Source organism: Ziziphus jujuba, chromosome 6 (genome assembly GCF_031755915.1).
Source record: "Ziziphus jujuba cultivar Dongzao chromosome 6, ASM3175591v1".
NCBI classification, from domain to species: domain Eukaryota; kingdom Viridiplantae; phylum Streptophyta; class Magnoliopsida; order Rosales; family Rhamnaceae; genus Ziziphus; species Ziziphus jujuba.
Genome location: NC_083384.1, coordinates 18504510 through 18576598, shown reverse-complemented (window position 1 = coordinate 18576598; position 72089 = coordinate 18504510). Strand labels below are relative to the sequence as shown.

The following is a 72089-nucleotide window of genomic DNA, read 5'->3' as shown; positions in this document are numbered from 1 at the left end:
ATTAAAATAATTTTCTTTATAAATCATGACCAGAAAAGGTTTCTTACACTCGATAACCTTATTAATATCCCCTAAACTCAAATAAAAATTGCTACTTAACCTTTCTTTTCTTTCTTTTTCTTTTTCCCCCTTGGATTGGCGCAAACCATCGGATTTCTCTTCCATCCCCAAGCTCTTGGGTTTGCCACGTTCTTTCCCCTCTATTTCAATTTTTCCTTGTTCTTTCCACTCAATATGAGTCTTAGAAACCTTACCTTGGTCAGCAACCTCATTCTTACCTTCTTGAAAGGATGGTGAAGCCATTGGTGCCATACTTGCTTTTTCCTTAAGCTTTTTGGCTTCTCTCCTTTGTTGTATTTGTAATTGGTCTTTGTAAACCTCTTTAGGAGATAATGGTTCCAGCTTGACCTTCTTCCTTTGAACCTGAAAACAATACTATTTTCTCGACCAAAATGAGTAGCATCTTTATCAAATTGCCATGGCCTACCTAATAGTATATGTCCAGCAATCATGGGTACAATATCACATAAAACTACATCCTCATATCTACCTATACTAAATTTTACTTTGGCTTGTTTGTTTACTTTCATCTCACAACTATCATTAAGGCATTGTAATCTATAAGGTTCTGGATGTTTAATAGTTGTTAAGCCTAATTTATCAACTACAATGTTACTAATTACATTTGTACAACTTCCACTGTCAATAATCATACTACAAATCTTACCTTGAATTTCGCATCGGGTGTGGAAGATGTTCTCTCTTTGAATTTCATTCTCATCTTTGTATGCAGCAAGTAATCTCCTAGAAAGCAAGTTTAATTTAGCATTGGATGCTTGCAAGGTTTCGGGTTCATCCTCCAAGTCCTCCTCCTCTTGCTTGGCTTCATCCTCACTTTCTTCACTTTCCGATTCTAGCTCGTCATTGCCCTTTAACACCATGATTCTTCTATTCGGGCATTGGCTAGCAATATGTCCTCTTCCCTGGCACTTAAAACACACAACATCATGAGTTCTAGAAGGGTTAGGATCTAATTTTACCTCATTCTTTGGTGCTTGGACAGATTCGGTTCTAGTCTCCTTCCTTGGCCAATTTGAACTTTCTTCTTTGACTTTCAGCTTTGGCTTGCTTTCATAGATGGGATTGTTCCTCCAGCCACTTGAATTGGACCTTCCACTGTTGGAAACACCTCCAAACCATGATCTTACACCCCTCCTCTTGAATTGATGCTCTAATTTAATAGCCACATGCAACATCTCCTCCAATTCCACATGTTGTTGCAATTCTAGTTGATTGGCTATTTCACAATTCAATCCACCAAGAAATCTTGCCATGGTTGCTTCCCTATCTTCATTCAAGTTCAATCTCATCATAAGCATCTCCATCTCCTTGTAATAATCCTCCACGGATCCATGTCCTTGAGATAAAGATTGAAGTCTTTGATGCAGCAACCTATGATAGTGTGATGGTACGAATCGCTTCCGCATGGCTCCTTTCATTTGTCGCCATGTAGTAATCAAGTCATCACCAACTCTCTTTTGGATGCTTTGCTCATTGGTCCACCATTGGAGTGCATAATGGCCAAACTCCATTGCTGCCAATTTCACCTTCTTAGCCTCCGAATAATTATGGCGGTCAAATATCATCTCCATCTTTTCTTCCCACTCCAAATATGCCTCGGGATCACTTTTTCCCATGAATGGTGGGATGTTGATCTTGATATTGCTAAGATTGTCATCTGTTCCTTCCCTCCTATACCTTCCATGGCCAGCTCTCTCTTGGACAGCAAAGGTTTCATCCATGCCTTCCCCAAAGTCTCCACCGAAATTCTCCTCCTCAAATTCCTCTCTCGATCTCTCACGAACTCCTCGTCCTCGACCTCGTCCTCCATGGAATTCTTGCCTATTTTTTGTGTTCGGCATTTCTTGTGAGGCTTCTAGCCTTCCCATTCTTTGATTCACATGCTCAACTTGAGCACTAACCCGCTGTATTGACTCCAAAACAGCTCTCATGTCCGCTTGGTCTCCACTCCTGGTAGCTCGGGCATCGCCATGGAATGCTACGGACTCCTCCTCTTTGATCCTCAAAGGTGGATCTCCTCTCCTCATTCTTGATTCTGTCATGTTAGTATAATAATGCAATAAAAATAAAATAGGACCTTACTAATTTCACTCCCTTACGTGTTTCACTCAAATAAGGACTCGACACTCGTGTTTGCACACTTGTTTCAGCTTTTACCCTCTTTTAAGCTCGCACTCTCTTGCCTTTTTCCACTCCAAGAATTATCTCAAAATTCTAGTTAAACACACTTAAATACAGCAATTAGATCACAAGTATGTTTTAATTAAACCTATCAACAAAACAGTAGCAAAAAGTAGGCAATACCGAAAGAATCCAACAAATCCTAATCTTTCGGCTTTCTAGACAAGAAAACACAAAATAATGGGAAAACGTTGGAATTTTTGAAAACTGCACCAGATGGTAATAGATTATGAGTTCAAGAATAAAATTCTAGAAAAAGAAATTCAAATATGAACAAGAATCAAAGAGAACAAAAATATAGAAAAGTTGTTGGTTGTTGTTCTTTGTAGTTCAAGTTTTGTATCAATTCCTTTAACTAATTTTAATCCAAATAATTTAAGCACCCAAAATCCAAATATCCAGCAGCAAAAATAATTCTCCAGCAACTCAAATATTGAGTAAATAATCACAAACCAGCAGCTCCAACAAATTTCCAGCAAACAACTCAAACTCCAACAAACCGAATTTTTTTTTTTTTTTTTTTTTTTTTCGGCTTGTTCTTCTTCTTCTTCTTCTGTTTTTTTTTTTTTTCACTCACAGAACATAAACAACTGCAGTAGCAAGAATAATTACCAAAATTGCAATTCCAACTCCAAAACAAACACCAAACCAGTGACCTCCAAATAAACAAAATGTGCAGTTTTTTTTTTTTTTTAAATGTTGCCGCAAACTTCTTTTTTTTTTTTTGAATATATGAATGCAAATATTTAAGACTAAAACAGCAAAGGAAAATCAACAAAAACCAAAATTATCAAGAACAATGATAAAAGACAACCAACAATTAGGAAACAAAAATACAATAAAACTAGGAAACATAATTCAACTAGGAATGAATTTTTTTTTTTTTTTTTTAAAGATGCAGAACGTGTATAGGATGGATGCAACCTTAACCTAATGCTAAAATTGAAGAATAACACAAAAACAAATAAAGCAAATAAAGATAGATCAAACCTGAACAAAACTTAGCTCTGATACCAAATGATACGAACCTAGGACGACCTGCTCCTAAACCCGTATTATATTAGCCCGGATCTTTAATTAAGTTCAAGTTCTAATGGAATGGACCTCAACCCCTAACCAACCTGTGGTTAGAAACCTTGGTATAATGACGATGCCACAATAGGGGATGGAAAACCTATTGATAAGTCAAGCTAAAACAACCAATTCTCTAATGGTGTTTTAGGTGTTCTCAAAGAACAAAGAGATAATTAATCTCACAAGTATCTTCTTAATCAAATCAAAGTTGTATTATTATTGAAAAATAAGCCTTTAAATAGGCTTGAAAGAAACAAAACAAACCCTAAAAAAAATTAATTCAAAATCGGACTCCTATAGGAATTAGAAAACTTGACCGAATTCTAATATGTCCTAAACTAAGTTTCCTAAACTAAAATTGATTAATTAATTCCTTTATTTTGAATTAGGAATTAATTAATTTACAATGAAAATAATAAAATAATAACTTTCCTAAACTTATTTGTCTAGAAGATAAAAAAATAAAAACTAAAAAGTAATAGTAGTTTCCTAAAACAAAAAGTAGAATAAAATTAGGAAACTATAATACTAGCTTTTTGACTAATTTGACTTTGACCAATCTTTGACCTCTTTGAGCTTCAAATAAGCTTCTAGATGCTTTCTAGGATGCCAAATAAGCTGAATATGAAGTCCCACACGTTGCCCATGCTTGGAAAAATAAGAAAAGGCTAATACAGTAAAATACAGTAAAGCCAGCAAGCAATACAGCAAATTCGGCCAAATTGTTGATGCTGTCCGTACAAGCCCTTTTTGATTGCATTTGAGGCTGCTTTAACTTGATTCCATGACCTCTTAGGCATATGTATTGAACCCATAAATCATTGGAACCATTTCATGCTTCTTGGACTCCAAAAATGTACCAAAACCGTCACCTGGGTCTGTATCGGCTTCCACCACTTGGATGCTTGGAATAGGCTTTGTATCTTCAAGTATGGACAAGCTCTGTTGAGATTGATTACCCCCTGTATAAATACTCCCAGGTTGTCCTTAAATCTCTTAATTTGAGCTCTTGTGATTGGCCTAGTCTTCATCCGTGTCGAGTCAGCACCCCAACGGGTTATCGGTTGAGCGGGTTCGGGCGGAATCACATCAGGTGCTAGCAGGTAAGGTGCTGAAGTATGATAGGTTTATGCTACTTCTATTTATAGTAAAGCATTAGCAACATTTAGAGGTTTAAGTAGTGGTCAATGGGGATGACCATCGGCCAGAAGCAGAGTCTTTTCGATGATGAAGTAAGAAGTTCTAGCCATACATCATGTGGTTACAGGCAGTGATGAAAATGTCGATGTCGATAGAAATATCGAGGGTATAAATTTAAGGAAATATCGATGGAAATGTTGATATCAATGGAAATATCGATAAAGTTACGAAAACTATAAATTTTTAATTTAGAATACAAATTTCGATACATGAGATAATTAATATAGTAAAAGAATATCAAAATACAATAATAATAAAATAGTCCATAAATATTACAAATTATTATAAATTATTTTATCTTTTCAGTTTACTGTTAACATGTGAATCTTCATATCTGAAAAATTTCTAAAAAGATTCCCTATAATTAAATTTATTTTTGAATAAATAAAATTTATTATTATTATTTTTTTCCTTTCCGATATCCTACTCAATGTAAATCTTTACTTTGCAATATTATTGAAAAGTATAATAAACAATCTAGTTATTAAATAAAACAAATTAACCTATTTTTTAAAATAATTAAAAAATCAATTAAATTTTTTTTTTCTTCCAGATCCTTCCGCTCCTCTCTGTCCCGTCCCCTTTCCTTCCTCTTCTGGTCTTCCCCCTTCCTCTTCTCTTCTCTCTGGTGATACGAGTGGTTCTGTTCGTGCTTTTGTATTTTCATCTGGGCTTTCCATGTCCACATCTTCACCGATTGATCTCCATCACCTTTATTTATCATCTTTTTCATCTGGGAAATTTATCTTTTTTTTTTTTTTAATCTAAACTGTGTCATTCTGTATATTTTTTTTCTTTCCTTTTGTTTTCGTTGATACTCCAGCTCTTTCCCTTTCGATCACAACCAGACCGTGCACCAGAGAAGCAAACACACATTCAGTTAGTGAAGCAAACACACAAACACACATCCTGAAAACGCCAATTTCCATCCCAGAAATGCCAATCTCTTGGGCATCTTCAAACTTTGTTCTTCAATCAAATTGATATGAAAAGATTTTTAGTTCAATCAGTTCAAATAAATATTCAATCAGTTCAAATAAATACCAATGTGGAAGAAACATTAGACTATTGGAGAAAACCTTGGCTAAACAAAAATAACATAAAAGACTACTAAAGAAAACGTGAAGAAAGACCAATCTGAGAAATTTTTTTATTCTTTAGTGTTTATTTAAAAATATATATATATATATATATATACCAGATCTCACCATTAAGGGGAAAAAAAAAGCTTCGATGGAGGAAGGATTCATCCAAAATCTGAGAGCCAGATTTGAGAGCCGGCTGATATTTCCATCCAAAATCTCCATCGACAACCCGTTTTTCCTCTATGTTTCCATCGTTTTCCACCACAACTCTGAAACTCCCTCAGATTTTTGGCGATTTTGGTGATATTTGTCGACTTCGGTGATATGTCTTCGGCATCGATGACAGAAACTTCCTCCCCTATTGGTGTCGGCAGTGATCGACATGCGATATTATTTTTTATATATCCCCTCAATCATCGATTTTTGCTTCACTGGTTATAGGTATGATATCAATTTTTATGGTTGATTCTTATATTCTTATTGATCTTAGAGATACATATTCTTTTATATTACATAACCTAGTAGCACGGTTGGGTAGAGAACGTATACCTTTTATATTTGATCAAAGAGGTCTCCACAATTATAGGAGTCCTTATGGCTGACTTAGGTATGGAAGAGTTGTGTGATTACAAATGGTGATTAGGAAATTGAGGCAGATTTCTTAAAGCTTTAAGGAATATTATATTGTGGATCGATTGGCTTGTAGCCAATCATGTTTTTGTAGATTGTTTTAGTAAGGAAGTGACATTTAGATGACCAGGGTTATCTGATATTATATTTCATGGGGAGCACAGGATTCCTCCTTCAAGCTTGATTTTTGTTATTACTACCTGCTGTTTGCCTTGAAAAGGGTGTAAGGGTTTTTAACACACAACATTCATACATGAGCTAGTTAGTTGAGGCTTGAGGATACTCATGTAGTGCAAGACTTTTCAAATGTGGTTTCTTAAAGATCTCCCTAAGTTTGGTTCTTGATGCTGGTCCTATCTCATTACCACCATACAGGATAGCCTTAGCTAAGTGGAAAGAGTTGAAAACTCAATTGCAAGAGTTAATGGATATGGAATTTATGAGACTGAATATTTTTTCTTGAGGCACACAAGTTTTGTTTATGAATAAGAAGGATGACACCATGTGGTTGTGTATTGACTATAGGTAGTTAAATAAGATTACTGTGTAAAATCGGTATCCTTAACCATGTATTGATGATTTTTTTGATCAACTACAGGTGCCAAGGTGTTTTTCCAAAATAGACTTGAAGTTACATTATCACCAATTAAGGGTGGAGGAATCTGATGTTCTTAAGATTGTTTTTAGGACCCAATGTGAACATTATGGGTTCTTAGTAATGTCTTTTGGTTTGGCTAATACTCCTGCAATGTTCATGGATCTGATCAACAGGGTTTTTTTGGCCTATTCTTGGATATCTTGGTGTAATATTGGACTGATGAAGAGCATGAAGAGTATCTGAGGTTGGTATTGTAGACCTTGAGGGAGAATCATTATATGCTAAGTTTAGTACATTCGAGTTTTGCTAGATAGAATGGGTTTCTTTGGTCATTTAGTATCTACGTATGGAATTTATATGGATCTTCAAAAGGTTGAAGCAATGTTGAATTAGGAGCAGCTTATTACAGTGACTGAAGTGTAAAGTTTCCTTGATTTAGTGGGGAAATACTAAAAGTTCATTGCAGAGTTCTTTTAGATAACAGGACCATTTCATTATCTGACTAAAAAAGAAGTTAAGTTTGCATAGATTGAGAGGTATGAGAAGAGTTTCCAAGAGTTGAAGAAATAGTTAATTTCGATGCTTAATTAGACTTTACTAAAAGGCAACGATGGGCTTGAGGTTTATAATAACACTTCTCATTAGGCCTTAGGATGTGTATTTATGTAGAATAAAATATATTACTATGCTTCTAACTAGTTGAAGAAGTACGAGTTGAACTATCCTACTCATGACTTGGAGTTTGTAGTAGTATCTTTGCCTTAAAGATGTAAAGACATAACTTGTATGGAGCTAAATTTACATTAACATAAATATCTGTTTACATAGAAAAAGTTGAACTTAAAGCAAAAAAATGAATGGAGCTGCTTAAGGATTATGATTACACTATTGACTACCATCTTGGTAGAGTAAATATAGTAGTCGATACTTTAAGTAGAAAGTCTATAAGTTCTTTGGCATACATGCAAACGGTATAGCTTTTTTTTATGGTTGAGTTATGGAAGTTGGGAGTTTTGTTGAGGATGAACCTATAAGGGGCTTTTTGGCTTGTTTTCAAGTTCAACCCAACCCCGTTGATCGTGTTCATGGTGCTTAACTTCATGATTCATTTTTTATAAAGTTGAGAGGCAAGATTGGAGATGGTTTAACTATAACTTTCATAGTTAGAGATGATGGAGCTTTGGTTATATGTACGAGACTTTGTGTTCTGACTAATGAATGACTCAAGAGGGAGATTCTTGATGAGGCTCACAACTTATCTTATGCCATCATCCAGGCGGCACCAAGATGTATTGCACCCAACGAGAGTATTTTTGGTGGCTAAGGATGAAGGAGGAAGTTGTAGACTATGTATTCACTTGTTTCGTATGCCAGTAAGCGAAGGCAGAGAGGCAAAATCCTTCAAAACTTTTGCAATTTTTACCTATTCCAATGTGGAAATGGAAGCACATTACTATGGACTTTTTGTACAAGTTTCCTCATAGGTAGCTAGGTCAAGATGGCTTTTGGGTAATTGTTGATTGGCTCATGAAATCCATGCACTTTTTGTCGATTTGTGAGACTTACACTTTGTAAGAATTGACCAAGCTCTATGTGAGGAAGATCATGAGCTTGTATGGATTTTCCTTTCTCTATTATTTAATATAGGGACACGCGATTCATATCTAGGTTTTAGGAGAGTTTACTGATAGCTTTAGGTACCAAACTACACTTTAGTAATGCTTTGCACCCAGAGACAGATGAATAGTCAAAGAGGACCATAAATACTTTGGAGGATATGTTGAGGTATTATATACTATAGTTCAAAGGGAATTGGGAGTCTTACTTACCTTTGGCGAAGTTCACTTAAACCAATATCTATCATTTGAGTATTAGTATAGCACTTTATAAGGCTTTCTATGGAAGGCAATATAGGACCTCTATATATTGGGATGAGGTTGGTAATTGGCAGCCCATAGATCTTGACTATATGTAATGGGCACTTGATAAGGTCAGGATCATTCATGAAAGGTTGAAGGTGACTTAGGATAGATAAAAGAGCTATACAGACATTAGAAGAAAGGACCTTGAGTTCGGTGTTAGAGATAGAGTATTATTGAAACTGTCACCTTGAAAAGACGTGATGCATTTTGGAACTGTGGGAAATTGAGTCCAAGGTATTATTGGGCTATATAAGATCATTGAGAGAGTTCGGCAAATTGTTTATAGACTTGCTTTATCGGTAGAGCTTTCTAGAATTCATGATGCTTTTCATGTTTCTATACTTCTCAAGTATAGAGCGGATCTATCACATGTATTGGAAACTCAACAGATTCAATTGAAATAGTACTTATCTTAATAGGACTTGCCGATAGAAATCTTTGATCGTAGAAATTAAAAGCTTCGTATTAAGACCATACCTTTTATAAAAATCTTATGAAGGAACCATGCAATTAAGGAGGCTAAATGGAAGCTTGAGGATCAGATGTAGAGTTAGCATCCCCACCTTTTCTCCAATTAAGGTACAAATTTCGTGATGAAATTCTTTTAAGGGGGTAGGTTATGACGATCCATCCCGATAAATAAATTAGAATTCAAGATTTTAAAAGGTTTGACTGAGTTTAACCAAGTTGATTGTGAGTAAGTCCTAGAATTGACTTTCTTTGGAAAAGAATTTTGGTTTGATCAATACATTATAGTATAGAGCTCATCGATATAAATTCATAGATTAGAGGTACACATAATTCTTAGTTCCAGTTAACTAATTATGGCTCTGAAAAGTTTTGGGCTTAAGTATTTTATCTGTATCTAAATCAGTCTTAGATTTTTATTTTTAAGACCCACATATATATATGGGGAAGCATGTCCATCATTAAAAAAATTGAAAAATATAAAAAAAGTCCCAAAACCCTAATGGACCCTGCAGACCAAAATTGGACCCCTCAACCTACTTGGACATTGAACCAGGCCAATATCATTTAATAATTCTCTAGCCATCTCAGACCTATACATGCCAAACAGGGTGCTTCCCCACCCATATCTTGGTTAACATTCTAAATCCCATAACTACCTGCCATTGAAGGTGTTGACATCGGCTATTTGAAGCTGACAATGGTGGCACATGAGTTTCGACGCAGATTGGTCATTTTCCAACCATTTCAAGCCGACTCATAGCCTTTACCTCTTAATTTGGACACCTTGAATTCATTTATGGCCTCTCATTACCAAGATTCTGCACTGTTTGAAAGATCTATCAACATCAAGTTAGGCCAAAATTTTGAGGAGTTTTTCCAGCCACAGGTGATATTTTTGGATCAAGATAAGTACATGACTGCATTACCCATCTTATGACCTTTCTATTGATATATAACTTGCAAAGAGTGGATTCTAGACTATATCAGTTAGGTAGGCTGGACTACGGTTCTTGGAAAATCTTTTTTTAGATGTTATTTGATGATTTTTCATTTTTGAACCAATTACTTAAATACTAGGTAAAAGTGGACTATGTTTGGACAATTTTGGACAAAAATTGAAGTTAGATTTGTGTAATTAGATGTCAATGCAGCCCAATAGAATGTCTAGTTTTCATAAAATTGTCTTCAAGTTAAAAATCTCATTTTTTTTGGGATATCGGATATTAAAGGTACATAGTATAATTGAATTTTTTGGTATCTAATTTTAGTCATTTTAGAGTTCCAAAAATTATTTTGGGACATTAGTATGCGCCAATGTATTTGGTTTAAATTTTAGAGTTAGATAAATATTTAATTATAATTTTAAGCATCAAGACTAATATTGGAGGCATTGCAGCAAGGGATCTTACTTGAACTATGATTTGTGAGTGAATTTTTATTTTCCAAAATGGTTTTGGGAATTGTCTGCTTTATTATATATTACATTATTATTATTATTTCTTGAATTGTTTACATCATATATTTCATAATATATTATGAAAGAATTATTTTTTCGGCATATTAAGATGAATGGTTTTGTAGAAATATATTTTCGATATATGACTATATAAAAATATATGCTAGTGCTTGTAATAATATTTTTCTATGATTAATCTGCATAATATTGATAAATTATATATATTGGATTATGATTCGAATACTAGTTTATGGATTATTATATACTATATTGTACCATGATTACAAATTTGATAAATTTTGGCTACGTGCATTTTATTGACCATCCTTCACATGATCAGTATCATTCTTAAAGTTGGATGCGAGGTTCCAATTTGTGATAATTCTAGGATGCCAAGGGTCGTATTAACAATTTGTCCCTCCCACAGTACTCAATGACACACTAAGATGCTAGGTGTGGTTGTGCAACAGGTTATGATAACGATTATGGTACATAGGTATATTATATGGTACATTAGGGATACAAAATATATAAATACGGTTATTGATATTATATGAATTATGATTCATAAAATTTTTATTTTACTTAAGAAGTTATGGATATTTTCTTATGTTGATTACCTTATCTTATGAATTATGAAAACAATTAATGTTTTAGAGATGATTATGGGTTTTGCAAAATTGTTTATCAAAACAAGTGAACTTCAAATAGTGAAAGTGAGGTCTTGAGAGAAATGATATTTTTAAAATAATATTTATTTTCATAATATTTTACTTATTTACTCACTGAGCTCATCCCATAGTTTTATATTTTAATATTGTTCTCTATGTCTTAATTGACAATTGGTGCATACTATGTCTGGGCACTTTTCGCCATTATCTTTGTATATTTTATTGTTCTCGCATCTTCATCTTCATTGTATTTCTACTACTGACGTGCATTCCCTTTTCTATACTTTAATGGGATTTATTGTTTATATTGCTTTAGCTTTAGACTAATATACTTCCTTTAGTATGCTATGATGTATTAATCTAATAATATGCTTTATTTTTATTCTTCTTCTTTTTGGGTCTTGAGTTGGAACCCCCGATGATTATGATGGTAATTTATGAAAATTTCAATAAAAGTGTTTGTGCTATTCTTTTTATACTATTAAGTTATATTCAATTTATGGGGACGTCCCTCTGAACTTTTGGTGCCGTTTTAATGGGATTTCCTTAGGCAGGATTACTTCGAGTGTCCAGAAAGGGGCCCAAGTACATTTAACTAATAATTAAAAAAAATATTCATTATATAATTCTTAATTCTTGTTCTAGTTAGAGATATTAAGCTTCAATTTTAATTTTTTTATTTTTGCATATACTTTTGTTTGTTAATTTTTTTTCCTGGTTTTCAATTGTTTTAGTTAAATATGAAGAAAACCAAAATTTTATTTTTTTTTAATTTCCTCAAGAAGTATGCCTATTTTGCTTATTATTTTTTCATTTAATTTTCATATCATAGAAGCATTGAAAATCATATTTTTCTCCAAAATATTTTAAAAAATAAGATCGAGTTATATTTTAATTTAGTAAATACCCTAATCATTTTTTGCTAAGTATTGCAAATACTTTAGTAGTTTGACCATACACAATAAATAAATAAAAAATCAAATGTTAGCATAATGCATAATGTCTAGTAAACAATTTATGAAATCTATATATCTATTGGTGCCCCCAGGGAAAATTTCTTGGGTCTGTCACTGCGCTCCTTTGAATTTCGTTCCAAAATTACATATTTCATCTTATCTCTAAGAACCAAATACATGCATATAGCAAAGCCAAACACTCAACTTTGGGTCTTGAATCATAGGGAACTACCTTATGCATACATTGAGTCAGAAAGCTCTTTAAATTTCTAGGAATAATACCCAAACTTGCTTCCTGCAATAAAGAACAAAAAGAACCATTAGAATTAATTTTTATTTTTCCATCTAATGGCTACTCCTTTGAGTTAATTCTCAAAATCAAATCATGTAAAGCTCTTCCATTATGAATTTTGCTACTATGTCCTTTGTTTGATGAGAATACTCAAAAAACAAGTATGCGAAAATTGGATAACAAACATAAAATCAAGTTGTATTTCATCATGCAAAAACTTATTTCTTTGTTTCCAAATAGGCAAACAAATATAAGCAACCAAAGTGAACAAACCCCCATATGAAGAAACTCCATTAAGATGGTCTTTGATCTCCTTCAGCCCATTTGTATTACATGACTAGATTTGATGGGATGGAACTATTTTAAATTCAAATAGTCTAGTCCCCCAATCCAAACAAGTACCATAAGTCTATTCATAGGAGACAAAGAAACCTAAGAATTCAATCTCCAGCTAAATTGACTGTAATACTACACATTTTAACCTCTTCTCATTGCCCTAATATATGATCAATATTTTTTTATGTAACGCCACATATTTGACACACTTTGTCTATTCAAATTCTTCGAAATTGAAGATTTTTTTAAAATTGGAAGAAGTCACATGCCAATCTCCACATAAAGCTTCTCAACTTCTGATGGTCCTTTAAATTCCATAAAGTTTTCCACATAAAACAATTTTCAATTAGAGATAGATGACCATTCAAACTATCTAACTTGGTGATATTCATAAGCTTATGATAACAATATTGGACAGTAAAAAGACACCATTGTTGAACACCACAAACACTAATTGGAACATAAAAAAAAACTTTGATACTCTATATTCATTGGAAACAATTCTTCTACAATCAATTTGTGAATCATACTCCATCTTCCAGCTCCCAAATTCATAAGATTACATTCACCTTGAATCCAATTATCATCCCAAATTGATTGCCATGTATATGATATATATAATAGGATTGAAAATTTTATCTCTAAGCTCGTATTTCTAATTAGAATGAATAGGGTACATGAAAGGAACTTTAATTTTTAAAAACACTGTAAAAGGTTATTAAAACAAATCTTTTAATATTTGGAAAAAAAACTTAAAAATTCTTTTTAGTGACTTCATCATAATATGTATTTTCAATAATTGTTAGGGTGTGAAACCTGGAAAGAAGACTTGAAGGAAAAGAAGTACAACTTGCAGATGGCAACATGAGTATTGCGCATAAGTTAGGAAGAGCTACAACGCTGCAACATCAAAATTTGTCCATTTGATAGAGGCAAAAGAGCCATGACATTGTCTAAGGAGCATCATAACATTGTAGCAAGGGAAAGCCGGTGTTGTAGCACTATCCAAGAGGCACTGGGGCACAGGCACCTCTGCAATGTGCGATTTTGACTAAAAGAGTGTTGTAACGTCCATTGCATAGGCCGCAATGCTACAGCAATGTTTAGATAGGTTTCTTTGTTTTTTTTTTGTTTTTTTATTTTTATTTTATCCTTGTTTTAATGAGTTATATTGTGCCTATATGATGATTTGAGTTTGTGAAACTCAGAGAAAGATTGAATGAGTTAACAAAAGAGAACAAAAGATAGTTATTTATCACCATTGTACTCTTTCGAGATGCATTTTGAGTGGGTGCATTCTGTGGACACAGGGTGCATGTTGATCACCGAGCCACTTTAAAATTTCATTGTCTTCTCATTTTATTTTCTATTATTTTGCATGTGTGCTTTGATTTTGTTTATTTTTTTTATTTACCATCAATCCCATGATCCTAAAGAAATTAAAAAGCCAATTTTTTCCCAATAATTCATATTAGAGCGTAGTCCAACTAATCGATTTTCGATGTGAAGGATTCAATTTGAATGGAAGTAATGGGTGAAGAGAAAGACTCAAAGATTGAGAAATTCAATAGGACGAATTTCAGGTTTTGGAAGATGCGAATAGAGGACTACCTTTATCAGAAGGATCTCTTTTTAACTTTGGTAGGAAGTTAGAAGCTATCAAATAAGAGGAATGGGATTTGCTAAATCGCAAAGCCCTAAGTGCAATTAGGTTGACGTTGTCAAAACTAATGGCCTTTAACATCAAAGTTAAGAATACAACTACATCTTTTATAGAACCTTATCCAATGTGCATGAACAATCATCTGCTACTACGAAGATACATCTTATTAAACAAGCTCTTTAATTTGAAGATGGCTAAGAGAAGTAGATTTAAAGAGCACTTCAATAAATTTAATGACATAATGGATCATTAAATCCTATTTTTATTAAATTTGATGATGATATACAAGTCATTAATCCTTGAAAAATTGTCCGATGGTTAGAAAGGCATTGTTATTTTAATTGGTGGTTCTTTTGGAAAGTCTAGGTTGAAATTTTCAAAAGTTATGGACATATGATCATGATCGAAGAGATTAGAAAATGAGAGGATTGATCCTTTAGTTCAAGTTTGACATTGAGTATGGATAGTAGAGGAAATGGTGAAAATAGAGGACAAGACAAAGGTTATTAAAAACCAAAAAGTGATAGGCCCAAGTCCAAGAATCATAGGGACAAGGACATTAAAAGCCACAAGGATGTGGAATGTGGGAATTGTGGTAAATTTAGGCACTACAAAGCAAAATGCAAAGTGTGAGATCCCACATCGGTTGGAAAGGGGAATGAAGCATGCCTTATAAAATGGTGTGGATACCTTTTCCTTGAGAGGCCTTCTTGTGAGGAAGCAAAACCGTGAGGGGCAGGATTGGGCTCACCATCTACCTTTCAAAGTGGACAATATCTCGGTTGGGCCTGGAAGGCCCGGGCCAGTGGGGCTGACAGGTGAAGGGGTGGGACCCCTAACCACTGAGAGGCCTTTTAAAACTGTGTGGGTTGGGCCCAAAGCAGACAATATCTCATGCAGGTAGACTGGATGTTATAGTTGGTATTAGAGCCAGACCTGGATCGATGTGCCGGCGAGGAAGTTGGCCCAAAGAGGAGTAGATTGTGAGATTCCACATCGGTTAGAAAGGGAAACGATGCATGCCTTATAAGAGAGTGTGAATACCTTTCCCTTGAGAGGCCTTCCTGTGAGAAAGCAAAATCATGAAGGGTAGGATTTGGCTCACCATCTAACTTCCAAAGCAGACAATATCTCGGTTGGGCTTGGGAGGTTCGGGCCAGTGGGACTAGCAGGTGAAGGGGTGGAACCCCTAACCACTGAGACGCCTTTTAAAACCGTGCGGGTTGGGCCCAAAGCAGACAATATCTCATACGGGTGGACTGGACTGTTACACAAAACTCCTAAAAAACAAAGGTAATAATAAAGAAGCAAATGTTATATTTGAGAATTTAGATGATACATTGATTTGTTCCATGGAATGTAAGGTCAAGTCACGGGTTCTTAATTTGGGGGCATCATTCCAAGCTACCTCATGTAGAGAATCACTCAAAAACTATATTTTAGGTAATTTGGGTAAGGTCTATCTAGGTAAGGACTAAAGTTGTAACGTTATTGGTAGTGGAGTTGTGAAAATTAAGTTGAATGGTCTAATTTAGAAGCTACATAATGTAATACATGTCCCTAACTAGAGGAAGAATTTGATAACCATTAGTTAGTTAACAAAGGAAAGGTATGTAACAACATTTGCAAGAGACAGGTGGAAGATCTCTAAAGGTGTTATCATCATGGCTCATAGCAAGAAGAATGAGACATTCTATTTGACAATTGATGGTTGTGGATTTTTTGAAGTTGCTGGGGAAAAAAAAGAAAAAAAAAAAAAAAAGAGGAGTCAGATTTATGGCATCAAAGACTTAGCACATGAGTGAGAAGGGGCTAAAGATCATGCAATCAAATGAGAAGCTACTAGATCTAAAATTAATGGATATTGACATGTATGAGGGTTACATTTTAGGAAAATAGAAAAGAGTTATCTTCAAGAGAGTTGGTAGAACTCCAAATGATGAAAAGCTTTAGTTAGTGTATGCAGATATATGGGAACTAGCTTCAATTTTGTCATTAGGAGGTAATTCATATTTTGTTACCTTCATTGGTGACCACTCGAGAAATATTTGGGTTTACTTTTGAGACAGAAATCAAAAGAGTTCAAGGTGCTCAAGAAGTGAAAAGCTATGGTGGAAAATGAAATAAGGTTAAAAATGAAGAAATTATGGTCAAACAATGGTGGTTAAGTTTGAGAACATCGAGTTCAAGAGCTTCTACTATGATAATGGAATCAAGCTAGGGAAAACTATGCCATGGACACCAGCATAAAATGGTATAGCAGAATGGACCAACAAGACAATGACTAAGAGGGTCTAAAGCATGAGGTTGCATGTAAGCTTGCCAAAGCAATTTTGGAATGAAGCAGTTAAAATAGCAGCTTGTTTAATATATGGAGGACCATCAGTATCATTGGAATACAAAATACAAGAGGAAATATGGATATGTTTCCTATTTGCACATTAGAGGTCATCCTAGAAGTAAATTGAATGCCAAATCATAGAGGTGCACATTTATTGGGTATGGTGGTGATGATTTTGGTTGTAGATTCTGGGGTGAGCAGAATAGGAAGATCATCAGAAACAAAGTTATAATCTTCAATAAGAAGGTTATGTACAATGACAGAGATGCTTCAAATCCTAAAAGGATAGTATGTTTTGAACCTACTGATTTTGATCCTAATGAAGATGATACATTTTGACAAACACAGTAGGGCGATCGAGACAAGCTTTTTAGAATGAGAATGTGCATACACGGGTGGAGAAAACTGAAAAATAAATCAAGGAAACCACTGCACAGAATGTGGAGCAGCCATAGCTACCAATTCCACTTGAGAGATATAATACACCGCATACACCAAACAAAATAAACTATTTGTTATTGATAGAAGGTGGTGAACCCAAATACTATGATGAGGCATGTTGGATGAGCGATTCAAACAATTGGGAGCTTGTAATGAATGAGGAGATGCATATTTAATGCATAACCATACTTGGGAGTTAGCCAAGCTTTCATAAGAAAAGAAAGCCTTGCAAAATAAGTTGGTGTATCGCTTGAAATAGGAACATAGTGGTTCCAAAAGGTATAAGGCCATAATGGTGGTCAAGGGCTTTTAGTAAAGGTAGAGGACAGATGACACTAATATATTCTCTTTGGTGAAACTACCTGCCATCAAGTCAGTTTTGAGCATTTTTGCAACTAAGAATCTTCATCTAGAGTAACTAGATGTGAAGACAGCATTCTTCTATGATAACTTGGAGAAGGAGATTGAGATATAGCAGCCAAAGTAATTTGCAATTAGAGGCAATGAGAATCAAGCTCCAATATAGTGGTACAGGAAGTTTGATGGCTTCATGAAGGAGAATGGGTACCACTGTTGTAATTTCAGAAAAACTGGTGAGAGTTTTATTATCTTATTACTCTATGTTTATGACATGTTGGTTGTTGGTTCAAATCTTGGTAAGATTAATAAGTTGAAGAAGTAATTATTTAGTAAATTTTAGATAAAGGACCTAAGAGAGACCAAAAAGATACTTGGCATAAAGATTAGCAGAGATAGGAAGAATGATATTCTGAAGCTTTCTCAAGAAGAGTACATTCATAGGGTATTTGAAAGGTTCGTAATTACTGATTCTAAACCTGTCAAAGTGCCTTTGCCTATTCATTTCAGGTTATCTAAAGAACAGAGTCTAAAGATAACTGAGGAGTTAGACTACATGGTTAAGATTCGTTATGTTTCAACTATTAGAACTCTAGTATAGGCCATGGTGGGCACAAGACTAGATATAGCTCATGCACTGGAAGTTGTTAGCAAATACATGTCAAACCCAAGTAAACAAATACTTATAGGATACCATAAAGAAATGTCTATACTTCAAAAGAGTGAGTTAAAGCTACATGACTACTTAGATGCAAACTATGCTGGTAATGTGGATAATAAGACGAACACAACAAGTTATGTGTTTTTTCTAAGTAGGACCACCATTAATTGGGTATCTCAAGTGCAAAGGATTGTTTATCTACAACTTAAGTAAAGTATGTGGTAGTGGTTGAGGTCAGTAAGGAGATGATATGATTGCAAGGCTTGTAGTCAAATATGGGATTCCATCAAAAGGAGTATGTTTCTAAAGTGACAGTCAAAGTGCAATACACTTGGCTAAGAACTCAGCACATAATACACGAACTAAACATATTAATGTACATTACCACTTAATCAGAGATTTACTTGAGGATGAAGTGCTGGTACTTGTTAAGATACAAGAAAGCAAGAATCCATCTAAAATGTTGATTAAGCCAGTGACAATAGAGAAGTTGAAGCTGTGCATAGTTTTAGTTAGTCTTCAGGGTTGAAGACCAAAGATGAGCACAATACATTCACTAGTCATCAAGGTATGAGGTATAGTTTAAATCTTCAAATGGAAGATTTTTTATTTGTAAAGCTTGAAAAGAAAACCCGAACGAAAAGAAGAAGAAGTTGCAAGGCAATATGAGAGCTATCACACTAGCTAGGAGGCGTTGTAGGGCTGCAACATCGAATTTTGTTCATGAGAAGATAGCTTTATGGTGCTATCCATGGCGGGCTTTGACACTACGCTAGGAGGTGCTAGGGCACTAGCACAATTGCAATGTGGGATTTTTGCTCGAAAAGATAGCGTTGTGGCATCGATTGCACAGGATTGCGACACTACGATGATATTTAGATAAGTTTCGTATTTTTTGCTGATTTTATTATTGTTTTAATGCGTTTTATTGTGCCCTAATTTCATCATGTGATGATATGAGTTCGTGAAACTTAGAAAGAAATTGAGAGAGTCGATAAAAGAGAATAAGAGAGTTCTTAAACATCGTTCTAATACCTCCAAGATTGATAATGGATTTTGAACGAGTATGCTCCGTGAAGGTAGGAATCACATTGATCGTCGAACCATATTCAAAACTTCTTATTTTTGCTTTTATTTTCTATTGTTTTGTGTGTACTTTGATTTTGTTTCAATATTTCTTTTCATCATCAATCCAAAAATCCTGAAAAAATTGAAAGGAGACACAATTTTTTCCCAACAATAATATGATCTCAAAATAATTACAGTTTTCTTTTTAAAGGGATAATAGGACTTATATATATATATATGTATGTATTGTAATTTTCACTATAAAAAATAATTGTAGGGTAAAGTCTTTGGAAACCAATATGGTTTTATATACTATATATTAAACATACATCACATCTTTATCAATTAAGTATGTGTTTATATGTGTTAAATATGAAGTGTATGATCAGAGCCTTTGTTTATTAATTATTATCCGTAGTTTTTCAATTTTTCTTTAGGACAAATGTGTTTGACTATTTATTATTTGAGACATTTTTGTTTGTATATATGTATATACGATATGTGTGTGTAAATATTATTTTGGAGTACTGCTTGCGAATCTCAAGTTTGTGGAGTACTACTGGTTCCATCTGTCCATATCATTGATGCCGACCTCAAGCAAAATTAATGATAGTAGTTGAATAATTAATGATATAATATTTATTTGTACATTTAAAAAATAAAAAAAAACTTTATCTATACATATTTATTCCTACATCATCATATGTTTTATTTAATATATTGAAATCTTGAAATTCGTTATTATTGTTATTATTATTAATAATTTATTGTTATTATGATTATTATTATTATTATTGACATTGAGATCGCTATTCGTTGGCTGTTAGGCACATTCATGGTTCCCACTTTCTGGCTCGTCCATCACGTGCATATATTTCAAGGACTTTAAAGATAATACTAATTGATGAAGACTATATATGTATATATATATATATATATATATGTATATATATATTTTTTTTGGTCGGAAAGACTCTACATTTGAGTCGTTTTTTATTTGATTGTTTTCATGGATGATCTTGAATTTTACACTCATTTGCAATTTGCACTTTGGAAATTATATTTATTACCTATTCTCCTAAACTTTATAGAAATTTATATTTATACCTCTTAAACTTTATAGAAATTTTCATTTATGCCCTCTTAAATATGGGATTTTGACCATAAAGTTTAAAATAAATTAGAGGGCATAAGTGACAAATACAAAATTTTGAGTGCAAGTTGCAAATTGGTGAGAAATTTAGAGGGTATAAGTGCAAAAAAATCATTTTTATTATTATTCTTTCAATTCGAATTATTATATCTATTTTTTTTAATATTTCTGGAGGCTAAATGTGTGTTGACTTCTTATTATATTTGAGGACATTATTTTGTAGAGTTATATGTTCAAATGAGAGCCTTAATATTAGAATTAACGTCATGATTTATTTTTTTTAACTATTGAATTGCATTACTCACCTGGTTGTGGTAGGATTTATTTTCTTTAAATTATTATTTTTTAAATAGTATTTTAATATATTATTAAATACTTATTTGATAATTTTTTGAATTTTAAATCGTATCTTTGATAGAATTTTAAAACTAATAAGAGAAGATATAATGTTAAACCATCAGATTGATCGGATATGAACTTAACTATAATCCCATATATGAAAAACTTGAATAATCACACACAAAAATAAATAAATAAAAATCTTCCTCTGAACAAATTTGGGATAGTGATTATTCCTATCTGTCCGATAACCCCAAAATAATAATAATAATTATGCATTTTGGATCTGTCCCAATTCGTCCAAGTCATTGATACGCATACGCATGTTGAGTTTTTTTTGTTTTTTGTTTTTTGGTTTTTTGTGAACATGGCATTAAATCTATATTTGGTAATTTTTTTAAAATTTTAAATCATATTATTAATGTGATTTAAAAACTAATTAAAAAAAATTTAATATTAAAACCATCGGTGATGGTTGACTTGATGTGAACGGAACTATTATCCCATATATGAAAAACTTCAATAATCACATGTTAAAATAAATAAATAAAAATCTTCTCATGAATAAATTTGGAGATAGTGATCATTCCTATCTGTCCGATAACCAAAAAAAAATAATGTAATAATTATGCATTTTGGATTTTTCCCGATTCATCCAAGTTAGTGACATTCATATACGGTTGAATAATTGATGATAAATGATATATAATATTTAATCAATTACATACTTGAGATGTTTTATTTATTTATAGTCTTTTTTATTTTTGGACTTCTATGTTTTATTTGTAGTTGCAATGTAATTTTTTTTTTTATGGAAAAAAAAAATTTTCTGATAGTATCATAAGCATAATATTATATTACGATATAAGATCATCTAAGATAATAATGAATTATAACTTCCAAATCCACAGATGTGATGGTTTGAAAATTTTTTTCTACTAAACTATCATTTAGATGATTATAGTGGCAATGTAATTAGTTGCGTTTATTAGTTCTATGAAATTACTAATATTGATAAAAATAAAATAAAAATTAAGCTCTTAGTAATAATATTCCTTGTATTGGAGATAGGAAGAGTTATATAATTCATTAAATTATAAATTAACGATTTTTATTTTTTTTTTCAATTCAAAATGAAGAATTTCTATTAAATTATCATAAATTACAAAAATTTAAATTATTATGAAGGTAATAAAATTTGAACTTTGTAAAATTTTAAATTTTGATATCATATTAAATTATTATTGATTTTAAAAATTTAATTTAATAAAATGTAAATTTATTATATATATCAAATTTGTCTAATAATTTCAACTTGAGACATATTATCTAAAGAAATAAACAATACTTTTAGCACTTGATATACCTGGCAATTCGTGTTCGTGGGTCGTGTTCGTGTCAATCCGTTTAATAATCATGTCAAAAATACCTAATCTGAACACGATCCATTTATTAATCGTGTCAGATACCTAAAACACTAACCCGACCTGTTTATAAACAGGTTAACACGATACGACCCGTTTAACACGATTATTTTAACGGGTCGTGTTGACCTATTAACCCGTTAACCCGAAATTGACATATTAATCCGAAAACTAACCTATTAACTCGTTAACCCGAAAATTAACCTACTAACCCGAAAAAAATTTTATTTTTATTTTTATTTTTATTTTTATGTTTTTGTTTTATTAAAGATGTATTTTTTGTTTTTAAAAAATTAGTAATAGAAAATTATTTTTATAAAATTTTTAATTTATAATATTTTTTAGTTATTAAATATTATATTAGTGATAAAATATTGATTTAAAATTAAATTTAAATGGATTGTAATAGGTATATAATCGTGTCAGGTTGAAACTGACACGTTTAATAAATTGATTGTAATGGGTCAATTTCGAGTTAAACAGATCAACCCGAAAATAACACGATTAATATTCATGTTAAACGGGTTGATCCGATTATGATCCGAACCCATTTATAATAAATTCAAACCTATTTATTCCGTATCGTTTTTAAATTGTGTCGCTGTATCATGATCCAAATTGCCAGGTCTAGCACTTGATGGCAAAATGACCAAAAAATTATGTGAAATATTTATTCCGCATCAGTGTATATTAGTTTGGTATAAAGAATATTATTTGATGAGTTGTATTCCTACGTCAGTATATGGAAGACTTTATAAATGGAACACACCTGCTACGCATGAAAGAAGAGGCCAATAATTAACAACAGTCTTCTTAGATGTCAATTTTCTTATACTTCTAAAACAAGGTTCTCTCTCTCTCTCTCTCTCTCTCTCTCTCTCTCTCTCTCTCTAACTAATCCCCAATCTGTTAGCACCATAATTTTTTTATTTATTAATATTTTGGATCATGGACGGGGTTGGGATAAAAAAATGACGATAAAAGATTCCGATCCATTATTGTCTACATATAATTATGAAGTCTATTTTAGCCTTTCTTTATTAATTCTACATATAATTAAGAGTCTTTCTTTATTAATTATTATTATTATTATTTATCGGATTTCCAATTGACCACATGCAGGAGTTGAACCTGGAGATGGTCAGGTAATTAAAAGAGTCATTGCCAACCCCAGCTCTGCTCCTAGCTTAAGTTGAGTCTTTCTTTACTATTATTATATCTTTTTTGGGTCCTTGAGACTTTATTTTATAATTGTTTTAATTGAGATTATAATATGTGTCTCTATTGGTTTTTAACTTTTCTCCAAGCCAAATGTGTTCACTATTTACCCAATTGAGACACTGTTGAAAGCATAAAAAAAGCTTGTACGAATCCAAATTTGTGGTTCAGTACTGATTTCGATTTGTCTAGGTCATTGTTATATATATATATATATATACAAACCACATCGAGGCAATTGCTTTTTTATTTTTTATCTTTTCTTTTTGCAATGTTGTAAAATTATTACTGATATTTTGTATGGACCATCAAATGGTTTTGTAATGAAATTGGTAAAATAAAAACAAAAGCAAAGTTTATTTAGTTGTGCTTAAATTATAATCCCTGTATATAATTGAGCAACAATGGCAACTAGTGTTAGTCCCATTCGTACAGGTATGGAGCTAAAAAATCCCATCCTCTAATTTAATATACAATCTCAAAAAGAAAAACAGTAAACAGATATTTTAACAGGTCTAGACAAAACTTTGTGCTTAGTTAATCAGAAACTTAAATATTACAACGATGGTGCAGCCAGATCTTGTTAATCCTTCCTGGAAGGATATTAGTGTATCAATTCAACTTAGATGATAATATATCCTCAACCTTTTAAGTTGAGAATGAGTGGGTAGGTTTGATAATTTAAAATGTTGAATTACAAGTACCTGATATGATATGTCAGATCAAATCTATCATAATAAATACATGTAATTTAACTATTTTAAATAATTAAATTTAATTATTTTAATTTAAAAAGTAAAAAATATCGCACTTAAATAGTATTGTATATATATATATATATATATATATTTAATGAAGAAATTATTATAGTTAATATTGTTTCGTTTGCCTCTCAATTAATGGAGACTAGATTAATTAAAAAAAAGTAATAAATAAATAAAAATGGAGACTAGGTTGCATATAACTTATTTTCACATTGATTATTAAAATACACTTTGATGGCATATATATACAATTTGCTAATAAAATATATTATAGGGTTCGGTACGAGAACATGGGCTTCAACTAGTAAATGTTTTAGATATTAATAAATATATTATGATAAGAAAGTATTTTATGTGACAAATTTTTATATTGAGGTGGTGAGCTTTTCAATTATTATATGATAAATCAGCTTTATATTTTATTCTCAGTGTATATATATATATATATGACATAATTAAAATTAATACTCTCCCATGTTCACGTACCACTATGATATATTTTATTAGCAAATTGTATGTATGCCATGAACTTGTATTTTACTGATCAATGTGTAAAACCTACAAGTTATAAACTATTTAGTCTCCGTTAATTCAGAGGCAAACAAAGTAAATTTATGATAGGCAATTCAAGATTTTTAAATTATGATAGACACCTTGCTCATTAAACGTAGAGAAAATAATATGGAAAGAATAAAAAAAAAAAAAATATATATATATATATATATATATATATATATATATAATCAGGTTCAGATATAGTCCTTAATATAGGATTTGATATAACAGTTTTTTTTTAATTGTTAGATTACATTAAATGTTAAAATTTATAAATATATTTATTAATCATTGAGTTTCAACATAACTTTTTTTTTTTCTAAATAGCATTTTAATATGCCATTAAATCCATTGCTTTTTAAATTTTAATTTTTACTATAATTTAATGGTCATTAATGTTGGATTTTAATTTAATAAAATAAAATGGATCTTATTTGAAATAGACTTATATATATATATATATATATGAAAATTCTATGGTGAAGACGGTCCGTATGAGGACCGCAGTATTAGTGATAGTTTTTCATAGTATTAACGATGATTTTTTAGAAAATCGTCACCAATACTATGAAAAATTGTCACCAATATTACGGTCTGCATGAGGACCGTCTGCACCATAGACAGACTGTATATATATATGTATATATGTATATATAAAAAGAATGTATATCTACATAAGTATGTTAAATTAATTAAAACTTGTTAGATGATTAGAAAATATATAATAATGAGTTAGTAAAGCAGTATGATTCATATATACCTATGGCGCAAATACTCATGCTGTCATCTTTGCATAAGAAAGGGGAAAACTCTTTTCTGTTCTTTTATTGATTACTTTAGGACAAAAAGAATATATTGATTATTTTATGATACATTATTTCAAAATTGTCATATTATTATGTATTTATAGACCCCAAAAAAAAAAAGTCATACACTAATTAGAGGGACAATTCTATTCACACTATAAAAGTTATTGACACATTATATTTTATATTCACATTAAATTTTATTTTTCTATCTACACTACTATATTATGCCTATTTTACTCTTAATAAGTTAAAAAAAAAAAAAAAACTAAAGAAAAAAACCCTAAATACGCTACAATCAATTTTCCAAAAACAGCCCCATTTTTTTAAAAACAATCAAACCATAACAGGTCTCCCTTGGGTTTAGGGTTCTTAAAAACAACATCTAACAAAAAAGCTTCAAGTGTTACACTTTATCAAATATCTAATCGTTCAGTTATTGATGAGTTTGGTTTTTCCATCCTTCATAATTGTCTCTCCTTCTCATTATTCGTTGATTGTCGTCTTCAATCATTGGCCATCCAAAGGTATTCAAATATCAATTTCTTTTATTATTTTTTTCCTAAATATGAAGCTCGGCATTCAAATATCCATTCGCAAATTGAAATTCAGAATAATAGATACATCCATAGTAGATTTTCAAAAAATATAGAAAAAAAAGCATTTGTGCATGTGTGCACCAATATCTACCATAAAAGGGTCGAGCCATGGCAAATGAGAAGCTATTCAACTCAAATCCAACATAATTATTTTGTTATCTCTTTTAGGCACTTGAATATTTCCAAATTTTTCCGAGCTATTTACGGTTATTTCTTCTGCAAACATAGTAGCTAAATAATCCCTACGCATTACATAAGGCAGATATTGTATAATTGTTTGATTTTCTGCAATTTACTATTTATTTTATTATTCTTTGTCTTTTCAACTTTCATCATGCAAGATAGAGGAACTCTCTATTATGTTATATTATCAGGTAATATTGCATCAACCTGCTAGTTCTTTTTACAAGGCAAAGACGGGAAGCCAATATGAGCCTCAGCTGAAACTTGAGTACCTTATCTCAAATTCTAAGAATTTCATATTTTCCTGAAAGATTAAGGAAGGCACTTTAAAACTAGATAAAGCAACTGATATGTGAAATCAAAAGTTTATTGTTTGTACCTTGATGCATATCTAATATTTAATACTTGTTTTTTTCTTTCTTTTTTGTTGTTTGATTTTTGTTTTTTGTTTTTTTTAGTTTTTGTTTTTTTAAGTATTTAAGGCTATTTAAGGCATTTATCTATATGTCTATCATTGAAATATAAAAAAATCATTAAAATTGTAGTGTATTTAGCATTTTTATATGTGTGAATAGAATTAACCTCACTAGAGTTGTTAAAAACTATTATTTTTTATTTTTGCAAAAAAGTTAAGTCGTCACAATTGGAGGTCGAGTTACCACCAAAATCCCATGTGTGTATAATTTCTTTATTTATTTTTTTATAAAAGAATTACATCCTCTTAACTTTCACTCTTGTTTCAATTTACCCCACACATCTATATTTTTTTTTTCTGAAGAAATTTTCCCCCACGCTATTGCTTCAAATTGCCTTCTCTCTAAAATTTTTTGTTGGAATTTGATGAAGCTGTAACTTTATTTTTAAATTAACTAGTTATATAAACAAAATAAAATATATCTACATTATAACAGTTGTTTTGAATCAAAATTGATAGAAATTGATCAATAGTACTGAAATGTATATACTTATACATATATATATATATATATATATATATATTTCATTTCATCTTTTACCAAATTTTCCGTAAAAGAGTTATAACTAATATAATTTTATGTTCTTCCCTTTTCTTTTTAATGGTGTTTATACAATTAGTTTATAACTTGAATATTATACGGTTAGTTTTGTCAAATTCCTAAAAAGTAAAATAGAGAAGCGACGATTTGACATTATGCAATAGTTTCAGGGAGGAAATTTCTTTTTAAAAAAAAAAAAAAAATAGGGGGTCACAAATTGAAATTCCATAGGGAAATGTTTTGTATTTTTTTTTTTTCTTTTCTTTTTCTCGCAAGCAAGATGCTAGAATCGAATATATAATGAATGGAGGGATCAAATGGAAAAGTTCAAGGAATCACAAATAATTTCTCTGCCAAAGAAAAATAATAATAATAATAATAAATAAAAAAAAGACGATGGCGCAAAGCGAAACTAATGGGAGAACTGGACCAAATCGCTAAAATATAAAGAAGGAGGTGGTGTTGTTGACTTTGGAAGGTTTTATATCTTAGCAAGCGGAGAGAGTTCCAGGCCAGTACACTTTCTGGTTGATCTTTCGGACCTGCTTTTGGCATCCAAATCCAAAGTCCTCATAGCTACCAAAGAAACGAATAAAAAGGAGAAAAATCCAGGTTTGTTTTCCTCTTCCTATTCATGGTTTTTCCCTTTTTTTTTCTTATTTACTTTTATTACATATTGTTTTGCTTATTTCTGCAATTTGTTTTTCGTTTCCTTTTCTGTCAGTTTTTCCAGTAGTTTGAACTTTGAAGTAGATCATATTCCTCTAATGAACATGAATCTCTCTGGTTGTAGAATGCATCTGTTTTTATTTCTTATATTTTATGCATAGCCTGATTTCAAAAAGGAGTTCACTTTGATTGATTATAGATTTCTTGAAGCAATACAATCACCCAATTTTTCGTCCCTTTTCCACTCTTGCTTTCCCTTTAGCCTTATTTTTTATAAATAAAAAATAAAAAATAAAAAAATAAAAAAACAAAAGTTTACCTGTTAATTATTAGCAGTACCAGTTTTTCATCGAGAAAATAAAGTACATATAACCAAATTTTGCCATTTATTTTAATTTTCAAACCTTACAGCATTTTTTCGGAGCCCCTTGAAGACATTTGACATATTAAAAGACTGCATTGCCCTTAAATCATAATAATAGTCAAAGAAATGTTGGTTTTTTTTTTTTTTTTGGGTAAATAAAATATTGTTTTCTTTCTCGAAGCCAAATGTACCTGCAAATATTTGGAAATGAAACAATAAAAAAATAATAATAATATAGGGAATAACTATTATTGTAAAACCCCTAGAAATAAAACAGTACGCCTTTTTGGAGTTTCTCCTATATATTAAACCCCACACATTGTCACCTCAACTTTTACATTTTTTTTTTTTTTTCAGTAAGTTTATCAAGCATTTCATTTAATAAAGTTAATGAAATTAAACATGAACAACTTATAGAAGTTTATATATAAAAATAGTTTTCTTATATATTATTTTTAGACGGTATGCATGATTAGTTTTGTCCAATTTACTTTTCAAAATTGCATGAGTAGAATTTACTAGCAGGTAAATTTTAGCTCAAGGGGCAACATGAAGATGAAGGGTTTTATAACAATACAAAAATGTGCATAGTTTTTTTTTTTTTTTTTTTTCATTGTTTGTGATAAAAAAAAAAGGTGTATACTCAGGAGTAAAATGTACTTACCAAAATAAAATATTAATATTAATATTAACAGGCCATATAATATTTTGTTAATTTCAGCTACACATAAATTGCCCAAACTTTATACCTTCTTTGTTTATACTCTATCAAGTCAAGATTTACCCTAAAAAATAAAATAAACAATTAAAAAGTCATCATCAAGAGAGAAAAAAAAAAAAAAAAAAATCGGCAATACAAGGGGAGTATGCACTCCATTCTGTAATACACATGTGGATCTCACATGATGAGTTCCACAAATATATTACAAAAGGGAGTACAAACTCCCTGGAATACCAAAATTTTGCTCCATCGAGAGCTACTTTTCACTTCTATAAAAATGAACTACATCATAGTTTTCTCCCATCGTTTGAGTGCTACATCATAGATAACTGGTTACCTATATTAATAAATACGCACTACATCACTTCTATATTGTCGTTTGTTTGCATGTTTAGTTTTTGCTTTTCACTTTTTTAATTAAATTATACGTAATTTACTTATTTTAATTGTTTGTTAGTGTTAATTAGTGATAATTAAAGTTTGTAAAACATATCAATTAATTTTGAAGAAACAAAAACCAAAAAAAAATCAACACAATTTCAAATAGTGTTTTATTACATTTTTTTCTTAGGTTTATAATTAATTAAGATACTTAGTTATCACTAATACTAACTAACAATTGAAGTAAACAAATTACACTCAATTAGTTGAAAAAAAAAAAAAAAAACCCAAACACATGACAAATGGCACCTTGGGTCTATTAGGCCAACTGTTTTTAAAGTAATTATTTGTTTTCGAAAATAAATATTAAAAAAAAAACTATTCTTTTAAACACTTATAAAGCATTTGGATGTCCTTTTTTAAGAATAGTTTTGAAAAATTTTGTCTTGGAGACAATTTAAACACAATCACCCGACAAGATTAAGGCTTGGGGCGACCTGAATGCGACTGGGCTCTAAAATACCCAAATGGGTCTCGATGTTTGGGGATTGTTTGAATGGATTTGAGATCCTGACGACCCAAACAGGTCCAATACATAGAATTGCTTGAAAGGGTCGGATACTTCAAATCATCTAAGCAAGCAGAGCACCCAAGCACTATAACTAGTCCAAAATCCTAAATTGCCAAGCATTCTTTGTTTTTTAAAATCAATAGAAAATTATTTTTTATTCCTTATTTTGAAAACTAAGTTTTGAAAATAGAAAACAGAAAACATAGCTAAACAAATATTAATTTTAATTTAAAAAAAAAGAAAAAAAAGAAATCATATTGATTAATTAAACCCCCTAAATGATGAATATATTATATTGCTTGAGCTGTAAATGTTTCAGCCATGATGAGATCTTGTGTTCAACAGGGGAACGTACATTTGGCCTTTGTTGGTTGATTGTTCAATCGTAAGTAGAAAAACGAGCCATTCTCGGGGCCTTTGGTTTCTAACGTGAGGAGGTAAGACATTGGTATTCTGTTTTTATTTGTATTTTTCTACTTAATTATGTATAATTTGTTTATTTTAAATGTTAATTATTTGTTTATTTTAAATGTTAATTATCTCAATTAACTATAATTAAGTTTATAAAGGGATTACAACAAATGTAGCAAATAAAAAACAATTTGAATTTGTAATCGGTTTTCTTGTTTTGTATTTCCCCCTTTTATTGTAATAGTTATTTGACATGCTTAACAAACTTTAACAACCATTAACAAACATTTAAACTAAAAATATTATACACAATTAAGCATAAAAATCCAAAAAGTAAAAATCAAAAATCAAAGTGTAAATGTTTGGTCATTAATAATATAACATTCTCAATCTCGTTTGAATTATCTTTTTACACGGGATTCACGTAAATGGATCCTATCGAAACAATAGAAAACCTAACAAAAAAAAATTACTCTTTTGTATTAAGGATCATCCTTTAATTTGATTTGCTTATTAATTGTAGAAACATGACTTGACTTTTAAAAAAGAAATTTTTTTCACAATTCTAAATAAACTTTATACAGTATTGTTTTTTATTCACTACTATTTAAATATACAAAAAATATAAAATAACTTTACACAATATTTTTAACATTTAAAATATTCATAATTTATAGAGCATTAATTAAGTTAAAAAAACACATTTTCTTTTCCCCATGAATTGTTTACAAATCAAATATCACTCCACGAAAACTTTCACAATGTTTTTAGACGAAAATGATAGTAATAAAAATTCCACAAATTTTTTTTTTCGGTTAGAACACTTTTAGGAAATGGAATAATGTATTCGTTTAAATGTTCAGTTTTAAAATTATAAACGTATTTAAAGATGTTCAATGATATATTTCTAAATACATTTTAGATGTTCAGTCATATATGTTTAAACATATTTAAGATGTTCATATTGGAAGATATTCAGTTACATACTTCTAAATGCATTTAAAATGTTCAGTCATATAATTTTAACCACATCTGAAATATTCATACTGAAAAACATTCAATCGCATAATTTTAAATATATTTAAGTTGTTTAATCACATATTTTTGAACACATTTGAAATATTTAATCTTATACTTCTGAAAATAAATATGTTTAAACAGTAAATATCTTTAATAGTAATTTTAAATGTGGATAAAAATATAAATTTACAATAAAACTGTACAAAGTTCGTTTGATAGTACACCTATAACTTTTTTTTTTTTTTTTTAAATTACATAGGACACAAAATCCGTAAAGCAATCAACATAATTGGAGTTGAGCTAGTTGAGGAAATTTGTATGTATGACTTGCTTTGTATTGTTTTGACTTTCCTCTTGACTAAACAGTAGAATGAGAGTGCATAAATAATTTATTATAGTATCTTTCAATTATTAAACATGCTGTTGATCTATGGCGTGGGAATAAAGAGAGAAAGAGAATATAAAGGAATCATAGCATAACCAATCGGATAATAACTTAGTACAAAATTACTAATTGTCATAATTTTCAAAAGATTGTCCTAGATATCTTTAACATCCTAGAAGTCCGCTAGACAGGCACCACTTAAATTAGGTACCACGACACCAATTTACACTCTTAGGCAGGATCAAAATTGTTTTCAACCTCAATATGAATATAAACTATATTAATAATATTACAGATATGAACTTGATAATCAAATTTTTGAATATCAATTGCTGTGACAATGCTTTATTCGCTATATATTTATCTATATATAGCATTGAAGAGAAAATTATGTGGTGAAGATGATTGATCCGAGTACCTCTTTGAAGTTTAAAAAATAAATTTTTGAGAAATAAAGACGTTTGACTGACTCTTTGGCTGGAACGGAATCGTTTTTTTATCTTGTTAGTTTCCTCAGGAAGTTTAACTGACTATATTTTTGGGCATTTATAATTTCTCTACAGTCCACATTAATGACTTTAATGTTACTTATGTTGCATAAAATTCACACATTATACTAGTACTACCATAATTTACATATTTGTTTAAATCTCAACTCCACTAAAACATCAAAATATTTTTGTTCATAAAACTATTATTTACCATGATTCAGATAAAAAATAAAATAAAATGAATAACGCCCGTAAAGTGACCATTACACAATGTTATATTGATTCATTGCAATGATAATTTATTCTTCATGAGGAATTTCAAGAATTAATCATTTCGTCAAATCATATGGTCTCGATTTTACTTATTCTAACAAGGAAGTTTTTGACAGAACTAGCTATGGTCTTCACTGCAAAAGAGCAGAAGTATGTACTAAACCGCTTGGAAGAGATCAGCATTGCAGAGGCCATTAAAGGCATTGGAGAACAAGATTTTTGAAAATATTTTTAGCACCAAGTTGCCTGCTGCTGTAGTGTTCATGATAGAAGAGGCCATGAAAGGCGTTGGAGAACAAGATTTTTGCATTTCAGCGTTAGAAAATGTTCCTTTAGAAGCAGCAAAGATTGAGGAAGCAGACAAGATCAAGTCACTCGCACGGTGTGGGTATGAGATGTTGCCAAGTGACAATGTGGCGATGATCAAGTGCTTTTGGCATAGCAGAGAACTCTTTGTCAAACCTAAGACTGAGAGTAAACCTGAGAGCATCCATTACAATGAGTTGATCACCTACTGGATAATGGAGGGATGTTTTGACCCCATTGACAGTATTGAAAAGGCTTATAAAAAGGGCCATCGTATTTTGATGGAACTTCAAAGACGCCGCATTCTAAAATTACAAGAAGATGAGTTCGTAAGCATGGAAAGATTGGCAATGGATGTTCCTGCTCATCGTGTTTTGATGGAACTTCAAAGACTCCTCATTCTGAAATTACGAGAAGATGAGTTTGTAAGCACGGAAAGATTGGCAATGGATGTTCTTGATCGTCGACGGAATGGAGTTAGTGGGGCAGCTTGTTTAGGATTGAATCAATTAACTGGGTCAGAAAAAGGATGTTTAGAATTGGATCTTGGGAGAATTACATTAGCGGATGGTATGATAAAGTCAATCTGCAATCGAAATAAATGGGAAAAGTTCACCACGCTAGTGATGGATGGAAGTCGACTCCACAGGGAAGTTCCTAAGGATTTTTTTAAGCTCATGCAAGAACTTAAAATTCTTGTCCTGCTAAAACCCAGATTGGAATCACTGGACTTATTGGAATCACTCGTACTCCGCATCCTTGTTCTCAGAGATTGTGAAATGTTGGAGAACATTGATCATATTAAAAAACTTGAATCCTTGGAGGTTCTAGAGATATCCGGTACCAGTTCCTTGAAGGGAATTCCAGATGAATTTTTTGTGAAATTGACGAAACTTCAAAGCCTAAATCTTTCAGCACTCCCCATCAAATCTTTAGGTACTTCCTTTTCTAAACTGACAGAACTGCGTTTGCTCATCCTTAGGCACTGCACTTACTTGGAAAAATTGCCAAGCTTGACAAAATTCCATAAACTAGAGGTCCTTGATCTTTTTGGTGCTAGTTCTTTTAAAGAATTTGGAGATGGAGAGTTAAACTCCCTTCTGAATTTCAAAATGCTTGACGTTTCCCATACCCAGATTGAAAAAGTACCAGTTCTGAACAATTTTCGAGCACTCACCCAGCTTTCATTAAGAAATTGTAAATCCTTAAATAACCTGCGCAAGCTTAAAGATTCGTCTGGTCTCCAAATTCTTGATCTTTCTGGTGCTACTTCTTTAATAGAAGTCCGCAATGAATCATTAAATGAGAAAAAAGCCCTCAGAATCCTTGACCTCTCGAGAACCAAAATTAGTAGCTTACCTTCCAATCTTAGCAGCCTTTCAAGTCTTGAGGTGCTTGATCTTTCCCACATGTCCTGTTTTGACAAAACCGAAAAAAGAAAACATGGAGAACAGGAAATTGAGAATGAAATTGATAAAATTGACTTTGATGAGTTGAAATGCCTTCGTCATCTAAACTTGTCAAATACCAATGTCAAGAAACTTCCATCTCTTGCTGGCCTCAGTAACCTTCGTGAGCTCTTACTAATGAATTGTCAGTCATTAGAAAAGCTCCCCAAAATGGAAGGACTAAAAAGACTTGAGATTCTTGATCTTTCAGGTTCTTGTTTACTGGGTGGTTCAACACCAGATATGGCCTTTGGAAGTTTTGGTTGTCTTCGTCGCCTCAATTTGTCAAAAACAAAGGTACAAAAACTTCTCTCTCTTTCGGATAGTCTTTGCGAGCTCTTGCTAAAGGATTGTGAGTTATTGAAAGAACTTCCTAATATGGAAACACTAAAAAGACTTGAGAAGCTCGATCTTTCGGGTGCTAGTTCACTGGAAATGATACCAGAAAGATCATTTAGCCAAATGAGCAATCTTCGTCAGCTTTTACTACCAAATTGTGAGAAGCTTTGCAAGTTGCCAGCCTTGGGCCCCTCAGAGAAGCTGGAGGTCATTGATCTCTCGGGTTGCAGTGCTTTAAAAGAAATTGAAGATGATCAATCCTTTGAGCACATTGCAAGCCTTAAGCAACTCAAACTCTCCGAATGTAAGATTAAACACCTGCCTTCCGTTTCTAATCTTAAGAAACTGAATGAACTTGTACTTGGAAATTGCAGCAACTTGGAAAAACTTCCGTCTTTGGAGTCTCTATCAAATTTGCAGCAGCTCGATCTATCTGGGGCGAAGTTCTTGAAGGGAAGTGAAGTTATGTCATTAGAGAAAATGACTAAACTCCGCCAACTTTCGCTGGGAAATTGTTCAGGTCTAGACCAGCTGCCACGTCTGGAAAAACTTGTTCACTTGGATAGACTTGATATTCAGGGAATTACAGTCAAAGAATTCCCCTATTGGATCTCAAAGTTGATTCATCTGAAAAGCCTTCATTTGCCAGACTTGAAGCAAATCCAAGAACTTGACTGGGGCAAGATAAAGCGCCTACCAAATGTGCTAAACTGGGATGAATGTGGCATCTTCATGAATCCTAATATCCATTCGAGCAGCGGCTCCCCTTTTCTGTCCGTAAGTGGTACAGAAATTTTCCGTTTCATAAACAAGATTTGGGACAAATGCTTCAAAGATAAAGATAAGTTTCACATTTCAGTCTGCTCTTCTACTTTTAGTGGGAAAGATGAATATATCTTTTGTCTAAGAGATGAGTTTCAAGATTTCCACTTCAAGACCCTTTCTTGTCCTGAAAGGAATGGTGGGTCTATGGAGATTCGTGGATTTGATAAGGAATTTCCATCTGGTGTTGAGGAAATCCTTAAGCAGTCCATATATATCTTTCTGACTGAAAACCAGTTCATAAAAAACTTATCAGATATAGGCCAAAGCAATATAGCTTCAATGAAGGGTTTATGGCTAGAGAGTTGTGGCAACATGGAAAGACTATTTTGTGAAAAGGCAGACATCAGATTGAATCAAAGTCTGGAAATTCTATGGGTCTCTCACCTTGTTAACCTGGATAGCTTGTACAAAGGGAAAGTCCAAGATGAGAGCTTCAAGAACTTGAAGCACTTGTATATAAACTGTTGTCCAAAACTTGAAAACGTTTTCACTCCACAACAGCTGCCAGAAAACCTTGAGATCCTGGAAATCAAGTTCTGTGATAGATTGAAGACTCTGTTTCAACGTATTTCGGAGGAGTGTGTATTGGAGAAGCTTCGGGAATTGAATCTGGTAGGACTCCCGGAGTTGAGCAACATCGGAATCAGATTTCCATCACTGCAAAACATTAAGGTCAGAAATTGTCCCATCTTAGAGAAGCTGGTAGATTTGGACAACGAAAATGACTTGCAGCAAAGAATACGAGAATGTTTTGGACTAGTGGAAAGCGCACGTGTTGAAGTTTATGGATCTCCCCACAAGGATAACCTTGGCATATGTTTGATGGGCCAACAAACAGAGCCTCAGAATAATCTGAATTCAACACCGAGTTAGCCCGTTCAAAGAAAATGAAAAGCCATTACAGATGCCGAGCTTGCCAAGTCGAAGAGGTTAGGAGATTTCTTACCCCCCTTTTTGCACCGCAGGTGTTTGTTTGTTTGTTTGCCGAGGTGAGGGGATTGCTTTGCTTTATGTTTGAACAGGAAAAAGAGGGTCCTTTGCTCCCTTATCTCAAGCTAGTTATGTTTATCACTGAAGGATGTTTATGCGTTTTTGGAAATTGTATTGCGAGTAGGAAAACTGAAATTCAGAATTGTGTTTATGGATATATGTGGTTTTTTTTTTTTTTTTTTTTTTTTTTTTTAACATTTTCTTTTGAACATTTTCTTGCTTAAATATATAGCCTATTAATTGAGATGATCTATTAATTATATGTGTAAATAACTTATTGATTAAGCCGATTTCACTTAACTTTGGTTTTGAGTGAAATGCTTTCCATTTTCAAATAATAATTTTGTTGAAATATTCTTCAGATATTCCATTTCTAAGAAATTTTATTTATTTATATATTTTTTTGTAAACTACATGCCTTTTTACGCTCTTTTTGTTTCAAGCTGCAAGTCAAAAACTTAGCAGAAACACTTTAGATCCATGAGTAACAATGATCGTTGACTCTTAAAAGTAATAACTTCATATATAACAAAAATGCATGTGCAAAAATTGTCCATCTTGTACAATTAACTCGATGGACAAAATGGAATTTGAAGAGTCCCATTTGATCTAGTTGTTAAGACTGCACAACTATGTTTTCATGTGACATGCTACAAGCGATATTTCTCTTCCAATTTAATTTATTGTTTGGGTTACACTATAAATCCTGCATATGAAGATTCATGCTAGGGACTTATTTTATTGGAGAATGTATTTTGAGAAAAGTGTCCTTTTCCTTATCTGAATTTGATTAGAAGTTTCTTATTTACTGATAAAAGTCTCTTGCATTTGTATATGGTATGACTTTTTGCTGCAAATAGGTAAGTGGTACGTCTTTTTTCTGCCACCCTTTCTTGACTTAAAAAAATAAAAATAAAAAAGAAAAGAAAAAAACTGATGAACTGCCTTCTGCCTTATATATATATATATATATATATGGATTCTCCACTGTTGATGGCTTGGTGGAGATAAACAAATGCTTTGTAGAGATGATACAATGTGGCAAATGTACCTTCAGTGGGGTTGTTCTATGTTCAGCAGCAACACTCAAAATGCAATGCGAACCCAATTATTCAAGTCTACAGAAAGCTAGCCATTTTAAGTGGTCACAACTAGATTCTAAATAATCAACACAAACCAAGGATGAGAAGCCGCTCTCCTACCTCAATCCACGGTATCAGTTTCATCTGCTGCCAGCACTAGTTCATCTCACCCACATGTGGAAGCTGACGATCTTTCCTCTTGTTAGCTCAGTTTATGGATGAACAACAAGAAACTGACAACAACGTATGCTCTGTGCCTCATAATTGATCATTATTGTCAGAAATCTATTATGACTTCAAGGTTGTTGAAGTACTGTCAAAACTAGAGGAGTCGTTTGATATTAGACACTCGCCGTACACACATCCAACAACCATAGATGTCTCTATTTTAATTGCAGCTGTTGTTTCAGTTATTTCTCCATGTTTCCATATTCTAGTGGTAGTTGCTATTCTTAGTAATGAGGGGATAGCCATTAAATATCTAGTAGGTTGTGTCAGTTGTGTCAGTTATTAGGATGAATGAAAGGATTTCCAATCTCTCTTGTTCTCTGCTCTCTCTCTCTCTCTCTCTCTGTCTGTCTGTGTCTTTCTTTCTGAATTAACCAGGTACATATCATTGTTAGAAGAGACTGGAAATTAGGATCATCACCAGGGAGCAAGTGATGCAGCTGGAGTTAAGCTTTGACAATATTTAGATGTTGAGGGCCTTGGCCTGTAAATACTGATGATTGTGATATGATTATCTATGGATGGCAAAGATTTCTTGTAACACTGCTTGTTCAATTAATTTGGTTTAAAGAGAAGAAAAATCTGCATCACATTGTCCACCTCATAATACTTAACTGAATGACTCAGAATGGTTTTTGTAGATGATATATTTATATGAGTTCATTATTTCTGCAATGAAAATTGTCCTTAGTGGCTTACTTAGTATGATGCTAAACTCCACGGGAGAACTGTTTTTCTTTGTCGGATTTAAACTCCATATCATTATTCGAGGAAACAACATAGATGCTGAACATGATTTCCATGAATGGTAGTGTTTGGCACCAGGTTTAATGAATTTTTATTCAGATTCAGATTGCAACTCTGTTTTCTAGCGTTATGAGAAAATTACTATATTTAGCTTGTAGCTTTGAAATTTGTCTCTCTTCTTAAATATTAATATCTGGCTTTTTAGCATAGCATTCCATGTAGATTTGACGATAAATTCTTTATCTTTCATGTAGAATTTTATTAATCTAATATAAAAGATTTCTCAAAACTCATTCTAAAATGTGGAAATGCCCAAATGGCTTGATTCAAATACTAATCATTAAAGAAAAAGTGGAGATGCCATATAGCTTAGATATATCATCCATATAGTTTAATATCTTTTTTTTTTTTTGGGGATTAAATCGCATAATGCTAGTTTTATACAACATTGAAACTCGAAATAATTATTCCATTGTATTAAAAAACAGTTTTGAATGAGAAAAATGCAGATCCTAAAACGGAATCAATAAAGTAAAGAATTTCACATTCTCTATCCCTCTTAACCTCTCTGCCATATCCACAAACGCAAACAACTGCTATTCAACCACTCAATAGCTGAAACAAGGAAAAAAATAAAAAATAAAAAAATGCCAACAACTGCAGAAAAAACCAACATGTTTCGAATAAACAAAACCCACATGAGTTTGTATTCAAGTATAGTTTCATCACGAGACAGCAAAGACCATTTTGTTTTTATATGTATTCAAGGATACATGAGGCATTTAAAAAAGCTTCCATCCCAGCAGTTGCAGGCCAAAGATTTTATTCAACCACTCATTAGCTGAAACAAGACAATGAAAGTAACCACAATGCAAGCTAGAAGTATTTGCAGATGTTTGAACTGTTTCATAAATCAACCAGTCCCTCTCCAGTTTGGGATCCAAATCCAACTTGAGATAATGCTTTTAATAGTTAAAAGTGCAGCCTCCATTCTTGTGGTTTCCCTTTCACATATAGAATGCTCACTCGAGATTACCTTCTTCAGATTTAAAATTGCAGATGCAACATGTTCTGCTGGTTCGCCCTTCAGCTTCCACTTGAGTGCCTCCAATTTAGTTGTTAGCATTTCTATCTCTTCCTCGAGCTCTGGCGTCTCCTCTGGCTGGACTGCAGAGGCAAGCTCGTGTTCACGGGCAAGGTCCTCAACAATTTTCCTCTTTGAGACTTGTTTTGAAGGAGGTATAACCTAGAAATTACATTTGCATTTTTCAGAACAACTCTTTTTGAATCATTTTCACTAAAAATAAAAAAATAAAATTGAAACACTGAATTTCTGGGCTTATTAAATGTGATTGAGTAAAGAAAAATATGTTGCTCCTAAGCAAAAAGTCTTGCAAAGTATGTGTGGATAGCAGGTCTAATACAATGGCATATAATTCTATACAAAAATGGCTTGATGAATATGGACTTACCCCAGGAAAAACGCATTCAATTTCGGAAATGAAGTCACAATCGATGCAACAATACACGTTAAGATCCGTGTTTCTTTCTTTCTCGCAGGCATGGCAATAAAACACCTCTGTGTCTTTTCCAGTAGTAATATATTTGGTAAGCTTAAGAGGGTCCTTGTGACATCCATGTTTAAGAGAACTCGGCAACAGAACGCATTGGACATGGACATTGAAATCGCAATCAACGCAACGGTAGAAATTCTTGCTGCAGTTGGTTCCACACGCGTCACACCAAAAGTCATGAGTTGTCTTCTCAAAGAGAGTAAGAGGGTGGTCATGATACTCATATTTCATGCTTGGCATAAACGAAGCACATTGAACATCCAGATCAAATTTACATTCGGAGCAATGATATGTAAACCCACCTATGTCTCTGTAACACCCATTACACCAAAAATCTCCCAAAGATTCATAGGGTGATTCAACAAGGAGAGTGAGGGAATGGTTTGGGTGGGAAGGATGCTCAAGAGTTTGCGATAAGAAAGCACACTTGTCATGGATGGTATACACACATTTTGGGCAACGATACATTGAACTATAATCTGCAATCGCCAGTTTGCAAGCTGGACACTTTTGCTTGCACTTGTAAGCGCTCTCATGATTCAATCTGTGGCGATGAGAGAAAATTTCAAACTCACCCTGAGACAAAAAGCGACCCGAGAAATAAGAAAGGCGGACTTCCTCAGTTATGACCTCAATTCGACTGAAGGCGCAATGAACATCAAGGTATATATTACATTGAACACAGCACAAGGTGAATCCAGGTTTAGTCTTTTTGCAATGGTGGCAGTTAAAGGTGTCTTCTATGGGGTGTTTGTAGAGGAGGGTCAAAGAATGTGTTGGATGAGATGGATGGCTTATCTTGTTTGGTAAATCAGCACATGATTTGTGGAGTTGAAACCCACAATCCGAGCAGTTATAAGCTTGCTTGGATATGCGTTCGAAGCAGCCCTTGCAGTGCTTGGTTTCGCCGACCTTCATATCTCTAAGGGTCAAGGGATGGTGGTGGCTGAGATGATGAATCTGGTGTGGATATCCAACACAGGATTTGCACATAAAGTAGTTGCATTTCTGGCAACTATAAATCGGACCCAAGATATTCTCTTGGCATTTTGAGCAATTTTGTTCAACGAAATTTTCCTTATCAATAAGGACCAAGGGATGCTCATGGCTCAGATGCTTGATCTGCATTTTTCACTCTGTTCTGTACAAGATGGACTTGTGCTAATTGCTTTGATTCAGATAATTATAGTCTTATCAGTCAATCTAACGTATTCAGAAAAGAAACAGTAAGATTAATAAAAAAGCTAGTAAAACACAAATAATCCCAATGAATTTGTAAAATATTGAATCTAAGGCTGAAGGGAAAGGACGTGGAGATCAGTATATTTTAGATGAGAGCAGGGAGACCATGAAAGAACCATATACTTACAGTGAAAGAAAGAAACCCAATAGCGAGCATAGCAAGAAAATTCTTAGCCTTCATATATCTTAATCGTCAAAATGGACAAGGTTGAGGGAAACAACGAGCTTCGGACTGTTCATATATCAGAAGTGAGAGAGAAAAGCAAAAAACTTTTAACAGTAGATTCAGAGGGGAAAGAGGTTATGTACAATATGTATGTATGTATAAAAGGTGAAATGAAAAGATCAAAAAGGAAAAGGAGAATGGTAAATCATTCAGTACTGGAGAGTAAGAAGCTTACTGGCTAGTTCGGATGACAACGAAACAAAAGTGGAAGAGTAGGAATGACTTTACCTTCTATAATTTGAATTTCATGATCGTATAATGCTGCAATTTGGCTTCATCTACACTAGGAATTTTTAAGCAGTTTTTATTTTTATTTTTATTTTTTTGTTTTTGCTGATTTAATAACATTTCATATTTTTTTATAACAAAATTGTAAAAATTCGTTTGTTTTTACAAATAATCTAAGATGATTTTCCTGATATATTTTTTTTTTACGATAAAAAAATTGATTATTATTATTTTTTTAAATTTATAAACAAAAATTTAAAAAGAAAAGGGAAAACACAAACATTTATTTATTTTAAAAATTCAGTAATCCATTTTTTTTTTAATTTCCTTGGCCAAAATGAAATTAAAATTCAAAACTAAATACTGTTTGACGTAAAATTACCATTTTCGAATTTTCATTTGTATAATTTATATTATAATATTATAAATCAAAAATTAAAATACTTTCGCTTTAAAAAAAAAAAAATTGGAAAATGTAATAGAATTCATTCCTACATTTGAGTCTTCGACCAGCCCATGTAGTCCATGGAGGTTACAAAACTTATGGGACACTTTTATCTGTGTAATGCAAATGTATTTGTGACTTTTGATCGGAGGGATCTACATAATTTACTTTTTTATTTTCTTCTTTCTTTTGGGTAAATGAATCTACATAATTTACCATATATAAAATTATTAATTGTTGGGGACATCACCTAAATAGTAAATGATACATGTTCTATAATATATTTTACGTAAAATGTATAATAATAAATTACATATTTCATAATATATTGCAGAATATATATCGCCTATTGTTCAGTAAATGACTTTTCAACAATTGCGGACTTTTATCATATAATACTAAACATATATAATTTAAAGAAGAAAATACTAAACATATATAATTTAAAGAAGAAAGTATTTTAAAAGGGGTAAATTTATTTACATTACAGTTATGTGGCACAACTTGTCCTAGCATTGTTTTTATCCCCCCCCCCCAAAAAAATAAAATAAAATAAAATAAAATTTGCGTTTCCGCCATCCTGCTAAAGCCCATCTTCCATTTAAAATCAGAAGAAAAACTTGTATCAAGCAGTGGTAGCAGATCAGCCGTAGAGAAATTTTTCTTTACACAATTTGTACCAAGTGAAATTTATGTTGGTACACACTGCCAATGAAAAAAATATCATATATAGCATCAAATCCTAATCATTTAAAAAAAATCTGTATCAATTTCTTCATGTTACAAACACTGTTTACCTTTATTAGCCATTTTTTATTTTATTTATTTATTTTATTCTTCTTTTATTTGTATTTTACTTCATGCCTTTTTGTTTTCACTATGCGAAAATAACGATTTAGCGATATCAAGTTTGCGACGTAATAAAAAAATACATGATAAAACGTCGTTTAATAAAACAACAAGCAACGCACTTTCCACGGCGTCGCTAAATACAAGAAAATTGAGATCTGGCAATATAAAATTAGCGACGCTACGAAACGAAATGAATTAAAGGTTGTTAAAAAGAAAAATAAGCGACATTGATTTTCGGCGTCACTAAATATATGACTCAACAGCTTCTGCTTTAGTTGTTTTATTCATTGTTTTTATTTTATTTTATTAGTTATTTGATTGTGTTTTAATGATAGTTTATTTGAAATTACAAGTTGCAATTTTAATAAATTACTTTTTTCCTTTTATATTGAAGGAACAGGCGACTCATCAATAGCATAAAGAGTCGCCACATATTTCAGGTGATGCATTTATTGAAAAAAGAGTCGCAATATCAAAAAAAGAGTCGCAATATCCTTACTTTACATTGCCAATCTCATAAACATTTTTTGTTAACGGTGCAATTAATCAAAACAACGTCGCCTGTTACTTCATTTCCTTTTGTCCTTTAATTATTTTATATATTTAATTTATCTACAAATAAATACTGAAAATATTTTTTAAAATGTGAAGGAATATTATTTTTCTTAAATAATTTGCAAGTCTTTAAATTGTATTTTTATGTTTTCAAAAAAAGGGAACAAATTAAAAAAAAGAGAAGGGAACAGGCGATGCAACTTCCCTTGATTGCATCGTCTTATGATTATTTTTATTGTTGTTCTTTAATTATTTTGTTTCTCAAGTACAATTTATTTTCTGATTAAATTTATAAGTCATTAAATTGTATTTTTGTTTTTTTTTAAAAAAAAAGGGAACAAATTGAAAAAAAAAATGGAACAGGCAACGTAATTCCCTTGATTGCATCGCCTGTTGCCTTTTATGATTATTTTTATTGTTGTTCTAATTATTTTGTTTCTCAGGTACAATTTATTTTCTATTTAAATTTGCAAGTCTTTAAATTGTATTTTTATTTTTATTTTAAAAATGAACAAATTAAAAAAAAATGGAACAGACGACACAATTACCTTTGATTGCATCACTAGTTGCCTTTTGTAATTATTTTTATTGTTGCTCTCTAATTTTTTTGTTTCTTAAATACAATTTATTTTTTGTGTAAATTTGCAAATATTTAAATTGTATTTTTGTTTTTTTTTAAAAAAAGAAACAAATTAAAAAAAAAATTGGAACAGGCGACACAATTCCCCTTGATTGCGTCTCCTGTTTCCTTTTATGATTATTTTTATTGTTGTTATCTAATTATTTTGTTTCTCAAGTACAGTTTATTTTTTGTTTAAATTTGTAAGTTTTTAAAATTTATTTTTTTTAAAAAAAGGGGAACAAATTAAAAAAAAAAAATTGGAACAGGCGATGCAATTCCCCTGATTGCGTTGCATGTTACCTGATATGATTATTTTTATTATTTTTCTCTAATTATTTTGTTTCCCAAGTGAGTTTATTTTCTATTTAAATTTATAATTTTTAAATTGTATTTTTGTTTTTTTAAAAAAAGGAACAAATTAAAAAAAAAATTGAAACAAGCGATGCAATTCTCCTTGATTGCGTCTCCTATTTCCTAATATAATAATTTTATTATTTTAAAATTAATAATTTAATAAATAGTTAATACATATTTAAGAGATAGGAAATAAAAATGTGATAAATTTAATTATTTTAAAAATTTTAATAGATAGAGACATGAGGAAAAATTATTAAGTAATTCCTTTAATTTATTTGTATTTTTATGATAAGTTACTTGTTATAGTGCTATGACATAATGTATAAATTAATAATATATCAATTATTTTTGTTTATAAAAATAATTTTATAAATAAAATTATTTTTAAGAGATTTTTTTCAATAATTGTGTCATTAAAGACTTGAAAAATTATTTAAAAAGCTTTTTATGTTAAAAAGGTAATAAAAAATTATTTAAAAAAACTTTTTTATGTTTAAAAACTAATAAGAGACTTTTTTTTTAACAATGTATCTCCTTTTATCGAATTTAGCGACTCATTTTTAAAACCGCATCTCCTATTCCTACATTTAGCGACTAATCTGGAAATTGTTACCTCAGAAAAGCGTCGTCTATTCCAGCCTTTAACGAAATTTTTTTTTCCAATTTGAAAGTTACCTTTTAGTTTGTCAAATTAGGATTATTTGATAGATAAATTCATAGAAAATAATTGATAGATAATAAAATTCAAATAAATATTGGCATAACAATCTAATATTTCAAATAAATAAAATTTTAACTCATATAATAATTTTATTCTTTTAAAATTAATAATTTAATAAATAGTTAATACATATTTAATAGATAGGAAATAAAAATGTAATAAATTTAATTATTTTGAAAATTTTAATAGAGAGTTATTAAAATATGAATCAAATATAATAAAATATTAATTATTTTTGTTTAATTTTTTTATTTTTGAAGTATAGATTATTTTCTTATTAAAATTTCAAGTATTTTAAATAGTATTTTTGTTATTTAAAAAAGAGAACAGGCGACGCAATGTTTTATGAATGCGTTGCCTGTTCCATTTTTTATTTTTATTTTTTATTCTTTAACTATTTTTTTATACCTTTATTCTTTAACTATTTTCAATGTTTATTTGTAGATGAAAAATAAAAAAATAACCAAAGGAAAAAAAAATGAAATTGAGAGAAAATGTGTCACTTTTAATTGTAGATGCATCGCCTGTTGCTACTTTTAAAAGCAAATAAACTATACTTCAAAAGCAAATTAATAACTATTTAAAAAGAAAAAAAAAATAAAAAGTATCTGGTGACTCTTTTTGCTTTTTATACATCGACTGTTCCATCAAATTAAGGAACAAAAAATAAAACTTAGAACCGGATTTTAAAGTAAATAAACTTTATTTGGAATATAAAATAATTAAACTACCACTTTGGTAATTTTGTTTCACATATATAAGAAATATTTTCAGTATTTATGTTTAGATGAAGAATAAAAAACTAATTAAAAAACATAAAAAATAATAATATTGATGGAACAAGCGACGCTTTAAGATGTAAATGCATCGCTTGTTCTCTTAATTTTGAAAAGAAAAAAAGAATCTTTAAAAGGGTTTTATAATTTTACGAGCCTGTTCTAAAAATTTTTGGCGCGTTTTAAAATTTTTATACGCCCCTTTGAATCCATTTTCTTTTCTAAAACTATATCAAATACACTACCTAATAGATGTTATATTTGAAAGCAATCTAAGAGAGACTTGAGGAGTGGAATATTTAGGGTTTCATTTTTCATTTGCCTACGTCGCTATCAAGAAGCTGGGTTTCTCTGTTTAGCCCTCGTGGTTAGCTGGGTTTCATGTTTCTTCGTCTCTATCGTTTATGTGAGTTTCTTTTTTCTTTGTGGTTGGCGATGACATGTGATGGGTTGGGTTTTTTTTTTTTTTTTTTTCCTTCATTTTAACCGCAGGTTAGGTTCGCTGGATTTTCTTAATCTTGCTTTTGTAGATATTTTGTTTGTGATATAGCTTGACATTGTTTTGTTAAATTCAACAAATATTTTATGTTGAAGGTCTTCGAGATGGTCTGTTGTTTCAACTCCGCCACAACATCGTACTTTTGTTGAAGAAGAATTGGTTGAAGAAGATGTTCTTGACGATACTACAATGGCTCACAATCCATTTGTCATATAGTTGCCAAGTATCTATGAAAATGATAATAAGGATGAATGTGAGAGTGACTATGTTTGTAATATGCCTCACCAAATCTTAAGAACAATGGTAATATTTTTTAAATTTTCATTTACTAAATTACTTTTTAATAATTAATATTAATTTATTATTTTGCATAAGTTTTAATAATTTTTTTTAATTTTTTCATATGCAGTATGAGGGTATAATATCCTCAACAAAAGGATGTTAACTTCCATCTCAATGACTATGCATTCATGGAAGTTTAATTAATATTGCTTTTACTTTTGCATATACAATAGTTTACCGAATTGTAAAAATATTTCATGAGATAATATTTAATTTATTTGATAATTATTTTGTTATAAAAAATATTTATTTTAAATTTTTGTATTCTAATTATTTTGGATGAATCTAGTTTTAATTTTTTTTGTATTTTATATTTTAAGTTTTTTGTTTTTATAATATTTTAATCAATTTTAAAAAAATTATAACAAGCAAATTTAAAAAAAAAAAAAAAGGGCAACGCATTAGAAGAAGAAACACGTCACCTAAAATATACTTTTAGTGACACATTGTATAAAACGGTCGCCATTTCTGACCTTTATCGATGCATTTATCAAGCTTCTCCTTTAATTGTTAAAATGCTGTGGTTTTTAGTAATGCTTTTATTTAATTTTTAGCAATGCTTTTATTTTGCGTCGCTAAGGTTAAACATCAAATTTTTAGCATCGCATGTCTCTTGATATTTAGTGATGTATTTTTGTATGTATCACCTTTTCATTAATATTAAGTGACACTATTAATGCGTCACCTTTTGTCTTATGATTTTAGCGATATGATGTTAGGCGACGTTTTATGTTTGCGTCTCTTTTTATTTTTTTTAACGCATTAATTACGTCGCCCATCATTGTGATTCTTGTAATGTTTGCTCAGAAAATTAGAAATTCTTTGTTCTCATATCTTCATACTATTCCTTCCATATTCAATCTTCTCTCATCCATACCAATCACTAGATAGAGGTCTCTCTAACATCTAGATCATCCTAGGCGAAGTACTAATTTCCACTACTTAGGGTTTTCAATTTCTGCCCCTTTTCATTAATATTCCAATTTTTTTGGGTCAACATATAGAAATCCTATAGTACGAAAACGTTTTCAAGTTCTACATTCTTAGAAGCAAAATTCTTTGACAAATAAATTTATGAAAAATATAAATTTATTGGTTATAGAGAGAACAAGAAATTTGAATATGTAAGAGGAGACGAAAAAAATTGAACCAAATTTCTTATGCTTCTTCATTTATGGGTAAGGAAGACTACATTGGTTCAACAATGGATTTCTAGATATTGACAAAAGGAATGAATTAGCAAGCAAAAAGTGGCAGAGAAGTTGATGTTAGCATGCAAAAGGAATTAAAGACTCTGCCAAAGATGATCTAGGTGTTGGAGAGACCTCCATCTTGCAGTTAGTGTGGATGAGAGGATTTAAAATGGTGGGTGAATAGAAATCTCAGGTTTTTAGGGCAAAGGATGAGCTGAAGTGGATCGAAGTGGAAGAGGAGCAAAAAGAAATAATAATAATAATAATAATAATAATAAAGGATAATAGAAGTTAAAGGTGTTTGCAAGATGAAAGAAGCTGATGTGGATTTTTTAAAATAATTAGGATTTTATGCTATACATGCTTTTTTTTCATTGATCATGTGCACTAATATAGATTCCAATTTGGTACAACAGATTATGTACAGAAAAATTTCTCATAAGCCTTGCCATTCCAAATGATTAGGTGGCCACGTATTAAAAATATACCATGTCATAACTATGTTATCATCTTAATTAATTGTTTTTTATTTTTTTCCAAATACATATAAGCTTTTAGAGGAGGTGCTATTTCTCTTTCATTTTTTTTTTTTTTTTTAACAACCATGGACTACGACTTCTCCTTTTCTTTATGAACACTAGAATAAACATAGAAATAAAACATAATACTTAATGCAAAAAAGTAAAACCATCCTCTATGTAAAAAAATTTCAGTTTTGTGCAGTGCACCTTTGTAGCATGCTTCTTCTTCTTTTTGATGTGGTTTGGCTTTTCCATTTGCATGGTTTAGAATGTTGGAAATAAACCAAATAGTAAAACTGAATTACAATCACAAATATCAAACACCAAATAAGAATAACAAAATAATAAACAATTATTCAGAATTTACGATGGCCTACTTAGTTGGATCGAGGCATGCAAATGCGCTCTTCTTAAAAAAGATATGCCCTCTTCTGTACTGGGTTGTCTAACATTCCTCTCCCAAGATACCATGATCATTTAGAAATCTTGTATGCAGCTAAGAATTCCCACAAACTCATTAGAACTCCTATAATGCTAAATATATATATATATATATATATATATATATATATATATATATATATTAAAATATATTTGATAGTAGTAAAATAATTTTTTGTAAAGGAAATATGAAGAATTTGAGAGAAGGGTATTTTGAGAGAAGAAGAAAGGATAGTAAATTTTCTATTGCTGTGTGTTTTCAAATGGGAAAAAAGATCTTATTTATAGAGCTTGGAGTAAGAGATTGTTATGGATTCTATGATTCTTAGGAATAAACTTACTAATATTTTGTAATTTAATAACAAAAAAATTAACATTAGAAACAGTTTTTTAACATCAATAGATACGTAAATTAATATATACGTTACTAGTAAACAAACTAGGAAACTGACTTTTACTAAATAACTATATATATATGTTAAAAAGTACTATCTTGTAGGAACTAATATACTAACAAAATCCAATTCAACTTAAAAATTGAACTACAGCGTTAAAAACAACTTAGACTTAGTCTTTCAGTAAAATGTTTGTTCATATAATATATAAAATAATATTAATAGTTTTTAAATAAATTATAACAATCCCCCGCATGATTTAAAAATTATGAAAATATAACTTTATAAAATAAATATATTATTGAGCATTTTTTTATTATGCAATGGGTATAGGTATCTTCTGGGTTTAAACCAACACTTTGTATTTATAAGTTTTCTTCCTAAAGAACTATAGTGAACTAAGATTTGAACTAGGCTCTTTGAATAAGATTTTCACTTACATTACACACAGTATAGATAATTCTTCTTGAGTTCTATTGTGGTTTGCACTTTAACAGTCATGTGCACATATCTTGTATCATCAGTATTTTTAGGGAGTAGCCTAATTTCCCATGGTAGTGATCATACCAAGATACTCAGTTAGGTGAAACCTCCAGGGGAAGTTTGTGATCAACTCCCTGCAATGTACATGCCTCGGTTTCATTCAGAGTTATACTCTTCCTATACCATCACAAATTTTAAGCATTATTACCGTAAGAATGGGACCAAAAAACTCTCTTAAATTATAAAATAGTGCTTCATAGTTACACTTTTATTTCATTCTTGCCCATTGAACATTCTTCATGGATCTCCAATCACAAGGATTTGGTATCCACTGTGGTGACTATATTTATAGGCTTCAGTCCCATTCCCCTTGATGATTCAATGCCTTGCCTACTCGCTAAGCCTTTTGTAACTGGGTCTATAATATTTTCAAATCTAACAAAATCAAGAGAAATAATATCATGTGCTAGTAATCGTTTAAAAGTTTTATATCTGATTCTTATATGTCACCTCTTCTCATTATTATTTTCACTCTTTACCTTTGTAATAGTTACTTGGCTATCATAATGCAAAGGTATAGTAGGAATTGGATAAGACAAAATTGGTATGTTTGCTAGAAGACTTCTCAACCATTCAACTTCATTACTGGCAAGATCTAGAGCAATGAACTCAGCTTCCATAGTTGACCTAGAAATTATAGTTTGCTTTGTTGACTTTCATGCTATTGCACCGCCACCAAAACTAAAAACATAACCATTGGTGGCTTTAGTTTCATATGAATCTGAAATCCAGTTAGCATTACAAAAACCTTCCAAGACTGTAGGAAAACTATAATTAATTGTAACTTTAAGATATTTGAAGATCCTTTCTATAGCAATCCAATGATTACTACTGGGACTACTAGTACACCTGCCTAATCTATTAACAACATAAGAAATATCAGATCTGATGCAGTTAGATAAATACATAAAGGAACAAATAATTTGAGAATATAAAATATGCGATAATGCATCACCTTTATTTTTATGTTAACTTTGAATTAGGATTAAAAGGTGTAAACATAGGCTTTACATAAAAAAAGTTAAACATTTTTAATAAATTTTCAACATAATGTCCTTGTATCAAAGTAATACCTACATCACACTTTATTAATTTCATACCTAAAATAACATTAACAATGCTAAGATCCTTCGTATCAAAATTCTTAGTCAAAAACAATTTTGTATCATTAATGACATTCAAATTTGTGCCGAAAATAAGAATATCATCTACATATAAACAAAAAATTACACATGCATTTTCTAACAATTTAATATAAACACATTTATCAGCATCACTAATAACAAAAACATTAGAAAGAATTATACTATCAAACTTTTCATACCATTCAGCCTCACATAAGTTTTTCTCCCAAATCAGATTCAACATTTCAGCCATGATCACCAACTCACTCTTTCCAACACCATCAATGATGTCTTCCCTGTATGGCCCACGACAAACCCTATTTGAGCCTAGCTTACTCTTGCAGTCGATGGTCATGCCAATGCTTCCTCTAGAAAAACTATGCTCAACATATAAAAAGTTGACAACTTTTCTGGTACAAATTGATCCTGTTGCTGATGAATATTAGTGTGATGCTTGCAAGGAGCAGAGTGATGAGGATCATCATGGGAGCACTCAAAGATGGAGTCCTGAGCCACTGGGGTTGTCAACTGGACCAATTACTAGAGTTCATGCAAAGAAGTTTAAAAATGCATTAAACGGTCTTATCCCGGACATACTTATCAATCAAGAATGTAAGAGTTTTTCTAAGGAAAAATCAAAACTGGCAACAATATTGAGCATTGAAAGCTATAGATATGAAGGCATGAAGGAAGACAATATTAGGGGCAATTTGGTAATTTTTCACTAGTACGATGACATGGCATCTTTGGACACGTGGCATGACATGTGGTATTTAAGTGGTTGTCTAACATGGCATGAAAAGAAAGAAATCAACTTGTTTCTTTTTTAGGCTAATTATGTATCTTACTTGATCATTAAGTTATTTGTTCTCCAAGTTTTACAATTTTAGTCATATTTTAATTTAGTTGGATGATCAAGATTGGAGGTGAAGTAGGAGAGAGTCCACGTAAATAGTCTAAATGCGTAAATTTTATTGAAACTTACCTTCAAAATGGAAGTTTCTAAATAAACCCAAAAAAGACCCCAAAAAAATAAAAAATGAGTGCATCCATTTTCTTTATAAATATAGACACAGACGTGCAGATTTTTATTAGATAGACGTGACAGTACTATGTTAAAAATCTATCGATTAACCTTTTAGATGTAATTTTAGAAGGTAGATTCCATCTAATTAAACAAACTCTAAGTAAATTTAATATTTGTGCTCATAGACTTAAATATACTATTATTAGGTAACATACCATTATTAGGTTTCATTATATTTGTTTTGGCGAGTACACCATTATCTTTACCTGACAAAAAAATTTGTTGTGTATGTATATCCATATATACATATGTTTTATTTACATGTAATTATCTGCCAGTGGAAACGTATTAATATGTCAAGTAATAATGGTTTTTACATCTCTAATTTAGCTTTCATTATTATTTTTATTTCTTTTATTTTTTAAGGAACATTAGCCGAGTGTCATCAGAAAAGATAATTAATAGGAAAACAGTTCTCTGTACATGATATATTATATATTTTTGTTTGATATAGAGTGCTTATATAATATATAAATATATAGTAGAAGAAAAGTTCTCTATATATAATATATTTTTGTTTGATTTAGAGTGCTTTCATGTGTGTGTGTATATACAAATAATGATAATTCACAGCTATTACATGTACATATCTAAAAGATGTGGATGATTGTCTTCACACTCTCATTATGTAAAATTAATCTATATATATATATATATAATAATAATCACAAGCGGCATTAATTAGAAACACTCCTTAAAATCTATCACATATATGTTGTAGGTTGGCTTGATAGGTCCACAGCATAGCTTAGAGCTCCAATAAAAGTCGAGAGAAAGTAAAAAAAGAGGAGTTTATGTTTGTGAGAAAATGGGAGATTTTACATCGATTAATGATTCACCCTACACCATTATCATTTTAATGGAGAAAACCATGGTTATTCATCATAATCAACCCCATAAATTCTGATATAGTTTTGTCACATCTTTGAACCGTAAATCTGATTTGTCTTAAGGAAGATAATTTTGTAAACGACAATGAAAGCACAGAAAAATAGGAGGAACTTCTTCACCCTGTATGCTGTTTGTCTCATATGTTCTGCTTTAATGCTCTGCTACAGTTGTTGTTCAATGGCATTTTAGCCACTTAACAAAGGAGGACCATTCATCGCTTCTGGTGCATATTATCCATGTTATCTTCGATCTTCTTCTGTATTTATTTGCTATTGTCTTTTATAAATTTAATGATGGTTTGTGGGGCTGCTCGGTATCAACATCAGCATTAAAAATTTCAACTTTGAGGGCTGTATAGTCTCCCAGTATTTTCCCATGCCCAACTTGGTACCTCTCTTCCTTCTGGCTATCTGTCTTTTCCGACCAATAAATTTTTCGACTTATCAATGCTGCTGCTGCAAAAATTCCAATGATCCATAGGACTCGTACTGCACCAAAATCAAACCCAAAAAAAAAAAAAAAAAAAAAAAAAAAAAGGAGCAGAGATCATTTTCATAGTAAAAGATTAACAAATAACATTTAATATTTTTGTAGCATTTCTGAATAGATGCTTAATTAGTCAATGTCTTGGTAAATTTACTTTACTGGGCGGACTTCCACGAAAAACGACAAAGTTTGGCGGATGATATACAAAAAATGGGTGGTTGTGCGTGCACATGAAAATGCATTAGCTAGCTTTCACTTCATTATTTCCAAGTAAAAGTTTAAGATACTTTCTTTAAAACTTCCTTCAAGCTCTATTTGTTACTTAAAATGAAAATTGTTTTAGTTTGGAAGGCCCCGGAAATGGAAGTCTATTGCGACAACAGAGACTTTAAATTATAACGTGTTGAAGAGTGGGAATATTATTCTTTATTCTTTGTTGCTTTTCCAATTTCTATGAATATTCATATTATAATTTAGTTTCTTGTAGAGAAAAGTCACATATAATTTTTGCACATAGTTTATATATATATATATATATATATAAACACAAGTAACGTGTTTGAACAAATCTAGGATTTTAAATTTTTAATAAACTGTCACCATAGAAGTGATTACATAATGTTTTTTTATTTTTTTATTTTTATAATAATGATTGTCAACTTATAATTTAAGATAAAAAAATTAAAGGTATATATGAACAATTGCGCTTATATGTTAATTAATTAATTTGTTTATATGTATTGAATAGTTACTCTTTTATTTTATTAACTTATTTGACGGGACATGATGGTCCAAATGCGCCTTTTCCCAGAAAACTAATAAACAAACGAAAATAAACCTTTGAAGTTCATCATAAAACATGAGAAACCGAGACACTACTGTTTTACATTCATGAAACTTTATTAATTAAGCAGTACTATTTATAAATTAATAAATTTAAGTTCTTAGGCTTAACCCTATATATATATATATATATATATATATATATTTATTTATTTATTCATTTCAGAGAACCAAAAAAAAAAAAAGAAAAAGAAAAAAATTTTACTCTGTTCTACTCCCCTTAATATTCTGCTGAAAGTATACAAATCAACAAGACACGAAACGAATCTGGCCAGATCAAAGTACAAAACTAATGATGCTAAATGATTTCCCTAAACAAAGTATAAATGAACATAAAGTACCAAAAAGATCTAGAAAATTAAAGAAAGAATGAACTTTAATACATACCTTCTTCAATAAGTCCTCCATTTTTTGACTGTAAAGCACACCGAATTCCTTTTCCTTCGCAATCTTCGCGACCAAGAGAACCCCAAGTTAATCTCAGACCAAAACTATTATCAGAAAGAGAAGAACTATAACCAAAAGGAATAGCTATGGTTTTGATTGGTTGGCAAGAAAATGGAACATCCAAAGAAGGTTCTACAGTATAAACATGGTGTCCAACACCACTTAAGCAAGGAATCTCGGTGAAAGAATTAGAAGAAAGCCTAGCTGAACAATTGAGATAGGTATAGTCTTTCAAAGTGTAGTAGTAATGGAAGGGTGTGAGCGAGAGATTGAGATTGAGAAAAACTCCATGGACACAGCTTCTTGGATCAAGAAGATCAAGCTTTCTGGTTTTGTAGGAGATGGATTTCACTACCAAGTTACCATAAGATGGGAAATTAATAATGGTGGAGTTGTTTTCACAATCGAGCACGAACCCTGGTTCGCCATATGAGTTTTGGTGCTCTTGGGATGATTTTAGTTGGAATGGAAATTGGATACTTGGACCACCAGGGTTGCAGTATGTTTTTTTGCAATTTTCATGGAGAGCTTCAAGACGGAGAAAGGTTAATGTTAAGGAGAAAATGATGAAGAATATGTTATTGAAGGTTTCCATCACTTTCTGTCTAGCCAAACACACTAGAGATCTTACTCAGCGCAAAATGGAATTTTTTTTGGATTGGACTGTGTTAGTTTTTATCCCTGAAATGTGTTTGTTATATAGTAACCCAAAAGGACCGCTGTAAGACCCAGGAAGCAGATACGTTTCAGCCGCCTTCAAAGACTCAAAGTGATTGAATTCTTTTTTTCACTTTATCTTATTGCTGGAGATCATATCTGTTCTGACATAAAGAAATGGATTGTAGGAAGTCTTTTTACCAGCTTTTACTCGTCAAAGAGTTTTTAATGGGATGGAATTTGCAATTTGGGGTTTTATTTTATGAATATGTCCAATAAATTTCCTTATTTATTTATTTCTTTATTAAGGTTAGCTGTACTTTTCCTTATTCTAGGGGCCCCTAACTTTTAGTCTTCTCTTTTTGCTTTGCCCTTCCAATACGTCGTTGCAATTCGTCTTTCTAGCTAACAACTCTTTTTTGTTCCTTTAGAAGATAAATTATTCACAATACAGGGCCTAACTTGACTCCCTTTTTTTTTTTTTTTTTTTTCCACCCTTCATTACCATGTCAACCAATTACTGATTTGATTTTTCCTTCTAATTAAGCTGATGGTTTTATTTTATTTTTCAATTTTAATGTGGGAGCTTCCAACTCAGAACTTTTACCTTTATTTTAATAGATATGTCAATAAATCGAGGTTTAACATAGGGAAGAGGCACAAATTTTTACTTCTATTAATAATTTTTGACCAATAAAATAAGAGACATAAAAAGAAAGAAAAAATTCATTTACCTCCCCTAACATATGACCTAAATACACTTAACCACAACTAGTTGGAAAATCCATCATAAACCCCCCTTCAATCTACATGCTAACGTTTTGACTCATTTGAGTTGCAAAATTCCACTTTTAACCTTATATGTTTTCTTAAATATATATAATTATTAGCTCACCCTTTTATATCTTCATTTCCAGTTTACATCAACTAATTTCATCTTTACCCAAAAATAAAAAAATCAATTAATTTCATGCCTCTTAATTTTTAAATTTGGTTTTTATTCTACGATGTAGCTAATGAATAATTTGCTTAAAGAAAAATAAAAAAAAAAGGCTAACGGAAGAAATAAACAATCACTTCACCATACAAAATATAAAAAAATAAGTGAAAATAGGAACAAAATTAAAGTATGAAAAACTATTGTTTTTAATCCTAAATTATATAAAAATTATTATATAATATTTGACATGTAAAATGGTTATTCCTAAAAAAAAATAGGAATACTTATTTAAAGGAATTAAAAATATATATATATGTATATATATAAAATAAATATATTTATTGGTATGTTTGATTATTGTTTTGAATCAGGTTTAATATTATTTTTCAAAAAAAAAAAAAGATTTTCAAAAATATCAAATTTGGTAAAAATTAATCGAAAGTAAAAATTTATCATTATTTATGTATTTTTAGTTTTAGATAATCAATCTAGATTTAAATGTATTTTAAATATAATACGGATTTTAATCTTTTTAATGAACGAATAGCGACTTTTTTTTTTGAACAAAAAAAAAGTTATTCTTTAAAATGGAGGAATAAGTATTGAATAAATATTTTTAAATTAAAATATACCAAATAAAAACAGCTAATCCTATCAAATAGTTATTTCATTTCAACGTGCCTGGCATAACTTTTGTTTAGGTTAAAAGTTTTATTTGAAGGCCAAAAGCTCTTTTATTAAAAAATAAAAATGTTTGGCAAAAGTCAACAAACATTTGTTGACAAAAAAAAAAAGTTTTAGATAAGTCCAAATTTTATGTTTTTTTTAGAAAAGCTCTAGGTTAAATAAAAATTTAATGAGTATTTAATATAACTATTTTAACTCATATGGAAACTCATTGAACATTTAATACAGTTTTTTTATTTGTAGTCAAACACTTATTAATTTTTTAATAATAGCTTGTTTTCAAAAAGATCTATTATATAAAACTCTATTTTCATCAGCTATATCAAATGGAAGCTACATTTATTTTGCAAACCAAACGTATCTTTATTTTTTTTCCTTAATTAATATGAAATATTCAACCAAAAAAAAAAAAAGTATCAATATTCTATTTCTGCATCAATTCAGCATACCAAACATATTCTTCTTTTTTTTTTGCCTTAATTAGTATGAAATATCAAAACCAGAAAAAAAAACAAATCAATTAAGAAACAATATTGGATATTTATGTATTTGGAAATGGTTTTATGCTTCTTTTTTTTTTTTTTTAATTTTTTTCCTGCTTAATTTTTTTCTTGACTATTACAATAATCCCCCCTACCCTAATATCTCGAACCCACTATCTTCTATTTGTAAGTGTGAATAACTTATTAATTAGCCAACATCACTTGATTTTTTTTCCGTCAAGTTGCGACTGGATAAATAAGAAAACCGTATTTTTCTTCGACACCTTCTCCACCGTTTAAATTAAATATGACCTAGCAGAAAATAAAATAATAAAAAAGAAGAAGGAATGTTTAACCGTACCACAAATTTCTCTCATATTTACCTATTTCCTACTGATCATTTTCTTGATTTTTATTTAGTAAGAGGAAGAAAAACAATCTTTAGAATAAAATAAACAAATATTTTCACCACATGTTAAATTTGCTTCAAGAATGTGAAACTTCAGGTACCTTTTCTTTTCGGATGAGAGAAGATTAAGGAAAAGAAAGAAAAGACAGAAAGATGTTGAAGGGGACCAAACTGCTTCTACATTCGGGATCTTACATCATAAAACTGTAGAAACATAAACAACCAAACTGCTTCTACGTTCGGGATCTTACATCATAAAACTGTAGAAACATAAACAACATACTTAAATCTTGTATGGAAAAAGGTAGCTTCTCTAACTATATTTATTGTTGATGAGCATCCTCAACTTGTGGGCTTTTTACTAGACTTAAAAATAGAGAATATAGATGAAATGAGCAATGAAATTAGGGCTTTCTTTTTTTTCTTTTTTTCTTTTTTTCTTTTTTAAGAATAATGAAATTGGGGCTTTTGGTCTAATGGATAAGAAGAAAGGTTGTACTTCTCTATAAATTTCTCATATCTAAGTAGCATTCTTTTCCGCCTACTTCTCTATAAATTTCTCATGTTTGAATAGCATTTTTTTACTCCTTGTTTTTTGTTTTTTGTTTTTTTTTTTTATTTGTTTGTTTGTTTGTTTTTTTTTTTTGGTGAATTGTTTTAATACATTTGGTGTGAGTCCCAAACCTTTTGTAAGTGACAGTGCACATACACCGGGTGCACTGAAGACTTTCTCATATGAAAGGTATATAGAAGTCTTGCATGTTCCCCAAACATTTGGCTTTTAAAAAAGCTATTAAAATCTAATAAAATATGTACAAAGACATTTACATCCTTCCACTATTTAAATTAGCAGATAACAACTAACTAATAGCATGGAGTTAAGTGATGAATTTGAAAATGATGGTGGCTATGTATATTTATGCCAAATTTAAAAAGAATTTAATAAAATTAACCTAAAAGTAATTACAAATGAAATTGACATTGGGTTTATAATAGGGATTTTTTGCAAAAATAACCACCTTACAACTTAAAACTTGAAAAATAGCAATTTAAAAAAAAAAAAAAAACTAACCAATATTTTACACATTCGGACTAAAGTATCCTTATTTATGTTTTTTTTTTTTTCTCTCTCCTTCCCTTTGAAAACGCAGCTAGGGCTTTTCGAAAAAGACCATCCCGATTTCCATTTTCACCAAAATTCTCCTTGTGTTCGCCGGCATCATCCTCGGCCATCGTTATCTCGGCAAGAGTCGTTCGATTGAGAGCCACCCAGAGACAGAAGAAAGACATGAAAGGCAAAGCCTTCTCATACCGTTCGCCGCCGTCATCGTCGTCCTCGTAGCATCGTCGTCCCATTCACCGTGGTCATCCTTCCACCACCGTCGTCCCACCAGGAGCTAGTCATCACCACAGCTGCAAGGTAAAATAGATAGCCCAATGGGCATGATAGCATTCCTTTGGGCATTTTCATTTTATTTAATTTTTTAAATCCTACTCCTGTGATTTAAATTTCGATTAGCATTAAGAACATACAATCCTTGTGATTTAAATTTCGATTAGCATCAAGCACATACAATCCTATAAAGTTTTTATTTATTTATTTTTTTTGTGGGAATCTATTCATGCTGTCTGCCACTTATCATCACAGGTTAATAATTAGAGTAGATAATCAATTATATAAAATTATAGTACAAAGACTCACCTGGAGAGCTCTGTAGAATATGGGTGAGCTTCGAGTTCCTAGTTTTCAACAGAAGAATAAAAAAATATATATGAGCTGAAGTAATAAGTAATATTATATGCCTATGAATAAGAGAAAGAGAGATACCGATAAGGTATATGGGCTGTTTTAGATGCAAGGGCAGAGATAACATCACCAAGGGCTGAGAGAGATTTATTTATGAATTGGGATTCTTCAAACCAGGTCTACCAGCCAAAGGTGACTCTTTATCCTCTATCCATTTATTAGATTCTTCCCCTTCACAGTCACTCGCAACAAGCTGCAAGCAAACAAGTTTCCAATCATTACCATAATAAAAGGAAAATCCTATTGCTTCAAAAATATCATCGATAAAGCATCATATATTTTGCTTGTATACATGATGACTCCATTTGCACTTGATCAAAGAAGCAATGAATCAATAATCAGAAAATTAAAGGTCTTTTAAGAATTTAAAGTACCAGTGAGAACATCTGCTCTGTTTATTGGCACTAGTGGATCCCACAGATCTAACTTGGATTCCAGACTTCAACAGTTCCCATACGTCGTCAATACCATAAACACGAGATTCAAAGTCCTGGTACTTCTTGGGTTCCATTTGCAGATTGCTTTATTTCCAACCTTAATGCACACAAAAACAAATTAGGTACAATATATCATCAATGAACATAAAACTAATTGCAAGGATTTGTCATTTTGAAATGGGGAATGAATTCCTCCTATCTTGCTCCCTATTTGTCCATTATATTATTGGTGTAACTTTTTTTCGGCTTATAAGTACACTGATTATTAGGGGACTCCTTTTGGTTAAATGATTTGAATGCCATATGATAGTTATAATACTGCTTTTTTGTTAGCATAAACTATGCTACTCTAATTGAATTTATTTGGTTTATTTATTATTATTATTATTATTATTTTTTTCTATTCATTCTTTGCTCATTTTGGAAACCCAAGTGATTTTGTACTATTATTTAAGCATTTTGTGCCTTTTATTCTTTCGTAGAAGCTAGAATCTATAAATTTTCGAGGCATGTATCAACTAACATTATAATATAATTAATAAAAATTGTCGAAGCTGTATGGTGATATTATAGTGGTGATTAGTAAATTTTATTGTAAAATTCATTTCAATTTAGTTAATTCATCTTAGTTAAACCAAGAAATATATAAATAACCAAGTTTTGTTACTAATAATGATTTTCTATTTCTTTCAGCATTGGAGGAGCAAGTGATGGATCGACCAAAAAATTGAAGCACAAAATTTGTGATCGTAGAGTTACAAGTATATGCTGAGGAAACATGCTTATGAGGCTTATAACAAGGAACTAAGCATATGAGTTTGGGTTGTTGATCCATGAACAGCATAATATCATTTTTACTTCTTTGTTGTTGTTACTTTCATTATGTTTATAGATGCATCGTTTTTCTTATATTAGCATTTTAAATGTAAACGTAATGATGGATTTTTTTATGTTCATTTATCGAAGATAATGAGGGGTTTTGCTGTAAAGATAACTAATTTACTGTCTACAAAACGTGACATGTTTATTAGAATTCCATTTTGCATAAACCTTTTATATACTGCTCAATTCAAGTTTCTGGAAAATTTCAGAAATTTTTCCTCAAAGCGGAAATCATTTTCCTCTTGTCGGAAAATATTTATTCCTATCGGAAACTAATTTCCTCCATTTGGAAAATCAATTTCCAACAAATGAATAAATTAATATTGGGATTAAAAAATTGAGAAGAGACAAAATATTATATAAGATCAAGATGGATTTAACAAAATATGTATTGATTTTTAAAATCAATAACCAATTAGAAGAAAAGAAAAAAATATATATATTTGTTTTTTTTTTTTTTCTAAATCATTTGGACATTGCATAAAATGAGATGTCAACTAAAGATTCAAAATCAATTCCAGAATACTTATTTTCATTTGGGATTAAATTTTTAAAATAAAATTGCTAAATACGTACTAAAGCATTATCACAACATAAATAAAGCATTACCATTGAATAGAAAATGTATTTGTACACTAAATTAAACCTTCCTAATTTGAAACGTAAGACAATGGATTCATACATCTCTTCCTCTAATATCCAACATCAACGCATCGGCTATAACTACATCCAATAACATCTTCACCTTGAGATGGTATGCGTTGCATCCTCGGTTTACATCATTATGATCAACATCATTCGACTGAATACTAACATCATCCCCTACTGCATTGTAATTCTCATAATGATCAATATTATGCAACTGCTTATACTCTTCTTCATTAGGAAACCGTTCAGCACAGCCGCCTCTAACGTCAACTCCTTCATCTATGTTAAATGATATTCAGGCCCCATGAACATCAACTTGATCTTCAAATTGGGTTTCATGAACTATAATTTCATGAAATGTAGCCTCAATAGGTTCAGTATCGGGAACTTGTGATAGATGAATACCAATTGGAGGACGAGCAAAAGAATGATGATTACTCCCACTATCCGAAGCAAAGGCTGTTTGATGAAAATTTCTACATACATGTTCAACTTTAATCACCTCAACATACAGTGGAGGTCACATCATTGTCATCCTTCCATTCCTCACTTCTTGAAGAAAGCATTTCACATCCCTATCACTGCGTATTTCTGTAGGATCCAACTTTTTTGCACATTGTCCACATATCCATTTTAGCTTTAGCAAATATTCATTTCGATCTATCTCAATAGAATTGAAAATCTCATTCTCTAGCTCTAATTTTGTGTATCTTTTAGTGACGGAAACCATAATATTTTTACCATTTTGATACTCGAAATGAACACCATCATTTTGTACCAATGTTCCATTATATAAAACTGCAATTAGAATATCATTATCTTCCATTTTACAAAACAATTAAATGAATAATGTTAAACTAAATTAATAAATATATAGAAATATGAATAATATTGAATAAACATATTAACTGTCCCAAAAAACTGCTTCTTTTTTTTTTTTTGGACCAAATATTACGTTTTTCTACTGGCGAAAAATTAGGGGAAACTGGCGGAAAACTAGAGAAAACTGACAAACTGGTGGAAAATGGCAAAAGTTCATCTTTTTCATCAATTTTCCTCTGCTTTTACAAGATTTAACAAATTTTCAATTATATACAATTTTTCCACTATTTTCACACCATATATCATCTAAGTATCTTTAAACTAAAATATAACAGCTTATAAACTAATTTATTGCACACCCATATAAAAAAAATCTTAAAAAAAAGTGAGAAAATATAAGAGATGCCAAGGAAAAAGAATACAATACATGCAAAGGAGAAAATACATATCCATATCTAAATTTTTACCAGATTTTAGCTTTAAAGGTGAGATAACACAAGAAAAAAAGAGTGAAAGCAAATGAAATGCCAAAGGGATTGGTGTCACAAGTGAAAAAGTTTTTTTTTCAAAAAAAACCAGTGCTTATTTGAGAAGGGAGAAAAAGGAAAGGGTAAGAAAAACAACATTTTGTAATTCTCAATTTAGTCAAGGGTATTTTTGTCCATTGTTGACTATTTAAAAAAAACAATTTTTTTTTTGCTATTTTTGAAGTTTCCATTTGTGAGGTGACTATTTTTCAAAAAAACCCTTTATAATAATACAAGAGATGACGCGAAGCTTCCAAAGTATAGCCAAAACCAATTAGATTTGGTTGGTTTATTGGGCTCTTGGCTATGCTTTAAGTAATCCATGTTCAAGGTGGACTTCCAATAGTTATGGGTACATGTCTCTTGGATAGGATTACATCCACTTGTGGAGGCTCTGAATAGTAACTTTCTCGTTTAAAATTTTGGATAAATTATTATTATTAGTATAAGACTTATAACGATGTCCTCTAATTATTGGCATTTGTTACAAGTTGCCCCCTAACTTACAAAATTGGCAGCTATGCCTTCTATAAAGGTGAAACGTTGTGCCAATGCCCCCTTCCAGGATTCTCGATCTAAATTTGCCATTTTCTTTGCTCATATTCCATGCATGTGCCCCCTTCCATGATTCTCGGTTTAAGTCTGCCATTTTCTTTGTCCATGTGCCATGCACGTGCAATCCTATAAGTTGAAACAAGGCTATTAGTCTTTTCACTCGTTCTCTCTCTCTCTCTCTCTCTCTCTCTCTGTCTCTCACTCACTCATGCTTTTTGTTCTCCTTCATCATCATTCCTCACCGAAAAAAAAAAAAAAGAAAAGGAAAAAGGTGTGGTAGAATCTAATACCAATCAAGAAGCATTAAGCTACCAATCTCTAAAAATAAGCTAACTCATACCCTAAATTGAACAAAAGATATTGCTTGCTCGATATTTTCCCAGATTACTCTATTTTCTATGCATCTTCCTCTTGAGAAAAATGGAGGCTAGCTTAGCTTCGAATTGATTCTTGCTTTACATTATATCTAATTCATCACAAAAGTGATAATTAATTGCATTAAAACAAATTTTTTTTTAAAAAAAACCAATTAAAACTATTGGGCTTCCTATTCTTGTACGCTGAAGAGGACGATTGCCACCACCTGATTGAACGAAACGAGAGCTAAAGGTCTACTTCTCTCTGCTACAAGTACCCATTTTGAAAAATAGAATATACATTATTCATTAAAAGCATAACAATACCTCGAAACAAGATAAGACCATTGTAAACCCTTATTAATGGCCAATTTTAACAATTATTATTTTGAAATATCAAACAAGATATAGTTCTCCAATTTACATGAGGTGTAAGATATCTTATTTAAACTAGTCATAATCAATAACTTGCTTACAAAGATTAATTTTTGCTATTAATAAGATTGACTTATTTACTATTTTATATAGTATGCCCTTGGGTACACGTTTTCTCTAATACTTCAGTTGACTTATTGGATTGAAGGACCAATTTTTTTTAAAAGTCCATTTGGCTTATCTAGATTATTATTAATATATATCATTATTTTTATTCTTATTACTTTATGTGTTAAAATAATGGATAAGTCATGTGACTTGAACATAAATTTAGTCTTTAAAAAGATTGAGGGATTATTGGTGGTGTAAATCTTTGAGAATACAATACAATATTTTTTATAAGGTCTTGGGATCACTTTTATGGTCTATTGTGAAACTTGAGAGAGAGGATAGAGAAGTGTGTTCATTCGGTATTACTATCAAAGTTAAATTATTTTCTATTTTGCAAGATGATAGATCAAGACTTCAATTGTTGCTTTTGGAGGTTAATGGTTCTAAGCACTTTTATTTGTTAAATACAGTGAAATATTGTGTGTGCATGATCAACGATGATTATATTGCTTGATTGATTTGATTAATTATTGATAGCACTAACAATGTGCATGCAACAACAATCAAAAGGTTGAAAATAATTTGAGATAACCTAAATACACCCAACTATTTATGAACCCAAATATAATATTGATTAAGTAATTATTGAATACATAAAATAATTTGCCACTTTTTGAATTCCAACACTTGTTTGCAATACTTTAATTGTTTTACTTGGTTTTATAATGGATGTTTAATTTTCCAATTTACACAAGAACACATAGCATGAATAAAAAATAAGAAGTAAGTCCACACCAAGTTAAATTGCTATCCACTGACTCATTCAATCTTAATCATAGATCAAATTTGCATGACGTTGAAGTCACACTATTCTAGCAAAACTCGAACTCCATCAGGTCATAAATGACTTGCAACAAATGTGATCTCATTTACAGTAACTTAAACCCCAAATCTAACCCAAGCCAATGCTCGAATCCTGAATTTCAGCAACCCACGAGTCCTTCCATCCAAACTTTCCTTCATCATGTCTTGATCCATGTATATGCTGATCGTGCCCACTTAAAAATCCAAAATTTCCTGCAAGGGGCAAAGAAAATGGATAATTTAAATGGGCAATGTAACGACTATCTTGAGAATCAAAGTTGACTAAGTTTGACTAATTTGGACTTTTAAGTGAGATCAAGTTTGACTTTTCTTTGGAGATGGATTTTTGCTTTGAATCTTATATGAAGGCATAGAACTCATCAATACGAGTTTGTAGATTGGTGGCAAACTTAATTCTGAGTTACGGTTAAAAAGTAATGATTCTGAGAAATTTTGATCATTAGAATTTCATTTGTGTCCAAACCAGTGTCGATTTTTTTTTCTTTTTGTGCACCCAAAGGTATATATCATGGGAACCATGCCTTGGGGAGAATAAAAATAAAAATGATCATTTTGTCCCCAAAAGCAAATAGGTGAAATTTGTGATGCATGTGTAACCTGCTGGACATAAATCACCACCACCACCCTCCACCATGAATATCACCAAACATGACCCTCTTCCCACCCCAATAAATGACCATGCACCCCATTGACATTTGACCAATAAAGATCCTGACCAAGACCCAAAATTTCATGGCAGAAGGACCACCAGTGCACCTCGGTTGAACATTTTTCGATAGTGGTGTGAAAATTCTGGCCAAACTGGTCTCGTTGGATTTTACCAATATTGACCCTGGTCCCACCACAGTTAAGCTACACACCCCTACCCCCACCATGCCCATGGAATTGCCGTTCAACACACCAAAAATCTCATTGAAAGGCCTTTAAGCATACCTAAATTGAGGCATTTTACTATGAGATGTGCTTTTCTGGCAACCTTCAGTTTCACCAAAATTTAACTGAACCCAAGCCATCCCATGCCTTTTACCCCGTATTTTGGACTCTATGAGTTCAAATACGGCCTTCCTTTGCTTTAATTCCTTACCATTTTAAAAATCCATCAACATCAAATTTGGCTAAAACTTTGGGGAGCTTTTCTGATCTTTAGTGAGGCTTCAATACCAAAGTAATTCACCATCACATTCCTCAACTCATTGGATTTTTGTTGATATAAAGTTTGTAAATTTTGGATATGATTTGATAATTTTTCCATTTTTGGGTCAATTATTTTAATACCTAATAAAATAAGACTGTGTTTGGATATAATTGGACAAATTGGACAAAATTGGAGTTGGTTTAGTATAATCAGAAGTTAATAGGATCCATGGGAATGTTTATTTTCATCAAATCAGTGTTCAAGAGAAAAAAACAAAAAAAAAAAAAAACCCTAATTTTGACTTTAAGGTATTAAAGGCTTATAGCATAATTAGACCATTATGTTATTTTAAGGTATTTGGTATGCACCCATGCCTTTAGTATAATTTTGGGAAGCCTAAAAGTGTTATTGTTATATTTAAAGCACCGAGATGAAGATTTGATGTTATTCATAGTAAATTAGGTGTGAGCTGTATCTTTGTGAGTGAATTTATTTTCCTAAAAATTTTTGTGACATGTTAAATTGATGGTTCATGGTTTCTGAAATTTTATGAAATTTTATATAAATTTTGGTTATATAATTATATATGTTAATGTATATAAAAGTTATCATTCTTTCAGAATTTTAATATGCTTATGGTGAAATTATGGATTTTGGTATTTGAAAAGTTTTGGTAGTTAGATTGATTGCTGCTATATAAATTTACATGGTAATGTTGTTGGCATCGTAAAAATATTTATGATTTGATTATTTCATTTAGTTTATTTATATATGATTTGCATGTGATATGTCAAATAGTTACATTGAGTTCTTGGATATGGAGATAAAAAAAAAAAAATTGATATTTTGTTATGGGATAGATGTGAAGTGTGGATTGGTGATACTGTGTGCCAAGCAATACAAAGGTGACAAATATAGACATGGATTTAGTTATGGGTACAGTTATAATTATGTTGAAATTACTCAACCCCTTACTATGATCATATGATGTAGTGGCTGGTTGAGAAGTCTTAGCTCTTCGAAGCCTTAGGGATGTTGAGGGTCATATGAAGTTAAGGGTTGTATGACAGGATTCAATATTGGACATGGTACACAGATTCTAGTATCTTATGGACTATGATTATAAAGTTGTTATTTTTTTATATGTTATTTTTGGAAAATACAATATATTTATTGAAGTATAGAAGGTTTTGACTAGTATTTTTTTACAAATATTTTGAATATGAAGTATGAGATTTGCTATATTTTTAGGCAAAATTCAAGGGTATTGTGAAAAGCATTTTCCAAAATAGAGGAGGAACTTTCAAAATAGTGAAATCCGCTATAGTTTTATTTTTAAACTGTTTTCCTAGTTCACAACTAACAAGTTATGTCTATCATGTCTTGGCATCTTCATTTTTTGTATGGTATTCTATTGCTGCTGTACTATTTCCTTTTCTGACTTTAATTATAATAAATATTCTTTTGTTTCCTTTTCTTGGACTCTAATAATAGTAAATATTTTTTCTTTCACTTAATTCTGCTATATATACTATATTGAGCACTTTCATTATTTTACATTTGTTCATTGTATTCTTTAGAATGCTTTGGGGATTAACCTAATATATATGACTTCTATATTATTTTTGATTGATAATTTCATGAGAATTCTATAAAAAATATTTATATTACTTTATCTGTATTGTTGGGTTATATCTAATTACAAAGAAATTTTATTGGATTTTCGATAGGAAATTTGGTAAGGCTTCCCTCGGCTAGATAACTTTGGATATCTAGGAAGGATCCAAGAATAGTTTTGTTAACTTGGTATCCTATTGTCTCAACCTATGTTTGCATCCTTTTCTTTCTGATAATTATTTTATTGTCTTAACATTGTTCTTGTTCTTGATGTTGAGTTGTTAGTGATGTGACACTTGATTTACATCACTATCTCCTTTTGATATTCTTTTATCTTTATGGACATTACCTTCCATCTTAATAAATTTTTGACTAAGTTACGATGTTTGAGTTGTAACATCTTTTTATTTTACGATGTTTTATTTTTCCATCTAGACACGTGAATATATCATGGTCGTATGAATTGGTTTAGATGTGACATCTGAGTTCACTTTTCTTTCGTATTGATCTAAAGATGCCTCGTAGTTGTGGATGCGGCTTAGGATTCAACATGAGTTAGATGAGAGTATAGATTAGACTGTACAAAGAGTGAATTCCACAAATTGTTTAGCTACAATTTTAACTAAGACCATTGAAAGAGCAGTTTTTGAGGTTGAAAAGGCAGGATGTTTTGAATAGTGCTCGATGTCGACTTATTAGTGATATTTTCTTGGGCATTTCCAATAAGAAATTATTTAAAAAGGGGCTGTTATGGTTTAAGATTTTCTGGTAGTTTCAATATTAAAGAAGGTAGTATTGGTGTTGAGGCTGTGAAAGTTATAGAGTTACCTTCATGCATGGTACTATTCCTCAGTTAGTGGATTTGACCAGTGGTTCTTATCATTTTGGATAGCTTGATGGTCACTAAGATGGATGATTCAGTTAAAATTATTGTGTTACATGTAATGTTTATGGTAGATTTCACTTTGTGATTTGTCAAGCTGACAAAGGATGCTACTATTATGGACAACTTAGTCATTTCAAAAGGTAGTGTCATCGTTCGATATTCAACAATGTTGAAGCTTCCAGGTCTAGTTTTTATCATCAATAAGCCAGTGATACTAAAAGACAGTACATAGGTAGGATTCAGACATGTGGATTATAATTCTTTTAGTAGCAAAGTAAAAGTGACATCTAAACGCAGTGGTAGTGGTCAAAGAAGATGGTCGTCAAACAGAGGCAGAGTTTCGCCATGACAAGGTAGGACATTTATGCTACTTCAAATATGGTTACAAACGTATAATCATGATTAGCGGTTAAAGATGGAGGCAGATTCAATATCTTTGTGATATGAACCTAGGATGATCTGCGCTTAAACCCGTATTATGTTAGTCCAGATCTAATTATGTTCAAGTTTTAATGGTCACCTTAACCCCTAACCTAGCTATGACTAGAAACCTTGGTATAATGAAGACGCTACAATAGGTGATGGATATCCTATTGATAAGTCAAACTAAAACACTTATTCACTAATGGTGTTTTAGGTGTTCAAAGAGAATAAAGAGAATTCAATCTCACAAATAATTTTCTATATGAATAATGTACTGATTATTATTGATAAAACAAGCCCTTAAATAGGCTAAAAAGTTAAAAAATAAAACCCTAATTAACTAGGTAAAACCGACCACCAAAGAATAGGAAACCTAGCTTGGCTGAAATTCACCTATTTCCTAATCTAATTTGGATTAATTAATTCCTTTAATATTGAATTAGGAATTAATTAATCTACAATGAAAATAATAAAATAATAACTTTTCTAAGTTGATTTTTCCAGAAAATAATAACTAGAAACCAAATAAAAGACTAATTTCTTAAAGCAAAAAGTCAAAAATCAAATTAGGAAACTAGTTGACTACTTAGGTTTCTTTGACCAATCTTCAGCTTGTTTGGGCTCTAAATCAGCTTCCATATGCCATGTAAAATTCCAAATATGATTAATAATGATTCCCACACATTTCCCCTTGATTGGAATAAGTCAAACAAGAAGAAAAGTCAAAGCCAGCGGCTAAACAGCACATTTTCAGCCAAATTGAGATGCTGTCTGTACAAGTCCTTTTTAGATGGTTATGATTCCACCTTGGCTGGATTCCATGTCCTCTTATTGATATTCATTAATTTCATGAAATGTTGGAACCATTCCTTGTTGCTGGGAGTCCAAATTTGCACAAAAACAGCTACCTAGGCCTGTATCGGCTTCCACCACTTGGACGCTTAAAACAAGCTTTGTATTTTTAGGTATTGACAAGCCCTTTTGAGAATAAATTACTCCCTATATAAAAGCAGCCAGGTTGTCCTTAAATCTCTTGTTTTGAGTTCTAGTGATCGGCCCAATCTTCATCCGTATCGGGTCAGAACCTTAGTGGGTTGTTGGTTATGTGGGTTCGGGTAGATTCGCATCATTCCCCTCTGCTTGAAAATGATTTTCCCTCAAATCAAAATCATCACCTGCAGAAAAAGAAGATAAGTCAGCAACACTAAATGTAGTACTAACATTATACTCACCCGGTAAGTCAAGTTTGTAAGCATTTTCATTAATCTGCTCTAAAACTTGAAAAGGTCCATTTCCATGCGGCATAAACTTTGACTTTATTTGTTTTGGAAACCTCTCATTTTGTAAGTACAACCAAACCAAATCTCCTGAGTCAAATACTATCACAACAAAATCTAGAAATACATACCCATTATCACAAAAATTACACTTTTAAAAGTTAGCAACTAATCTCTTCCAAAATTTCAAATTTCCACTAAGTAAAGCTCTCAACAATGAAGAAAAAGTTCTATACAACAAAAACATCTTTAAATAGTGATACGAACTTGCCCAAGCTCGTACAATGGACAACCCGCTAGGGTATTGATCTGATATAGATGAAGACTAGGCCGATCACTAGGGCTCAAGCTAAGAGATTTAAGGACAACCTTGCTACCTTTATCCATGGAGTAATTCACTCTCAAAAGGGCTTGTCTATACCCGAAGATACAAGGCCTGTTTTAAGCATCCAAGTGGTGGAGGTTGATATAGAACCTGGTAGCTATCACCAGACATCATACATCGGACATTTTACATCGGACACCCATACATTGGACATCTAACATTAGACAGACAAAATTGAGCTCGACATCAGACATAAGTTAGCTCGAACATCAGGCAAATATAAGTTAGCTCGGACATCAGACATAAGTTAGCTCGAACATCAGGCAAATATAAGTTAGCTCGGACATCAGACATAAGTAAGCTTAGTTGTCAAACTAGTCAACTCGTTACCTAATTTGCGTTTGACTTTTTGTTTTGTTTTTATTTATTTATTGGCTGGACAAATCAACTTAATAAAGTTAATATTTTATTATTTTTCATTGTAAATTAATTAATTCCTTATTTAAAATAAAGGAATTAATTAATTCAAATTAGTTTAGAAAATTAGTGTAAAATTTTGCCAATTTGTTTCCTTTTCTTTTGGTGGCCGATTTTACCTAGTTAATTAGGATTTTATTTTGTAACTTTTTGGCCTATTTAAGGGC

At 31.1% G+C, this 72089-nt stretch overlaps 2 protein-coding genes and 1 long non-coding RNA gene across 6 annotated transcripts; 1 reads left to right on the top strand and 2 right to left on the bottom strand.

Annotated features, from left to right (window-relative positions):
- Positions 1 to 27953: 27953 nt before the first annotated feature.
- LOC132804271 (uncharacterized) lies at positions 27954 to 53532 on the top strand. The gene is made up of 2 exons (XR_009639398.1): positions 27954 to 28153; positions 51916 to 53532. It is a non-coding gene; the product is annotated as an uncharacterized LOC132804271 (long non-coding RNA).
- On the bottom strand, positions 39451 to 42028 carry LOC107430327 (uncharacterized). Of its 4 annotated transcripts, XM_060818060.1 has the most exons (4): positions 42010 to 42028; positions 41736 to 41840; positions 40265 to 41534; positions 39451 to 40038 (listed from the first exon to the last, which is right to left on the bottom strand). In XM_060818060.1, exons 3-4 carry the CDS (start codon positions 41492 to 41494, stop codon positions 39706 to 39708), a joined length of 1563 nt encoding a protein of 520 aa, XP_060674043.1. In that variant the 5' UTR covers positions 41495 to 41534; positions 41736 to 41840; positions 42010 to 42028; the 3' UTR covers positions 39451 to 39705. The 4 variants fall into 4 exon arrangements, with proteins under 4 accessions (XP_060674043.1, XP_060674041.1, XP_060674042.1 ...); XM_060818058.1 differs by lacking the exon at positions 42010 to 42028 and having other exon boundaries at positions 40265 to 41569; positions 41736 to 41994; XM_060818059.1 differs by lacking the exon at positions 42010 to 42028 and having other exon boundaries at positions 41736 to 41994.
- Positions 53309 to 56032, bottom strand: LOC107430320 (uncharacterized). The gene is made up of 2 exons (XM_016041158.4): positions 55143 to 56032; positions 53309 to 53914 (listed from the first exon to the last, which is right to left on the bottom strand). The coding sequence occupies exons 1-2, from the start codon at positions 55795 to 55797 to the stop codon at positions 53706 to 53708; spliced, it is 864 nt and encodes a 287-aa protein (XP_015896644.1). The 5' UTR covers positions 55798 to 56032; the 3' UTR covers positions 53309 to 53705.
- Positions 56033 to 72089: the final 16057 nt, after the last annotated feature.

What these genes read in the sequence shown, in the direction of transcription:
- LOC107430327 (XM_060818060.1), bottom strand. Translation starts at nt 41,494, where the DNA reads ATGCAGATCAAGCATCTGAGCCATGAGCATCCCTTGGTCCTTATTGAT. An exon ending in TTGAATGCGTTTTTCCTGGG is followed by an intron (nt 40,039 to 40,264) that starts GTAAGTCCATAT and finishes TGTAATTTCTAG; the next exon opens with GTTATACCTCCTTCAAAACA.
- LOC107430320 (XM_016041158.4), bottom strand. Translation starts at nt 55,797, where the DNA reads ATGGAAACCTTCAATAACATATTCTTCATCATTTTCTCCTTAACATTA. An exon ending in TGGAGGACTTATTGAAGAAG is followed by an intron (nt 53,915 to 55,142) that starts GTATGTATTAAA and finishes ATTTTGGTGCAG; the next exon opens with TACGAGTCCTATGGATCATT.